Source organism: Triturus cristatus, chromosome 11 (genome assembly GCF_964204655.1).
Source record: "Triturus cristatus chromosome 11, aTriCri1.1, whole genome shotgun sequence".
NCBI lineage: Eukaryota > Metazoa > Chordata > Amphibia > Caudata > Salamandridae > Triturus > Triturus cristatus.
The window spans coordinates 40113714-40185802 of record NC_140594.1 but is presented as its reverse complement, the minus strand read 5'-3'; positions in this window follow the sequence as shown (position 1 = coordinate 40185802).

The following is a 72089-nucleotide window of genomic DNA, read 5'->3' as shown; positions in this document are numbered from 1 at the left end:
TAATAGGCTACATATACCAATCCTACAGTACTTCTTTATACAGCTTTGTTTTTATTTTCCAGTAACATTATTATCAGACATTTTTGGACAAGAAGATTGTCTCTTCTTCTGAAACTTGGTATGAGATAACACCTTAAGCGTCTTCTTTCCTTTGAAGTCGGTCTCACTTCTTCATCAATTTGTCCAACATTTATCGTCACTTTCTTCATTTAAGTCAAGATTTTCAAAATCTTCAAGGATGACATATGTCCACTCAGGACCCTTGAACTTGTTATTCAATGTTTTCAATCTTTGGCCCCTTTGGTTTGGAGTTGCAGTAGAAGGTCCAGATTGTCTGGATACTTCGTTTACTTGATCACGTTCTTCACTGTTTATCTTAAGGCGGTATTTCAGTCTCCTGATTATCCTTGGCCAATTATCACCCTTTCGACTTTTCTTAGTTCTCACTGCAGTGTCAGTTTCTTCAAGGCTGCTTTTATTTTATTTTATTTGTGGCACAATTTGATCCTCTTCAGACTTCCTCCCTATCTGACCTTGTCCAGGGCTTATTGTTCTGGCCTGTTCTGCCTGGATATGTTCATCTACCTCAATCTGACCCTGTTCAGGATTGGTGATGTTTGGTTTTTCTTCTGTATCCTGAACCTGTATTTCTATATCTGTCTGGTCCCGTTCAGGTCTTCTTACCCTTAGACCTTCTTCTACCTGAACATTTTCTCTAAAACCTACCTGTCCCTCCTCAGACTCAGGAATGGGGCTTTGCTTTTCTTCTGTCTGAGTACATTGTTCTCTCTTTAACTGTTCCTGCTCAGGTTCCCTAATAGCTGTATCCCTATTTTCCTGAGTGAGTTCTTCTACACCTGACTGATTCTCATTCTTTTCCTGTCTATCTAACTGTGTTTGGCTTCTAGTTCTTATAGATACTTCAGGTATGTCCACCACTGGGATCCAGTTGCCCTGATAGGTGCTTGGTTGTTCTTGGGCAGCTACTTCAGCATCTTCTATGGGAAGTTCTTCAGCTGTGCAACCTTCAGCAACTTGAATTACTTGAGTCAATTGAAACCCTTCTTCTTCTTCAGGAGCTGGTACTCTTTTTGTATGACTTGCATCAATCCAATTAGGCAATCCTGCACACTTACTGCTGTTGAGGTAGTTAGTATAACCTGATGTGGTTTGTCCCACCTTGGTGCTAGGCACGATTCTCGTGTGTGATTCTTCACAACTACCCAGTCACCGGGATTCAGATTATGCGCTTGGCTCAGCTGCCTGTTGACTGCGTCTTCCCCAACCTGATGAGAGATAGAACACACTCTGTCAGCCAACTCTCTGCAATACTCCAAAACCAAGTCATCAGTTATATTCAACATCTTGTGTCCTGGTACACATGCTTGTCTCATTGCTCTTCCCATGAGTGTTTCATGGGGACTCAATCCAGTATTTTTGTCTGGAATACTTCTGAGTCCTATCAGAACAACAGGTAAAGCATCAGGCCATTCCAGTGGGGTGGATGCACACACCTTTCTGAGTCTTGACTTGATTGTGCCATTCAATTGTTCTACCACCCCAGAAGCCTCTGGGCGGTAAGCGCAGTGCAATTTTTGTTCGACTTTGAATGCTTCACATATTAGTCAAATTATTTCATTATTACAATTAGACCCTCTATCTGAGTCAATCGTTGCTGGAAAACCAAATCTAGGGATAAGTTCTCTTAATAAGAGTTTGGCCACTGTCAAGCTGTCATTTCTTCGGGTCGGGTATGCTTCCACCCACTTTGAGAATAAACAAACTATGACAAGTACATATTTCAACCCTCGGCAAGCAGGCAATTGAATAACATCTAGCTGAAGTCTTACAAAAGGACCTACTGCCTTTCCAATCGTTCCCATACTAACCATGGTTGTCCTGCCAGGATTCCTTTGTTGGCATGTTTATTCATCTTTGGCACAGACTCTCTGCTACATTCCTGAATTTTGCGCTAAACCAATCTTGTCTGAAAAGTCGATTCATAGCCTCTCTGCCTACATGTGTGTCTCCATGATACATTCTAGCCATAGGTGCAAGCATACTGTCTGGCATTACTGGTCTGTCATCATAACAAACCCACATACCATCTTCTGCTCTTCTTTGACATTCTATTTTCACCCACTCTTCCCTTTCTCTCATTTCTACTGCATCCTGCAGATCTTTTACCTCCTCCCAGCTTCCCAATCCTGCAAGTAGCATAAGTTGGCAGCTGATTCCACAAGTTTCGATTTTTTTATTTAATGCAATTTTATGTCTTGCACAGTGCTGGTCAACCTGGTCAGCATATTCATTACCAGCTATCACATAGTCATCTCCTGATTGGAGAGCAGCACACTTAACCATGGCTACCTCTTTTCGTAATTGAATTGCTTCAATTAATTCTCTCCAAAATTTCCATTTTTAATGGGAGTTCCTGAGGAAGTCAGGAAATCCCTCTGCATCCATAGCTGGCCAAAATCATGCATGACCCCATAACCATATTGGCTATCAGTAAATATGGTTATTCTCCAATTTTTTCCCAATTTTGCATGCTTTAATTAAAGCAATTAATTCTGCTACTTTAGCAGATCTGACTTCTGGTAAATAGGATGCCTCGACTATTCCAGTTAATGTACATACAGCGTAAGCAGCACTCAATCCTCCCTCCTCGTATCACATGCATGAGCCATCTACAAATAACTCATGATCTGCATTTTTCAGGGGTTCCTCTTGTATGTCAGGACGCAGTTTGCTGCTAAGTTCAGTCACGTCAAGACATTCATGTTCGGCCTCATTTTCACCTCTTCTTGGTATGGATCAGGCAGTAAGGTGGCTGGGTTAAGAACAGTACACCTCACTATAGTCAAGTTTTCAGCCCCCAGTATGATTCTCTCGTATTTGGTTAACCTACTGGGAGTGAGGTACTGTGTTTGTGTTTTGGTCAGCAAAATCACAACTGAATGGGAAACATACATCTTTACAGGGTGTCCCATCACAATTGACTCACTTTGTTCTATGCTCATGCAAGTTGCAGCTACAGCTTTCGGACAACCTGGCAATGCCCATGCCACAGGGTCTAGGGTAGCAGACAAATACGCCACTGGCCTTCGCATTAATCCATGTCTCTGTCAGAACTGAGAGTGCACAATTACCTCTCTCATAGCAGAACAATGAAAATTCTTTTTAGTAGTCTGGCATTCCCAAAGCAGGTGCTTTGCACAAACAATTTCGTAACTTTATAAATGATTCCATGCTTTCATCATCCCACTCTATGGGGTTCTTTGCTCTCTTTTTGGTCATCTGTATCAGGGGTTTAGCCAGTAAAGCAAACCCTACAATCCACTGCCTACAATATCCTACAACCCCAAGAAACATTCTTATTTCTGTTTGGGTTAGTGGCAACTGCATTTGTCTTATTATTCTGATCCTTTCTGATTTCACCTTTCTAATTCCTCTCTCTATTTTATGTCCCAGATATTTGACTGAATTTTTACAAAACTGTAGTTTCTCGGGGGACACTTTGTGTCCACCTTTTGCCAAGTGATTTAGCAATGCAATTGAATCAGTGAGACAGTCATCCCGTGTGTTCGACGCCACCAATAGGTTGTCAATGTACTGCACCAGGACTGACTCTCTAGGCAACACAAGAGATTGAAGACTTATTTTGAGAATCTGATTAAAGATTGAAGGACTTTCAGTGTACCCCTGAGGCACACGAATCCACACGTAAAAATGTTCTTCGAATTTAAATGAAAATAAAAACTGACTATCTGGATGCAATGGAATGGAAAAGAATGCATGGCATAAATCAATTACTGTGAACCAACCTGCTTTCCATGGTATCTGGTAAAGAATCACAGCTGGGTTGGGCCCTACTGGACAACATGGTACAACAATTTTATAAATTTTTCTCAGGTTTTGAACCACCCTATATTTCCGCTTAGGTTGCTTAATGCCAATTATAGGTGAGTTACAAGGGCTACTCATTATTTCCTTCAATAGGCCTTGTTCAACGAATCGCTCAATCTCAGCCGCAACACCTACCTTTATTTCAGGACTCATTTTGTATTGTCGAGTATTCGGATAAACAGCACCTTCTTTCACTGTCACTTTTACGGGGTCTACATTCACCATTAATTCTATTTCTTTTCCAGTAAAATCCCATATCTCCGCATTTACAGTCAGTTTGACTTCAGCAGGTAATTCATCTTTGGTTATTATTGAATACATTTCATTTACTTCTGTCCCTTGTTTTGCTAACATGAACTTGTAAACTCCATCTTCATCTGGGGTTTGTATTGCGACACCATCCGTTGTGCAATATATGGTGCAATTCATTTTGCACAACAAGTCCCTTCCAAGCAAGTTTACAGGACTTGAGTCACAGACCACGAATTTATGCATTTCTTTAAAATTTCCAATTCGCACCTCCATTGGTTCTGTGATTGGGGTTCTAATCTGTTTGTTTGAGACACCTACTACTTGGATGGCTTCACCCAAGAGGGGCAGGTTAGGAATGTCTGCTGTTCTCACAGTAGACCTGGTAGCACCAGTGTCCAACAAGAAAGTGATATAATTTCCTTCTACGTATGGACCTGACTGATCTACCGGTAGGGAAGCGTCAAATACGCACTCCCCTTCCTCCCCCCTCAGGCACCGTCATTCCTGCTCATAATCGTGTAGTGGGTCCTGCAAAAGAAACTGCGATGTTACAAAATGTTTCTTACCACTTCCTTCTGAGAATCCGGTGTCCACACTGTACTTGGCTTGACTCAAAAAATTTGGCTTAGAGGCAGATGGCAATTGACTCTGAAGATCTATACCCTGTTGCGGTTGACTCATTAACACCTCATTCTGCTACTGTGGATTTAAATTTTGATTTGGGCCATTATTAACTTGTACAAATTTACACTTGTTCTTCCAATGACCCAACTTCCTGCACCCATGACAAGGAAACCTTTTCTTTGCCTCTTCCCTGTTCAATCTCCCCGGTGACTTACCCCCATGTTTTTCACTTTGACCTTGTAGCCTTCCTTGATTTTCTGACTGTTTATTCAATTGAAGCTCTTGCTGTTCAGCTAATTTTACTTGAGCCCGCATTACTTTTTCTTCTAAGGCTTTTCGTCTGTTATCAATGTCACCCCCACAGTATTTAGCATACTTTAAAATTTCGTCTATGGGCTTTGATTGCCAATATAAGATGTGCTGCTTAATCATTTGAGATATATCCAATCTTAGCCCTGTCACAAATCGATACACAAAATGAGTCATGTCCTTGTTCTCTATACTTTCAAAACCACTATACTGTTTGAACACCTGTAAAAGATGTTCGTAGTATTCATGTACAGACTCATTTTTTTCTTGGGTTGTTCTATCTATTTTTATCCAATCAGTTTATTTCGGTGGAATTTTACTTTTCAGAAAAGTGATCACCTGGTGATATTTTTTCATTACATCATCTGACGGGGCTCCTGTCTTTGAATCTCTTTGATACTCTTCGCTAGGCCAATCTACAGTGATTTTACACTCTGTCCACAAATCTGCGGGTACTACTATGTTAAACAGACCATCCAGATCTTTTAACAAAACCTTTGAAACTTACACAAACCTCTCAACTTGTCTGTACCATTCCACTGGTTTCCCTCTCAGTTTAGGAAATTCATTTGTAAATGACAAAATATCTTGTCTATTCCATGGTACATGTACGTACTCCCCTCCGGGTACTTCCCTCATCGGATACAATCTCTCAGCCTTTGCGGTTTCTCTCATTGTATATTCAGATGTCATTCGATTTACCTGTGCTTCTTCCTTTTTCTCTGCCCACCTAACTTTCTATTTTTCAAGATCTCCCCATTTTTCTAATAGAAATAATAACTCCCTGATCTGTAGCTTTCTTCCGGACATATTCATGTTTTCCAAATCTTTATCGGTAAATTCTGCTCTGTATGGTTTTTGCAGTACCTTTGACTTCCCTATGTAAATTCCCATTTCAGATGCCAGATTTGTCAGTTTTTCATGGAATGTTTTTGTGTTTCGTGTGATGCTTCTGCAAATAAACAGTATCTCTTCCTCACTGTATGTGTTTAATCTGTCTAGACCCACATTTCCAGCTACCATTTCTTCTAATTCTACTCAAAATTTGAAAATATCTATTATTTTTGGCTGTGGATTTGGCTTCTCTATTTCTTGAGTCCATCTCTCTATATCTTCTGGGGTTACGATTGTGGCACTTCTGGTTCCTGTTGAGGTTTCTAGTCTAACGTCCTTTGAACAACTGGGTACATTTCTCCTCGGGGTTTCCATTATTGGTTCTCTTATGGGTAAATCCATTAATGATATTACTGATTCACATTCACTTGCTTCATCATCTACTACTGCCTTTTCTTTTCTAGGTTCTATGCTTGGGGTAGGCATTACAGGAACTTTGGGACGGTTTGACTTTTCGCCATGCAATGGGACTACCGGACCTATTGTCGCTGGTATGGTCAATGCTTCTGGATGAGCTTTTATTTTAGCTATTTTCTGGATTAATTCATCTCTATTCCTATTTATTGCTTCCCTTTCTTTTTCTTGAAGTACCCAGTCTATTGTTGTGTCATGTACTATTTGTGGAATCAAAGATGTTCCTATCATCGGGGCACTAGGGTTCATTCTATTAAATCCATCATTATAAGGTGGAGGACTTTTCATCCATATGTCTTCTAAGTATCCTTCTTCTGCTTCTTCGCTCCCTGTCATGGTTAAATGCTTAGTTTTTTCTGTACATTTGCCTCCAGTCTGCTCTTCCGACGTTATCACAGGATATAGGTCTTCTGTCACCATGGCCTGTCTCCATTGTTTCATTTGACTATCTCTAGTCTCTCGGGGAAATTTTGGATAATATTTACTTAGGGTCCTGTTCCTTTGTGGTCTGTCACGTTGAAAGGCTTCCATTTCCCATTCTTCTACAGCCTCATACTGGGTCAATTTAGGTCTGGGTCCTAATTAATTCATTGGAGTTCTTAAGTTATACAGTATTCTCCCATTAAAGCATCCGTACTCTGGAAATGCTAATATTCCATCATTTTTTGTGTATTCTACCAAATTTTCTAACCATACATAGGTATGATAGCCTCTTTCCACCATCATGTATGAAGCAGGCGTATTTGGGGAGGAATAAGAATCCCTTCTCTACTCTTAATGGGTTTGTCCTTTTTAAAATAATTCTTAACCTTTTGCATAAATGACATCTTTCTCTTTTCTCCATAGATTGCGTACTCGTGCTTGTTAAGATACTGTTCATAAGCGAACCCTATAAATCTTCTGTCTGGACGAGTCCCTGTTAATGTTGGATCGTACATGCAAACTCCACTATCTATTATTATTCATGGGATTTCTATTTTGGTGACCAATCAGATGCTTGCTTTAATTCTAATGATTCTCCAATACCAGCGCGTTTTCTAGTCTGAGAACCAATCAACTTCTACTTGCTCACTTGCTTAGCCAATGCTTGCATGGCTTTTCCGTGACATCAGTATCACTCCTTACTACTGACCCCTCCTTTACAATTTCCGCATCAACTACACGCCCGCTGTCTCAACCAATCCCAGCGCGGCTCTCAGTGACGTCAATACAACACCCTCAACTGACCCCTCGTTTAAAAAGTTAGGCGAAAACTTATTTTTCTCACAAAATGTACACAATTTGTCATTAATTATCAACGTAGAAACGTTTGCTATTGTGTCTGACCCACTAATTCAAAGAATAGTAAAATTAATTTCACTGCGAGTAAAACCCTTCCGCTTACTCTTCACACACTATGAGTAAAACCTTTCCGCTTACTCTTCACACAAGCATCAGAGAACCTGCTACTCCTTCAGTATTACCCTTTCTAGGTGATATAATACCAAATTTTCACCAGCGAACTCCTTGCTATCAATTATTCTTACTGACATACAAGAAATTAATTCCTAACTTAGTGCTTATAGTCCTGCATAACTTTCAGCACTTTCTCGATCCAGACCAATAACCTCACTACAGTGTGGCTTCCATTCACCACCCGCTATTCAATATTCTCGGGAATTTCCAAACAACATAAAACAATACAAAACGAGTTTGGTTAAAACATATATTAATAGTTCAATTTTTCAAATACAATCCTCGCCTCACTAACTAAACCAACCATGTCTCTGCTACCAAGAAAAACTGATGCAGTGGAGTTTTCCAGCTCCATACACACACATACACACAACTCTCACTTTGGGCCCATTTAAATTCATGTATTCAATGAGCTAGCAAATATCCGCTGGTCATCAATTTTGATTTACCTTAGAGACCTGTTACACCAATATCATTACCATTCCCTGTCTCCTTATGTAATGTACTATGTCGATAGACCTTGTTGTAGATTAGAATGAGGAGGAAATAATAACACATTTAACTTTTGATTTAAAGAACCACAGACTCTGTAGGAGTTTTAAAGATTTATCTGAATTAATAATTTTTGTGAGTCAAATCAGAATGCACATAGACACACCAAAATTCTCCATCAGGAAAAATAGTACAGTTAGCTTATAATCAATTCACAGTAATCAAATTCTTTTGGTGACAGTACCTGAGGAGAGAAAGAACGGAGAGCAAATACGGAGCATTACCCCACTGAACTATATTTACCTAGAATGGTGTGAGGACCTGGACATCAGAGTATCAAAGTTCAGGACAGGCTCAGGACCGGGAAGGTGACTGCTTCTAGTGCAACGCCAGCGTTACACCCCTCTCTGGTGCTACTCTCTCTGGCTCTGGCTCGTCCGGACCCTTTTCTAGATGTGCCTCCTCGGTTCTTCTGCGATTCTACCCTAGTGTTGGAATTTTCAATCAGCTTGCAGCAATACGGGCAGCATCTCAGCATAGCATCAGCATCAAGTGTGTCTAACTAACTAAAACTTACCACTTTTATACCAATTTGAATGTATGATCCACCCCCAAATGTTTCAATTCTATGTACACCCCTCAATTTGATTGGGCCAGGCAATAGGGTGAGGACATCACACTATACTAAGTGCAATAACCTTCTTCAGTTCTATTGTCTAATTCCCCGCCCCTTAATTTTAATACCCACAAGCTTTATTCCCATAAGCATTTCATATGTGAATCGATAAATCTGTAGTACAATGTTTCGGCTTCTTCCTTTCGCAGGTTCAAGAGTTTAGCTTCCCATGTCCTTGCCGGGCACATGTTCTTGGCAGAAGTTCAATTACATCATTGGTCTCAGGACAAGGATGCAATATGCATGCGTAGTTTTCGCAAAGGAATAGGGACATCAGTCACCCTCCAAGGCCCAAATACGAGCTATTAATAAAGTCAGAGAAAAACATGTTAGAATACAAAATTAAATGAATTCACTGCATACCACTTATTTCTACTATAACCCCGTTTACTTAATATCTCTTTTGCATTAATACCTTAGTAAAACTTGCATGAGTTTGTTTCAACACAATATGTGCGTTAATGCGGGGGTTTCGAGCAGCCATGTTAAAAGCTATTGCGCAGCTGCAAAGATTTCCCACCAATCGACAGAGACGTCATTACTACGTAGATATAGTAGACGCATGCGCAGAAGAGTTCCCTTGTTTTCAGCAGCCATTTTAAGGACACTCGGGTTACCGGTTAGTAAAGTACATAGAAAAGCTTCCCCTAGATGCAATATATAAAATGTGGTGCAACGTTAGTACTCGCAAACACTTTGGTTACAGTATTTCAGGTTATTTGAGAGGATTGCATACGAGCAAGTTTCTTTTTTATACGAAACCGTGCTCCATCAGGTGGAACATACTTCTATGTATAGGCAGCAAAACTATTAGACTGCCTTCTAGCAAAGACAAGGAACATCCAAGATCACCTCAAGGTAAACAGTGAAGACTTGACTCTTCCCTGGTTGTCAGTATCCATTCATGAGCCAGAACCAAACTCCCACCTGCATACTTTTTCTCATACAACAGAGGTAACAATCCGAACGTGTTCTACACCTACACTTTGCTGGTAGCACAATAATTGGTGAGGCAACACCAACAATATGTGGTCACCTGGAGCATTGCTTCCATTGATTCAGCCAGTGCAGCGGTACCTTTCCCCCAGACCTGATGGCTCACTGAGTCCTGATTAGTGCTTTTTTCACTGTTCAAGCAGAGGCCAGGGGACCCATTTCCATCCTTGCACTAGGACACATGACACACTGGCTGTGCCACATACAACCAGGTTTGAAGCAGTCCCTTCCAAGACTTCAGGAGTTCATGTAATTAAAGGGTTACACTTAAAATTCCCTTCCAGATGACACAAGAATTTGGTCAATGGTTGTATGCCAATGCCGTAAGCAGTCCAATGCAAAGCAGTGATGCATGGTCAAACTTGGTGACCTAAACTCACCCACCCAGGTTGTTGGCCAATCAGTGGTGAATCATAGTGCTCAGACCTCTTAGTGACCTGTACAGGATTGTGGGTCTGGGTTCCTTTTAATTCTCTACACCTTGTGTTAGTTGAGTCTGAGCTGTGGCATGGGTGGTCCCAAGGAAAGAGGTCTTGAGTGGCTCAGACTCACGCCAATATCTTCATGGGCAATTTTGAACAGACACACATATTAACCGATCCGGAATGGCATAATCATCTGAAAATGTTTGTACGTTTCATAGATGACATTTTCATCTTATGGCAGGGAACAACAACAACTCTCACCAATTTATTGGAACAACTCAATACCATCGATCAAAGATTACAATTCACCTTTGAGATTCAACATCATAAAATAAACTTCTTGGATGTTACGATCATACAAACAGACAAAGGTTTTCAAACAGACCTCTACAGAAAAACCACTGACAAAAATAATACTTTGGCATACAATAGCTTCCACCTCAATGCTCTAAAAAACCACCTACCATTCACACAAATCCTCAGAGTCAAACGAATTGTATCAGAACCAGACAACATAACAATACGTACTAAAGAAATGCTACACCGATTCAAAAGTAGAGGATATCCTGAAAATATCCTTCATCAAGCAGAGGAGAGAAACGACAAAATCAGTAGAAAGATGGCATTATTACCAAGAACTAGGACTCAACAAGATCGCATGACTGTGGTGTCAAAATACTCAACAATGAGCAAAAGATTTAAGGATACCATCAAAAAACACTGGCCTATACTCCGACTAGAACCAGATTTTCACCAAATTTTTGAAAATGAACCAATAGTCGCATATACCAGAGCAAAAGATTTGGGAGAAATAATAAAGAACCCCACCCAACCAAATCAACTTGTTCAATACAATGGTACCATCGCATGCAGAAATTGTAATAATTGCAACAACATTATACCAGGATCACAAATAACTCATCCCATGAGAGGTCACACCATCAAACTGAAAGTAACAGCCACATGTGATACTACAAACACTATATATGCCTTAAAATGCCCATGCGGGAAGATATATGTAGGACAAACAGAAAGAAAAAGAAAAATTCGCTTGAACGAACATAAAAGCAACATCAGAACAAACAATGCGAAATCCACAGTAGCTAACCATTTCCAAGATAGCGGCCACAACATAAGCCAACTTAAATTCATGGTTCTAGAAACGGTTAACAAAACTGAAGAAAGAGACAACCACAAAACTTTATTAAAACGAGAAAATTATTGGATTTGTTTACTAAATTCCATGAAACCTCATGGGATGAATGATCGCATGGAATTTACATGTTATCTCTGACTTAGATTGCCTACTTGAAATTATCTTGGAAAATATTATTTAGCAGTATTTTTAATTATTATTAACAACCTGTATGTATCAAGCACTATATGATTTTTGAACATAGTTTGTGGTATGAAATCAAGTTGTTTATCGGATTACATTGAAACACACGCACTACTAGATCCAGAAACCTCCGCTCCAGTCAACTCACATCACCCGCCGTCACTTTCACAGTCTCATTTCGATCTTTACACCTCTAGCACATTTAACTATACGCCCACAGACGTACTGACATCATCCACATGGAATCTCCAATTCAGCCACGGACACCGAAGGAGAGTGCTTGGCTACCGACACACGTTTACGGAATCTATTTGAACCGCATCACGCAGACTCACTAGTAAGTACTTATCACGAAATTTACAGTGAACCGAGCGCATTCATTAATCAGCATACACATAATTGTATCTGTCTCATGAACACCAACCGACGAACAGAAGGGCACCCGTACAATTCACATAATCATGAAGCACCGGAACAGACTCATAATTCATACAACCACAAACACCGGAACACGGTAGAGATTAACAACAAACAGGAAGAGCCACTAATTTATGTTATGTACCTTACATGTTTAGTCAGACCACGAAAAAGTAAACAGATTGTTTTTTGTTTCTTTCAACATACTGCATAAGGGATACAATTTGTTTATTTTGTTCATTTTGTTTTAGACAAACCCCTGACGAAGGCTATATTTCTAAGCCGAAATGCATTGGGATATGTGAGACACGTAGAACTTGTTAATCACCGCATCTTCGCTTTCAAAAGATTAACTAAAACGTCGTGATGAAATAAACGAACGTTCAACCCAATCTGACAACAGTGTAACTTTATTGAAAACTTGATTGAAAACTACATTCATTCGTTTATTCGATTCAACAATGAATAATATTCATTTATTCAACCAGTGCCCAGGGGACACACCCTATACTTAGGGTTTGCTATACTAGGATTCAGACTTGACCTAGTGCCATACTATCAGCCTCTGGACTGAAGAGCTTCATCATCCAGGAGGTGGGTGCCACAGACTGGAGCCAAGATACAGAGACAGATTGGAGACTCAAAAGCAGCCCTGGTAAAAATGCTCAAACCAGCCCAGTTCTCTTTGTCAACTCGTGCAATCTCTCTCTCTCCATCCATACATTCTCTCTCTCTCTTCGCTTCTCTCCTTTCTCTTCTACGTCTTTGATCACGACCTGTCCGCCTTCCCCCTCACTCTCTCTTGCACTTTTTTGATGCCTCTCTTTTCTGCAATTAAGCTCAGGAGCTGGGGAAAGTGACAAAAGTGGGTTTTCAAAACCGGTCACCAAGGGCTCCAGCCTATCGGGTAAATGCCCAAAGGAATGAAAGTCCTGTCTGGCCCTGCCCTTAAACAATGAGACGTTCTCTGTTCACTGCCACCCATACCCAGCCTGGCAGGGCCACAACCACACTTGGCTGATGTGCTCCATAGGCTCCATGCTCCTGTCTCCACGGCAACTGAAATACAGCCAATCAATGTCTCTAGAAATGTTCGGACCTTACTGCACATTATCACCAGCCTCTTGCCTGCAGAAATATAATGCTCCCTCCCATGCTGCAGGTAATTAACTGGGAATCATGAACACCTGAATACATGATCCTTCCACCCTGACCGCAGAGACATTGTGTGGCATCTTACAGTATGTTGTGACATTGTGTAGCATCTTACAGTATGTTGTGACATTGTGTAGCATCTTACAGTATGTTGTGACATTGTGTGGCATCTTACAGTATGTTGTGACATTGTGTGGCATCTTACAGTATGTTGTGACATTGTGTGGCATCTTACAGTATGTTGTGACATTGTGTAGCATCTTACCGTATGTTGCATGTCTTTTCTTCTCTTTCCATTGTTGTATAATGTCTCTTTCCATTGGTTAAGTGCTCTTCTATACAATAAACGTCTAGGGAATCTTTTTGAGTGAAGGTTGTCTGCATCACAACACATTGCTCCTTCTGCATACCAGAGGCCTGTCTCACCATTCTCACCAGCATGCTTGCTGGAGCCACCGACCTGGGCGCCTGGACCCGCCTAGAAGTAGGGTGACACTGCATGAGTGGTAAAAAGGGCTTTATAATAGGAAGAGAATAAATGTATCAATACTTCTTGATTGCTGTGCTCTGCTGTTGTGTGCTCTCATGGGGCTATCAAAGTATATGCTTGCTGGTAATCACCCGGAGATCAATTAATCTTTAAATTCCACATTTATAAGTGCTCATGATAAATAGTTTTTAGAAACCACAGCATTCACAAATCCTTTGTGTTTTTGTATGTTAAGCTTCATAAGAAAACTAAAGACTGTGGGGCACACTTACAAGCCCCTTCTGCTGCCGGTGCCTCCCTTTTTCTCATATTAAAAGTGACGCAGCGGTGGTGAAGGGTCTTTTAAATAAGCCCTTGTGTTCCTGATTGCAAGTAGGCTGGATGGGGAGAAGCATTTATCGGAGGGCGTTTTGTATTTACTGGGTACAATACCCCAGATTCCAAGATTCCCTTATATGTGACAAATTAGATGCCAAAGTGGATGTTTCAGCACAAAGTTCAGCATGTCTCTGAATCTGTCCCATATTCCTCCACGGTCCTGTACATGTCAGCAGGTTTGATCAGCTGAGATGCACCTGACAAACATTGTGAGGGTTTGATAGTTACTGCACATCTCATCAGCAAAAATAAGCGCTCTCTCAGAGATCGCTATTCAGCCTGGACTTTGTAAGCAAGCCCTGCAACTGGTGGTGTTCCCTGAGTACATATGCTTGTAGGAGGCACAGATCAAATGACATCACCTATCTAAAGCATGTGGCTAAGTTGGCTACTAAGACAGTTATCCTTAGAGTGATACACCAACTGAGGGGGCTGAGTAGATGGGACAACATTCCAGCCTAACTTGTGTAGGGCTGAACTATGTCATGGGTTTCTTCCTGCAGATGATCTACCTTCCACCATATCTTGTGTAGTGGTGAACGATGACATGGAATTCTTCCAGCAGGTGATCTGCCTTCCAACCTAGCGTGTGTAGCTATGAACTATGTCCTGGGATTTTCCTGCAGGTGGTCTACCTTCCAACCTACCTTGTGTGGAGGTGAACTATGTCACAGGTTTTTTCCAACAGTGGATCTATCTTCCACCCTAGCTTGTCTAGGGGTCAACTATGACATGTTTTTTTCCTGCAGGTGATCTACCCTCCTATTTAGCTTGTGTAGTGGTGAACTATGCCATGGAATTTTTCTTTCAGGTGATCTACCTTCCAACCTAGTTTGTGTGGGGGTGAACTATGTCATGTTTTTTTTCCCACAGGTGATCTTCCTTCCAACTTAGCTTGTGTGAGGAGGGAACTCTGTCATGTTTTTTTTTCTGCAGGTGATCTACTTCTACCCTAGCGTGTGTAGGGGTGAACTATGTCAGGAGTTCTTTCCTGCAGATGATCTACCTTCCACCCTAGCTTGTGTAGGGGTGAACTATGTCATGGCTTTTTTTCCAGCAGGTGATCTACCTACCACCCTAGCATGTGTATGGGGTGAACTATAGAATTTTTATTCCTGCAGGTGATTTACTCTCTAACCTAGCTTTTGCAGGGGTGAACTATATCATTGATTTTTTCCTGCAGCTGATCTACTCTTTTACCTAGCTTATGTGGGGGTGAACTATGTCATGTTGTTTTCCTACGGGTGATCTTATTCCAACGCACCTTGTCGGGGAAAATCTCTCATGTTTTTTTCGGCAGGTGATCTACCTTATCTTGTGTAGGGGTGAACTATGTCATGAGTTCTTTCCTGTAGATGATCTACCTACCACCCCAGCTCGTATAGGGGGAACTCTGTTATTTGTCTCATTCAGGTTGTCTACTCTCTAACCTAGAATTTGTAGGGGTAAACTATATCATTGATTGTTACTTGCAGGTGATCTACCCTCTTACCTAGCTTGAGTGGCGATGATCTATATTGTGGGTTTTTCCTTGCATGTGATCTACCTTTCACCCCAGCTTGTGTAGGTGTGAACTATGACATGTTTTCCCTGTCGGTTATCTACCCTCTAATCTAGCTTGTGCAGGGGTCAACTGTGTAATGGTTGTTTCTTGCAGGTGATCTACCTTCAAACCTAACTTCTGTGGGGGTGAACTATGTCATGGTTGTTGTTCCTGCAGGTGGCATACCTTCCAACCTAGCTTGTGTGGAGGTGAACTATGTCACAGGTTTTTTCCTGCTGGTGATCTATCTTCCACCGTAGCTTGTGTAGGGGTGAACTATGACATGGGTTTTTACCTGCAGGTGATCTACCCTCTAACCTAGCATGTGTAGGGGTGAACTATGTCATGCGTTTATTCTTGTAGGTGATCTACCCTCCAACCTATCTGTGTGGGGGTAACCTATGTCATGTTTTTTTTCCCTACAGGTGATCTTCCTTCTAAATTAGCTTGTGTAGGGGTGGACTATGTCAAAAGTTTTTCCCCTGCAGATGATCTACCTTCCACCCTAGCTTGTGTAGGGATGAACAATGTCATGTTTTTTTCCTGCAGGTGATCTACTCTCTAACCTAGCTTTTGTTGGAGTAAACTATGTCATGGATGTTTTCCTGCAGCTGATCTACCCTCTAACCTAGCTTGTTCTGGAGGTAATCTATATGATGTGTTTTCTCCTGCAGGCGATCTACCTTTGAAGTATGAGATGTTTTTTTCCCTGTAGGTTATCTACCATCTAGTCTAGCTTTGGTAGGGGTAAACTATGTCATGGGCTTTTTCCTGCAGGTGATCTACCTTCAAACCTAGCTTGTGTGGGGCTGACCTATGTCATAGGTTGTTTCCTGCAGGTGATCTACCTTTCACCCTAGCTTTCGTATGGGTGAAGTATGTCATGGATTTTTTTCCTGCATTTGATTTACCCTCTGACCTAGCTTCTGTAGGGGTATAGTATGGCATGGATATTTACCTGTAGGTGATCTACTTACCACCAGAGCTTGTGTAGGGGTGTACTATATCATTTTGTTTTCCTGCAGGTGATCTACTCTCTAATCTAGCTTTTATAGGGGTAAACTATAGCATGGTTTTTGTTTCCTGCAGGTGTTCTACCTTTCACCCCAACATGTGTAGGTGTGAACTATGACTTTTTTCCAGTAGGTTATCAACCCTCTAATCTAGCTGGTGTGGGAGTAAACTATGTCATGGTGTTTGTTCCTGCAGGCAATCTACCTTCCAATGTAGCTTGTGTGAGTGAACTATGTCATAGGTTGTTTCCTGCAGGTGATCTACCGGCCAACCTAACTTGTGTAGGGGCTTTCTATATCATGGGTTTGTTTTCCTGCAGGTGATCTACTTTCCAGCCTAGCTTGTGTAGTGGTGAACTATGTCATGGATGTATTTCCTGTAGGTGATTTACCTTCTAAACTAGCTTGTGTACGGGTGAACTATGGCATAGATTTTTTCCTGCAGGCGATATACCCTCTAACTTAGCTAGTGTGAGGGTGAACTGTGTCATGGGTTTTTTCCTGTAGAGGATCTACCTTCCACCCACCTTATGTAGGGGTGAGCTATGACATGGGTTTTTTCCTACAGGTGATCTACCCTCTAACCTAGCTTGTGTAGAGATGAACTATGACCTCTGTTAATTCCTGCATATGATCTGCCTTCTACTCTAGCTTGTGTAGGGGTGAAATATAATATGGTTTTTTCCTGCAGGTGATCTACCCTCTAACCTTTTGCACATGAGTCGGAGACAGGCATCCCTTAGTAGCATAGGTTTAGCACTGAGCAAAAACATGGCTGCCGCTACTACGTCTGCAGTAGTACAATAATTCTAGACTCCACAGTAAGATGCAAGCAAGATAAATTTTTTTGCAAAGTGATGGAACTATCTGGCAGACACAGATCCTCTAGAAGCATTGTTGAGATCACGGAAATGTATAAAGAGAAAACCTCCAACTGAGCCTTCTTTGGTATAGCCCTGTTCATTTGGGACTCCCAGCCCCCTGAAATCAGACTGAACCCCTCAACTGCATCATTCAAAAAAGAAGTTAAAGTGCTACTGATGAATACATTTTTGCTCTAGTACCCGCAAACTATACTCTCGGGCCCCGATACGATGCAGTCTCTACTGCCGTGTGTATTGCTCGCCTGTTATGTTCTTGCTTCTTGATTTGTCAGCTTGGGCCTTGAGGTGGTCTCTTCCCTCACCTTGGAAGCCGCTATCCTGGACCGTTCTCTATTACGTAGTTGTTAGCTCTACCTGTATCTTCTTTCTCGTCCATTTGTAAAGTACTCTGATGCCCTCAACAGTCACGTTCTCACTATATAAAACTAAATAAATAAATACATAAATAATTGAACTGATGGTGGGTGACTAAAGGGCCATGGGCCAGGACTGAGATCCTTTCAGGCTCAAAAACAGCGACCAGAGCCTGCCAACCTTAGCCTTTTTGATCAGTCGTCAGCACCTTGGAGAAAGAAGTCCAATAACTCCAGAACAATAACAAGATAGCAGACACAAGACTGCAGGACAGGTGACCCTAAAATGATTATTTGTATTTATTTTTGGGAAAGGGTAATCACTGAAAGGAAACCAGCAGGGATGATCGAGCAGGTGGACGGTTAGATGACAGCGGGATGGCTGTTCTGCTGAATTCCTGGAGGGTAGGAAGGAGCCAAGTTGGAGGCCAAATGAGGCTTCCTTAACTAATGAAGAGGGCTTGGTGCAGATGTCTTCAATCTGTGGGGGGCGACCCACAGGGGGGCCCTGGAGTCATGGAAAGGGGGTCGCACATTTCCAGGCCTCACTTCTGCCTGAAGTCCAAAATGTGCTTTTCCTTTTGGAAAAAGAGAAGGGTCCGGGTGCTTCATTCTGAAAATGCTTCTGCTGAAGTTAATTGCTGAAGTTAATTGAGTCTCCTGTGCTGTGAATAAATAGAGGCCGGGCAGACAAGTGAAACAATCCTTCACCCCAGGACGCCTGCTTGGCTGAAGATGCAAATGCAGCTATGAGTTGAAATGCAAACGTAAAGGGTGCTCGGGAGCGGTAATCACTCCAAGCATTGTGATTGCAAAGATTTTTTTTTTTTTCATTGGTAGTAGGAAGAGTTAACACCTGGGCTGTGAAGTGTGTGCTTTTAATTGTAACTGTATTTACACAGTGTTTAGTACCTCTGAGGAGGGTTGAAGGGCCAGTGATGCAAAAAAACAAAAAACAAATTGCATCACTTATGTACTGGTATTACTAAAATCTACATTTTAGAAGCTCCATTTTATCCTAAAATATTATTTAAAAAATGACTTACGCAGAACAAAATATTTTGGGGCTTACGAGACGCTTGTGCCGCTGGAGCATCACTCTATAAAGCTCCGGCAGAGCAAGCATCTCAATTATAACTATGTGGCACCGCAAAGTCACCCAGCGCGGCTTTGCATGGCCTCATAGATATGGAGTGAGACAAAGCAGTGCAAGTTGCTGCGTTGCCTTACTCTGTGTCAAGTAGGTGTACCATGGGCGTTGCGGTGGGTGTTCCCACACAACGCCAATGGATTTTGACAATGCCTCAGATTTACAAAACCATGTAAACCTGGGGCAGCGTCAAAACCTTGCGCCTACACACAGCAGGCATAACGGGGAGAAATGTTTTCATTTCTCCTCACTATTTCCACTTTCCAGGTGTGCTGCATTCTGCAACACACATAGAAAGAGGAAAGTCCCTCTCTGTATTGTTTTTGTGCAGGAAGGTGCCCCTTCCTGCACAAAAACAATCCTGCCTATGTTGGCACAAGGCAGAAATATGTGTGCCAACGCAGGGGGAAAGGGCAAGAATGTACCATATTTAATAATATGGTGCATTCCTGACCTTTCACATTGGCATAGCGCCGCTCAGCAAGAAGACTTGCGGCGCTGCCCTACGCCAATTCCTCATAAATGAGGCCCTTTGTTTTTAGCCACACCTTTGACCACGCCCCCAAGATCACTAACCTTTGCTATGCTAAACACTGTTTAATATTTTCCCACTGTAAATATAATTTGCTGTGGGAATTGGGGGCGTTTATGGTTATCGATAGTTGTCAATGATGAGGTGTATAAAGTTCTAGAAATGTTTGTCAGGAGGGGGTCCTTACGCCGAAAAGATTTTGACAGGGGGTCTCGGCATCAAAACGTTTGAAGACCTCTGGCGTAGAGTGAGAGGCTGCAGCTGTGTGATCCTTATGGCCACCTTCAAGGCCCAGAGAGGCCTTGCTTCCTATAGAAAAAAATCGACTCATTATTGTAAGTGTTATAGTGCAAGAAGAACTCCGCCCTCTTGTGGTGGGGTCAACCAAACACACCTCCCACGCAACATCTTCTTTTCAGGCTGAGTTACCTATTGCGGTGAGCAGTGGTGCTCAGGGCCCAGCTCTAAAGTCATGAGTCTAGGATCCACACTCTGACCTGCGCAGCCAATCGGCATCGGGCGCATCTTTCACACGTCATCGCGATTCATCATTGGAATTCTGCTGGTGGGCGGGTTTGATTTCAGTTGTCCTCTCTTAGCCTACGCTGTTGGCTGCCTCAAGGCACAGATTGATAGGATTACAACCAACTCCAAGTCTCTTAGCTGCAAGAATCGGCTGGATAGGACAGTCACTTTTATCACAGCACTGACAATTTATCTGCCTCTGGGCGCTTTCCTGACCGAAAAGAAGATAAATACAGTAGACGCAACAGGAACTGCATCGCAAGAAAACATTCTGAGCACATGAGGTTACAGCTTCCTGCCTCCCACTTCTAACACGACTGGCTATAGTAGAAAAGGGCATCAAATAAAGAAAAAAAATAGGATATGATAGCGCTGTTCCCACTTGTTCCAGGCCCGCCAGGCTCCCGCCTTTTATTCCTAACAGATGTTTGGAGTCTGTTTTGAGGTCCCCATCTAGGGAGAGCGAAGCCGAGGCTCATGACGGTGGTTCCTGATTGTGTTGTCGACTTGTTTCCTCCGGCTAAATAAACATTCTCACGTTGTGCTCACTGTAACAAGGTTATTATTTCAGACGGAATTCGGCTCGGTAGCTCCAGCACTAACTCTAGTTTTTATCCCCTCAATTGTAAGCCTGCTAATGACATTTTCTGGCCGGCTGGCTTGGCTGCGTTACAGAAGTGATACCGGCATCTCTCGGCTGCCTCTGTCACCATGGCAACAAAGTCCATTCCCCAAGCGTGATGAGAATGTCGTACACTAATATCTTCAATTCGGTTCCTTGCTTGTCTAGGGTAGAGCCACCCCTTTCTCAGATCATCAGAAGGTCCAACCAGCAAAACACTCACTTGTTCATCCTTTGAGCGATTATCGGCAACACCCTTGTTTTACACACTTGAAACGTTTGCAGAAATCTAATTCCAATAAGTGTCCCAAAAGTTTTACTTAAGAGGCTGACTTGAGAATGGAGGGTTGGCCAGAGAGACAGCATTACCTTCCTCACTTTTTAGGTCTGGCGTAAGCCAAGACCTCTTGATTTTACTAACAGTATATGTATAACATATTCACATAAAGGGTCTTTCAGCCACCTCTCTTCATCCATTGGTCTATTGTTGTGTCACTCACTTTTTGCTTCCGCCCACTACAGAATATAGCACCGGGCAACGGGCTGGCCTACCACAGCGACTGGCTAACTTCACTTTGAGCAACTGAGTAACTGTATTTAGCTCTCCCACAATGAGCACATCCACACACAAGGAAACAGCATTTACTACGGAGTCTCAATCATGCATGCTATTACAACGCAAGCGTAATCATGCTTGCCTTTACCACGCATATTCCTTTACCATGCATGCCTTTACAAAACATTTTGTTGCAAAGGCAGTAAAAGCGTGCGAGTGGTAAAGGTAGGCAGCATTCTAGACTCAGAGGGGCATATTATCAAGCAGGGCGTTAAAATTATCGCCGCTTTAGCGGCAGAAAACTGCCCCTAAAGCGGTGATAATGGGCTTGATAATGTGCCCTGGAGAATTCCAATAGAAGCCCATGTTGACACCAGAACATGGGCTTCTATGGGAATTCTCTGCAGCATGTTATCAAGCCCCTTATCGCTGCTTTAGCGGCAGTTTTCTGCCGCTAAAGCGGCGATAATTTTAACGCCGTTTCTTGAGAATATGCCCCAGAGTGATTGGGCAGGGTGGGAGGTGTTTGAGGGTAAAAAAGTCATTGGGACGTAAAAGGGATCGGGTCACGGCTTGGTGAGTAGTTTTCAGGGATGGGGGTCGAGTTTTAGGGTTCAGGATAGGGGGCTAGGATGTTTTTAGGGCTAGGAGGACTATTTTAGGGCTCAGGACTGGATGCGGGTACATTTTCAGAGCAGGGGGCTGGGTTTTAGGGCTCAGGACAGCTCGGCTGGGGTATTTTTAGGGCTGAGCGGCCGGTTGTAGGGCTCAGGGCCGGACTTGGGGTACTTTTCAGGGCTAATGGCACATTTTATGGATCAGAGCAAGGGGGCTTGGGTGTTTTAGGGCTGAGGGGAACGGTTTTAGGTTTCAAGCCTGTGGCGGGATGGTTTTCAGGGCTGGGCGAGAGAGGACGAGCAGTGTATAGGGCTCGGCTGTGGGAGGGGTCGTGGCTGGTGCCAGTGGTTACAAAGCAGAAACAGGTACCACATATGCCTTTACCAATCATGCTTTTACAACACAATATTTTGTAAAGGCATGCATGGTAAAGGTAACACGTGGTAATGGTACCGCGTTGTAAAGACATGCGTGATTCCGTCATACAACCCCACACACAAGATAGTTTACTTCAGAGCCAGTTTTTTCATTTTTACTTTATATTTGCTTTAGCTTTGCTTTTGTGCTTAGAGTTTGAGGTGAAAGCTGAATGCTTTCGACCTGCTGTTCACTCCATGAGCACAATCTGGCTTCATCAATTCCTGCCTCCTGCCAATGCTGTTGTAAAATCCTTTTGGAGTGTCCGACCACTGTTATTTCACAGCATAACAGATTGCGTCCTTTTGAAACTGTTTCTGTATTAAGTTGTGTTTTTTTTTAACTTGGTACACAATCCGAAAACTTCAGTTTTACACATGTGAATTCATAAGCAGACCATTCTTCAGAAAAAGTTTATTCACCAATGGTTCTTTAATAAACTTTGCCTAGGGAGAAAACCTGCCTTTATCATTTTTAATTTGCAGCACTTGTAATAATGCTTGTTGATCCTTGCACCAGCTCAGGAGCATGGGAGACCCAGAGCACCGCCTCTGCCAGCTTTCAAACCACTGGCCTGATTGGAGAGCAGCTTGCACACTGCCTGGAAGGAAAAACCACTGTCCTATTCTTAACGTCTAACGATTGCGGAAATAGAAGAGTGACTGTCCCGATTACTTACTGATAATCCTTATTACTCTAAGTCCAACTCATCCGTGTCCCAATCATAATCATGTGAGGAACTTCCTACTTCTGAAGACAGGAAGAAAGAAAATGCAAAAGGAACCCCACCCACCCCCAGCTGGAAGTTGTATAATCTCAGCTTATCTTAAGTACTTTCTGGAATTTAAATCCCTGACAAAGACCCGCATCAGACGGTGGGTGAGTCGCGATGCCCGAGATGAGGAAGCGTTGAACTAGGATTAAAGACGTTTACAGCTAAGTAATTAGGACATTACCTTCATGTCCCTCATCTTGGCCCCATTTTTCATCACATCAGGATATATCAAAGAGAGTGCATTTGACATTATATCACACAAAGACAATTTGATAAAGAAATGCAACACATCAATCAATCAATCAGGGATTTGTGAAGTGCGTTACTCAACTGTGAGGGGCTCCAGGCACTGGGTGGGGGGGGGGAGGTCGTGCTGCTCTGACACAGAGCCAGCTCTTGAGGCTTTTCCTGAAGGTATGCAGAGTGGGGGAATGTCTGATGTTGAGTGGGAGTTCGTTCCAGGTCTTTGCCACAATTTAGGAGTAGGCTCTTCCACCTGCTCCGGCTCTGCGGATGCGGTGGGTTTCAGCAAGGGCAAGGTTGGCAGAACAGAGGCTTCTCTTGGGTGCGTGGAAGGAGACTTTTTCGTTGAGGTATTGGGGTCCAGTGTTGTTGAAAGATTTGTAGGCGTGAGTGAATAGATTGAAGGTTACTCTCTTCTCGACGGGGGGCCAGCGGAGGTCTCGTATGTGCTAGGTGATGTGGTAATGTCGTGGGATGCAGAGGATAAGTCTGGCAGCCATGTTCTGGATGGTCTGGATTTTTTGGAGCAAGGATTTGTTGATTCCTGCATAGAGGGCGTTTCCGTAGTCCAATCTGCTGGTTATGAGTGTGTCGGTGACAGTGTTTCTGAATTCGGGGGGATCCATTTGAAAGTCTTGCGGAGGATGCAGAGGGTGTTGAAGCATATGGAGGAGACGGCGTTGATCTGTCGGGTCATGGTGAGGGAGGTGTTGAGTATGATGCCGAGGTTACGAGCGTGGTCCATGGGTTTGTGGGGGTTGCTGAGGCGGTGGGCCAACAGGTGTTGTCCCATGCGGAGGGGGTGGGTCCGAGGAATTTTGTCTTCTCCGAGTTGAGCTTCAGACAGCTGCTGCTCATCCTGGATGTGACGTCTTTCATTCCTTTCTGGAAACAGAGTCTGGTGTCTTCGGGGTTCTTTGTGAGGGAGAGGATGAGCTGGGTGTCGTCGGCGTAGGATACTATGCTGAGTCCATGCTGTCTGACGTTGGCAGCGAGGAGAGCCATGTAGATGTTGAAGAGCGTGGGTATGGGCGATGATCCTTGGGGTACTCCGCAGCTGGTCTCTGTGGGTTCGGAGAGGAAGGGTGGGAGACTGATTCTTTGGGTTCGGCCAGTGAGGAAAGAGCGGATCCAGTCAATGTTTGTTCCCTGTATGGCGGCGTTGTGAAGTCTGGCGATGATTGTGCGGTGGGAGACAGTGTCGCAGGCTGCAGAGTGGCCTAGCACGATGAGAGCCACGTGTGGCTCTGGTTGAGGAGAGTGCAGATGCTGCCTGTGGCTGTGAGGAGGGTGGTCTCGGTGCTGTGGTTGATGCAGAATCCGGATTGGGAGGAGTCAAGAATGGAGTTGGCTTTGATGACGTTCGTGAGCTGGATGTTGACGATCTTCTCAGTTACATTAGCTGCAAAAGGGGGAGAGAGATGGGTCTGTAGTTTTTGAGGTCCGTTGAGTCTGCGGAGGGCTTCTTGAGGAGTGGCTTGACTTCTGCGCATTTCCAGTCGCTGGGGAATGTGCCGGTTTCGAAGGTGGAGTTGATGGTGCATCGTAGTTCGTGTGCTATGGCGTCAGCGCTCTGTGGAAGATGTGCGGCGGGCAGGGGTCCGTGGGGGCTCCTGAGGGAATGCTCTTCCTGGTCATGGTGGTGTCTTCTGTTGTGACCGGGGTCTAGGCGGAGATGGTCGGCAGGCTGGCTTTGCTGGAGGTAGGTGTGGTTTAGGTGTCTAGTATCTGTTCATTGAAGTTGTCACAGAGGGACTTGATCTTGAGATGGAAGTAGGAGTCAAGTTTCTTGCAGAGGTCCTGGGAGGGCGTGACGTCTGAGGTTTCGCTGGGGGGGGGGGGGGGGGGGGTTGTGAATTGCTGTATGATGCTGAAGAGTTCCTTTAAGTTGTTGGAATTGGCGAGGATCTTGTCCTAGATAAAGTTCCTTTTGGTGAATCTGATGAATTGGTGGTATTCTGTCCTTGCGTTCTGGTAGCTGTTCCGTGCTTCTGGGGCTTTGCTGTTTCTCCATATGCTCTGGAGACGTCTGCAGGTGCGTCTGAATTATCGGAGGTCGGTGGTGAACCAAATGGCTTTCATGGGGTGCAGTCTTTCAGAGTTACGGAACGGGGCAAGCTTGTCTGCGCAGTCAGTGATCCAACTGTGTAGTTTGTTGGCTGCAGAGTTAATGTTGGTCGTGGCAAGAGGGGGAGCGTGGCTGAGAGTGGATTTGAGGTGCTCTTTGGTGACCTTCCTCCAATTCCTGCACAGGTGGCTTGGTTTGGGTTTGTGAGCGATGGGTTTAGAGAAGGAGAAGTGTACGCAGTAGTGATCCATCCAGAGGGGTTGCGTAGTCTGGCTGAAGTGGATGTTGTTCCCTCCTGCAAAAATCGGGTCAAGGGTGAGTCCTGCCTTGTGGGTGGGGTTGATGACGAGCTGCTTCAGTCAGATGTTATACATGCACATTAATTGCATGAAGAAAAATCTGTAAACTTGATCAAATAAAACAGATTAAACTAATGCATGTAGAACAGCTGTCCCAAAATTCCCTTATTCACTGAGTACATTCTGTAAACGATAAAATCCCAGGTCTGAAAATTTCATGCAAAGGCACACCTTGATTTTCTGTCTAGGTGGCAGATACACTCTTCTTCCTTGGATATATTCAGGGACTGTCTTTTTAAACTCTGTGAATGCAAAAAAAACCTAATTTCCTTAATCCATCTGGTTAACGCCATCTTTGATGTCTTCTTACCTTTACCGGACTGGCCAAACATAACAAACAAACTCTTAGACTTCCTGTACTCCCTTGATCTGGCAAGATAACTGCATAATGTCAGAAACTGTAAACATTTCTTATCCTCAGATTTAGAAGGACAAAGGAAGGAAGAATAATTCAATGAGAATCATGAAAAGACAAATTCACCTTACAAATAAAGGAGGTATGAATCCTAAGAACCACTCCATCCTCAATAAACCTCAGAAAAGGAGAACAACACTTTAGCGCTGAAAATTCTGCCACTCTTCATCCTGAAATAATAGCCACAAGGAACGCCACATTATTGAACCGGAATGTCAAATCAGCAGAACACAAAGGCTCAAAAGGAGGAAATTATAGAGCTTTTAGAAATGAAACAAGATTCCTAGGAAGAGAAGAAAGTTACATTGAAGGTCTAGGGATAGAAAAACTCTTAATTCGTTTAGAAATTAAGATGTCTGCTTCCTGGAAAGTGCTGTTAGAGCCATGAAAAGCTTTAATTGCAAACCAATGAGACTTTTCTTTTTAACTTATTTGTATTGCAACACGGCATTATTGTCACAGGACATATACATCTTACAATTCTTACAATCTGCCCATAAGGCTATTTGAGAGATTTACATCTTGGCATGTTATTCAAGCTCCCACTCTCTCGTTACTGAGTCCCAACAACGGGCGTATAGTCGCTGTATGGTGCTTCAAAGTCTTCACACCCTGGATCAATGTATGCAACAATATTCATTTACCAATGAGACTTTTAGGTATAAATAGTCAATCCCTTTATCAGATAAAGAAGCAGAAAGACGTGAAATATAATGTGATGAATGCCATCTGTGGAAGACTGCTCAATGTCTAGAATATGATTTTAATGTAGGCCTTCTAGAACCTTGGATAGCATCACAGGTGAGTAGTGTGCTTTATAAATCCCTGAATGATTGATGCCCAGATCCTTAAGTGCCAGTTAAACAAATTGAGGATCATTATCAGAAATGATTTCATCAGGCACACCTTCTCGCAAGAATAACTTCTACAACACACTCTTTATATCATGTGAAATAGTGTTGTTCACGAACGCCACATCAGGCCATCTTGAATGATTATCAACCATCACAATTCCGTACTTGACGTGGGTCTTCCTTACACCCAAAGGACTAATTATATCTATGGCCAACTTGGACCATGCTTTATAAGGCACAGGAACAGTACTTAAACCACCAGGAATTGTCACTTGTCACTTATTACTAGCCACACAATAAACACACTCACTGACAACATGTTCAACATCTCTATCCATTCCCAGCCACCAAAACATGTCCTTACTCTCCTCTTCATGGCCCTCATCCCTATATGACTTTCATGCGCCAAAGACACTACTATGGACCTCAAAATCTCAGGAACAACCAAAACATCTGACTTGTACAACACACCCTTGACTACCGAAAGCTCTGGCCCCACATGCCTTTAAGCATCTAACCAAGAACCAGACATTTTTCCAATTGGTCAACCACTTTCAAAACAAGTCATCACCTGTTTTAGAGTATCATCCTGCTGCAAAGCTTCTACCCTGTTCAGTAATGGCTTCCTGGACTGCAGTGGACAATTCGTTAACTATCACATCATCCTCATCCTTCCCGGATGTTCCACAATTCTAATCTTCAACCTTCAAAGGGAACCTTGACAAACCGTCAGCCATAACATTTTTAACACCTGGGATATATACTAGGCCTGGGCTAAAATTCCGTTCCGCTCGCGGAAATTGTGATAATGTGACATTTTCGCGTTCCGCGGAGAGCGCGAAAATGTAAAAATTTCCGCAATCCGCATTTAACCGGAAATTTTTTGCTTGCTCGCGCTGTAAAATAATACATTCTCACGTGCGCGCGATCGCCTTACCTGAATCCCCACGTTCACCGACAAGTTTTCCCGATCCGGTCGCGTTCGCCACGAGATGTTGGATTGTTGGTAGCCATTTGTGCTGTCTCGCGACAGTTTGCGCCTGCAGTAACGTCATTCGTCGCGCGATCACGTCTTTCTTCTCGCGATCATGCACCGCGAGACAAGTGAAAACAAGATGGCCGCACCCGCGAGCAACCGCATGGGTAAGTTGGCGAGCCGCGACCACGCAGAAAATACCGCGAACGGGCGGGAAAAAAACTTCCGTATCTTCGCGATATTTCCGCGTGTTTGCGGAGATTTTTTACATTTTCGCTATAATTTGCGAAAGTGAATTTCGCAAGATCCGCCCACCTCTAATACATACCAACCGATAACAATAATGCTGTAACTTGTCCTGCCACTTTGAAATCCTAGGCGAAGATCTACACTCATCACTACATTTTTATGAGGTTTGAATCTCACATCCAACATCTTGGGTGCGGAGGCATACTCATCCACCACATCCCCCTCCCCCATCACTGCCTGGTGTGGAAGATGCTTCAAGATTTTCCTACCCTCTGGACCCTATTATGATGCCCTGAATTCCAGAAGAGAACCCAACGACCGCCATAAACGGTCTCCAATTCGATGATCTGAAAGACTCCTCGAGAAGCTGTTTTGTTTGAACTGGAAAAGTATCCAGGCCAAGGAATTGGCATTGGTTATCAACAATATTGGCAGATCTCATTGTTCAGATTGTCCTAGAATAACTGCCCAGGAGCTGTGATCTGATCCGATTGGCACCAATGTTTTCATTTATTGAGAAAAAGGAGATCAGATCCTTTGACGATGTCACAACAGGGGATGAAGATGTGGCCTTCCCCCTTCCACCGGTAATAGAAAAGATGTCATATGGCCATGAACGCCCATCCTTTTTTGAGCGAGGGTCTTCTTCACAATCATCAAAGATGTTAGCAACTTTCTCAAATGGTCTGTTGTCTTTTCTGCAAGGAGGACGCTTCCCAGATGCATCATGAATCTTTTTCCCAGATGCATCCTGAATCTTGCATCAATAAAAATAAAATCCTTTGATGACATTAACTGCCATTTTGGATAGTTTATCAGTAAGGCTTGGCTGATCAGTGTCAACTTTGTAATTTCTAGACACTGACACTGAAATACTGTGCAGTAGCCAATCATCAAGAAAAGGCAAGACGAGTATTCCTGGCAGTAGAACGTGCACTCCCAGAAGTGCACCACTTTTTAAAACAACCTGGGAATAGATCACAGGCTGAATGGCAGAACCCTGAATTAACAATGGAACGTAGGATATAGAATCTCTGACGCCACTGATGTTTCTCCACCAGTGGAATATGAAGGTAGATTTCCATCAGGTTTCACTTAATTCATGAAGCGATCCATTAGCACTAATGGAATGACCTTTGAACGGTTTCCATCTTGAAAGGAAATTTCCAGACAGACTTGTTCACCTTCTTTAAATCAATAACAATTCAATACACTCCATTCAATATGGGGACCAAATGGATAATGGGGTACACTTTGTTTCCTATCGCCATCTCCGGTATCGGAACAGTGGCCTTCTTGTTCATCAGCACCTGAAGGCCTGATTCGAGAGCATCTCCCATTGCTCAATCTTTTGGTTAAAGAGCAGATATGATCCCACAGTCTGAAGGAACTGAGAGAAATTCTATTGAATATCCCATTTCACAATGTTTAAAACTCACTCGTCTGAAGAATAGCTGGTACATTCTGCCAAGAAGAGATGAATGATCCCTTCAAATTGTAATCCTCTGCCATCTTCTTCCTGAGATCTGGCATAACCAGAAATGATGAGATTTTGCTTCAAGATCTGGTTTCTGCTGTTTCTGGTCTAAAGTTCTGGATTCCAATTGTTTGTAGAGTTAGAAACTTGACTGGAATAACCTAGCAACTTATTTTTCCCTAGGTTCCAATTGCACACTCACATAGTTGCACTCATTTCCTGCCACTGTTGCTCATTTAAAGAAGTCAGAGAGAGAGGCCGAATGACTATGGCCTTCATTACAAGTCAGCTGGAGCAGAATTACCAGGTGGAATTACACTCCACCTGATTCCAGGTTGGTTCGTTTTTCCACGCCCGGTTGTTCCAGGTGTGGGAAAACCAGATCCGATTTGACCACGCAGTAATTCCAAGCTGTAAAACCGCATGAGATTTTGGCAGCAGCAACCATGCCTCATTTCTGATGGAGAATACAATGCTCCTAATACCAGAAAACACCTTGCCCTTCCCTTCTCTACTCCCCCATCCCCTCTTTCAGCCCCCACCCAAAGGTCTCGCATATATTTACCATCTACTCAGAGCAGGTGGTAAAGGGAGTGGGATGCTGGTTAAGGTGTGTGAATATTAGTTAGCAGGAATGTGTGCTATCTCTGTTAGCAATTTCACCATGAGCACTTTATATGTTAATATGTGGCGCATGAAGCACAGGGGGGGAGTTTATCTTGTGGCACACGTAGGGATGTATTCCTATCTCTGAAAGGTGATATGTGATGAGGAAGTAACAGAATCCACATTTAAATCAGAACCCGATGTGCTACTTGCATTATAGCTTTTTCACCATGTTATTCCCATCAGTAAAATCCAATATAACTGTAGGAAACCATGCAGGAAGAAGCCTGCTGAATTCCTTTCATTTTTAAAATACATAGGAAATGCTGCCCAATGCCTTTCACAAGCACTGAAAGCACTGGAAGTGAGGGTCATGTCAGAGGGCAGCACGATGCCCACTACAGGAACCGTGCACCATGGTACTTGGCGAGTCTGTCCAGTTTTGTACTGTGCAGGACAGTGGAACCATTTATTAACAATAGCTTTAAACACATAGGGGCATATGTACAAGCCCCTATCTCCACCACAACGTCACTTTTACTGACATTGTGGTGGCGATAGGGGCTGCGCCTTATGTACAAGGCAGCGTTAAGCTACTTAACATGGCTTATCGCTGCCTTGTACATCAGGCCCCCTTTCACGCTATGGTTAACGTGAAAAGAGTGGGCAGTGGGTGTTGTAGTGGGTGTTCCACCGTAACACCCCTTCATTTTGACGCTGCCCCCTATGTACAAGGGTGGTGTACATCGGAGGCAGGCCAAAATTAACACCAGGAAAAAACTAGCCTTAAGTTGGCAAAACGAGGAGAAATGCATAATTTCTCCTCGTTTTTGCTTTTTCCATGTGTGCTGCCTTGTGTAGCGCACATGAAATAAGCAAAATGCCATGGTATGTTTACATACAGGAAGGTGTCCCTTCCTGTACATAAACAAACTTTAAAAACAAATGCCATTTTGTCCCTTTCATGTGTGCTGCATGAAGCAGCACACATGAAAGTGACAGAAAGGAATTTCTAGGATTGTTTATGTGCAGGAAAGAACACCTTCCTGCACATAACCAATCCTACCCTGCATGCAGACGTCCTTGCACTCTAGTGCAAGGGTGCCGCGTTTTGCAACTTAGCGCCATCGCAGGGCGAAACGCAAGACTGCACCACATTCTTGTAAATATGGTGCAGCCTTGCGTTTCAGAAGTGGAGGAGAGAGGCGTTAAGCCAAGAAGGCTAGCGGCTCTCTCCTCCGCTTCCTTGTACACATCCCCCATAGTTAATAACACATTGCATACAAAAAAACTGTTGGGAACAAGAATGATTGTACGTCACTACACTGAGGTCAATAGTCTTAATTTGCACTAATCTCAAATCCACTCATTCCCTACCATAATATTAAACTTTAGTATTACAAAAGGGTGTTTAATAATTAGAAATTAAGGCTTAGTTCAGATGTGTTTAGGCTAGCATAACTAGGCCTCAACCAAATTGCATTAACATCCACTCAGGTTTGCCGAGATAACTGTGCATTTTGATTTTACAGGAACAAGCCGTTCCACCTGCATGTCTCTGTGTGCTTTTCCATATTAGGAAATTAAGTGAAATAGAAGCTTTCCCCATGATGTTGGTTTGTTGATAAAATCCAAATATATTAATTTGTCTCCTCATGAGGAAGCCGTGCCAGGGATGTTTCAGTTTCTTCAACAATTCGGGGTATTTTCATCGAGGCTTTTGTACGGGCCATTTATTGCTTGAACGTGTTATTGTATTAATTTGTTATGAAAGACACAGTCATCACCCTTTTGATTTTTATTCATGCATTTTTATTAATGTGCTGCAAAATAGGTGTTCTTAAAAGTTTCTTATTTAAGGTTTCATTCAAATTTGAATAGCTATTGGTGTTTTATGTGTAACAATGTTAGTACAGTCCTAGGATGTCAAAACTTCCCATGTAGAATGAGTGGCTGTTCTGTCTAAAACCCTATAAAAGATTATGTGTTTGCAAAATGGGCCATTGTTGTGCCTCTTTCGTTGGATGCAGACTCTATGTCAGTCCTCTTGCTGAACTATACTTCGCTCCTGGCTGTTTGCTTCTTTCAGACAATGACCCTTTGTTAGTCCTCTCGACGATTAGGATTATGAATATTTTGAATTGAGCTAATTCATGATTTGACTAACAGTCTTTTTGTCTTCAGTAAATATCTTAATTTTCAATAAAACTGTATGTCCTTGACTTGAATTCTTGTCTTGTGAAGGTTTTCCTAATTGGTACTGGGAAATAGTTTTACGGAGACTGCCTGGGTCATACAAAGACACAGACAGTCCCGATCCTGCGCATGGACCCTCTAATTATTTTATTTCAGTGTCAACAGAATGTATTTACTCTTCCTAACTCATGGCTTCTTTCCATAGACTTACTCCACAATGTAGCGGTAGGTTGATGAAATGTGCGCAATATTATGGCAATGCCACATTACACATATTAGAAATTGACCAAATGCCATGCTGACTTCTTGCTTCTTTACTTTTTGACCCCTATTTGAACATTGACAGAGGGAGGCGGTGGTCTCTCTCCACCAAGCACTGGCTCCTGCTTCCCAGCTACCCATTAGCAAGTGTGGGGAGAGGCAGAAAAACAGTCAACCATGTGGTGGTATCCCACCAATTACCTGCCAAACACGCATCAAGTAATAATCCCTTGGCAGTGCCCACCTGGTGATTCCTACATGTCCTGACCAACTGAAAGCGCTATTGCGCTATGTGGTCACTGAGTGGGGGGTATTGCGACATGAGGCCGAATGCTGTCTTCGGGGGAGCTTTAAGTTTGTTCCAAAGTTCCCGTTGGGTGAAAACTCTGTCAGAGTTCTGGCATTGTTTTCCACAAGTCTCAGGAACTGCACCAAGCGGCAGATCAGCTGTGGGTCTCCAGGTGCAAAGCAAGCCAGCACTGCTTGCCTCCAGGTGCGAATCCCTCATTGGTTTAAGTGAGGTTTTAATAGTTGTTTTTGCTCCTTTTTAAAAATCTTTACATGTGCATAGGAGGTGCAGCAGGTCCTCAGGTGCCAAGCCACATAAGCGGCAGGTGGACCTGCTTTTTCCTTGAGCCAATTCAGGTGGTGCTATATGCAGGGTAGGAGGTCTAGTCGATACTTCGAGAATTTGATTTTGATGGCTTTGGCATACCCCAAGACAAAGTATTTTTGGGGGAGCAGGGGCTGTGTAGGTGCTCAGGGTCATCCAGCCATGGACCCTTTTTGAAAGGGAAGCCTTGTCCTCAATCCATAAAAGATGTTTGACCATTTTCCAAACCAGTTTTTTAATGTAGAATTGTTGGTAGGTTTTTCCCAAACCTGAGTTAGCCCCATGTGGATCAGGCTATTTTTAAGGTAATTTGAAGAGGGTGATGCAGCTTGCTGCTGTAGTTCTTTCCACATGTAATGGTTGAGAGTTCCTGGTGCGGCTTTACGGACTTTGTCCCAAGTGATAATATACACTCCTTGTCTTGCCCGATGCTGTTTTTGTAGGCCTGATCTGTGCAGGTGAGGTGTATTTGGGCATGCTGAGGATGATCCTATACAATATTGCAACTGTGTTGTCCTATGCTTTTGAGTCCCTATCCCCTCTGTGCTTCGTTGCCATTGGCAATTGTTGGTAAAAGTATGGCGCGTACAACTGGAGCCAGGGTGAGTATCAATGAACCCCTCAGTTTGGAGCTAAGATTCCTTAGTGAGACTGCCAGGGAGAGGCCCTTCCTTCTGATTGAATTTTTTTGAGCTCTGAAGTGGCTGCCCTTTTCGATAATCACACCTAGATATTTATGTTCTGATGCAGATTCAATATGTGTGCTGCCCCAAGACCAAGCTGGGCATTTCTTTAGGCTTTTCCTGATCGTGATGGTCCTTTTTTTCTCCATGTTGATTGTTAGGCCAATGGCTTCGGAGTATTCCTGCGCGGTGGTTAGAAGATGTTGTAGGCCCACCTGTGTGTGGCTGATCAAGACTATGTCATCCGCGAAAAGGAGTATAAACAACAAAAGAGTGTGACTTCTATCACAAAGATCGAGCATGAAGAATCATTCTTGATTCTTTAAAAAGCCCTTACTCACCAACCTAGTTGGTGACATGCTTCATCATTGGGCCCCACCGGGAGAGACCTTCACTTATTCACCACAAAATCCAGCTCCACAGTAATTCTGGCGTCGCAACACACCGGGGAGGCACTCAGCCTCTCCCGGTGGGGCCCAATGGTATCAGTATACGCTGAATTAAGTGTTTTTATTTCTTATAGTCTTTAATTAATATTTTGCTCAAAACAATAACAAAAGGAAAATTTACAACCAATGCCGCACAGTCATTAACATCCTCCATTTATGTGATGCATGCTACCCATGTAATAGGTGTACCCTATACTATGAGTGTGTACCATTGTTTCAATTTTGGTTTCTGTGCCATGTGTGGAAGGTTTGTATAGTACAGATCTCTCTATACAGTCTCTCGATCAGGGCTCACTTCCCCTTGTTCATGTGGAGGAGGGGCCCCCGAGAATTCAGACATCACAGCCACCCATGTCATCTAGTCCTCCGCCATCTTTTCCTCCCTTCTGGTGTGCTTTATTTGAGTTTTCCTAGCTAAAACCACTCCACTGTATTCTTAATCCATAGATGTATTCTGGGGTCTCTCTTACCCTTCCAACCAGCAGCCACCTGACACCTATCCAATAGGAGGGCCAGCTGTAGAAATTTGAATTGCATTTTTATGTGATGTGGGCAAGCAAGGAAACCCAATTGGCACTATTGTGGGGGTAACGGAGACCAATATGCCAGTCATTCCACTCAGAAGAGTGGAGACCTCCGGCCAATATTCTGACACCTTCGGGCAGACACTACAAGGGAGGGGGAGTGAATGATAGGGTGCATGTTCAAGTTTGCTGCATGCATTGAACTAGAAGTGACAGGAACCTCGCCGGGCCACCTCTGTAACCATGGCAACATTCCCCTGTCCCCAGACATATAAAACCATCATGCACAAACACCTAGAGCTCAGTTATTAATGCATCAGGAGTGGCGCGAAGCACTCAGATTGGTAATATGGTGGTCCGGCCAAGTGTGCACTTAGAGCTCATCATCCATGCGCCCACTGGTGACACTTTTTTACACATAGGCTTTTAAGGCCTTTGCATTCATTTAAAACTCCATTTCTAACTAGTCCTTATTTCTTCAATCAGGAAATAACAAAAGGCGGAGTTAATTTCACCATGCCTTAAACCCGAGAGCATCCGAGAGCTTCACCTACTGAGCTATTCTAGTGACCCTGGTGCGTGGCCTCTGTCCCCAAAGGGGCAGATTTACAAGCCCCGTACGCCACATTTGCGCCGCCGTTGCGTCACTTTTGTGATGCAGCGGTGGCGTAAAGCCAGTGCCATGCTGCGGGGTATTTACAATGTGACGCATCTAGGGAGATGCGCCATGTTGTAAAGCCCTGCACCACATGTGGGTGTGCCGGCGCGGGGGGGACGTTCCGGCGCAGGAATGCCTCCTAAGATCTACAAGATTTCACTCAGTCACTTTTATGGCCATGCTGCGTCAATACCCTGCACCTGCTTGAAGCAGGTGTAAGGATTGATGCAGTATGTTAGGCATAGGGGCACCCCAAGCCTTGCTGGAGCTGCGTCGCTTGCGACGCGACTCCAGCAATGCGTCACCTTTACGGCAGCAGATGCATCACGCATCTGTCTATTCTTGCCCCATGGTGCGCCGCATTGTAAATGCGGTACAAAAGGGGGTGGTGATGGACGGAACATCAGAACCAATCAAACACTCACACCCAGTCAACAGATCTGGGTTTGATCCATCACCGTTCTTTAGCTCACTCTGCCACCCCAGTTCAGACATGGCCATATGCAAATCAGTCTGACCCTGTGCCTCATGGGAACAGTCCAGCCCGAACTGCCAAGCCATGCCTTCCCTGGACCGGAAACAAGCTTCCTAGGACCGGTTTCTAGCATTTCAGCCATATTCAGCCAGGCTTGCTTGAATCCAGTGGCAAAGTGAGCAAGGGACTCACGTCTGAGCATACCCTGCAGCCGCGGCCCGTGGAGGGAGTTCCGTGTGGCGGTAAGGTGAGGCGGGGCGGGGGAGGGGCAGGGTGGGGGGTTCTAAAAACTGGAATATGGATAATTGCAGGTAAGTAAACAATTAAATAAATAAAACGAATTTCGTAGCGCGCGCTGTTTCGCATTTTGCTGGATTCAAGCAAGTCTGGCTGAAGACGGCTGAAATGCCAGAAACCGGTCCTAGGAAGCTTGTTTCCGGTCCAGGGAAGGCATGGCTTGGCAGTTTGTGCTGGACTGTTCCCATGAGGCACAGGGTCAGACTGATTTGCATATGGCCATGTCTGAACTGGGGTGGCAGAGTGGGCTAAAGAACGGTGATGGATCAAACCCAGATCTGTTGACTGGGTGTGAGTGTTTGATCGGTTCTGATGCTCCATCCATCACCACCCCCTTTTGTACCGCATTGTAAATGCGGTGCATCCATGGTGGCGCAAGAGGTGTCTGCCGTGACGCAAAGTAACTGGCGCATCCCTGCTGATATGCAGGGATGCGCCAGTTATTGTAAATTTGCCCCCAAGTCTGGTCGTCCGTATTTGCACAGTGAGCTGTTCTGACGATTCATGCCTTTGAATCGCCTCTGTTAAAAGGCTCGTGGAGTGGATGGGAACCTCCTCTCAGCTGGGGAGCGGAGATCCGAGGGTTTGGCAAAATATTTTGGGGCAGATTTACGACACATTTACGCCGCCGTTGCATCACTTCTGTGAAATGAAGTTTCTTAACATTAATCTCTTCAAAAGCATGGCGCTTTTCGCGAGCAGGCTCCTGTAAGATGGCCACATTTCCACTTAGCATCACTTGTGGTATCTACGTGTAATGCTGATCTTGCTTGCTTTTACTAAGGGTGCACTGCATTTTGCCTTCCCGGCCAAGCAGCGACTCAAGGGAGGAGGTGGGGAAAGCAAAGAGCAGCAACAATGGGAAAAGCAGTGACTGGGAGGGACCGATCTGTGAACTGGGCACGAGGAGCAGCAGTGTTTGTGATGAGATAAGAACAAAATTTACAGCTCTGTTTACAGACATGTCGTAACGGAGCTTGCAGCGAGTGATAACATGATTGCTTGTGTAAGGTGCTCCAAATCAAAGGAAAAAGATGTTCCAAAAACTTTTGCCAACATAGGAGCTAGGGTTAGAATAGTAATTGGTCCATGTTTTTGGGGAGGAAATAAAAAGGAAGTGGCATGACACGTGCATGTCATGGACAAATGGGGAAAAAGAATAGGAGAGCAGCGATGGATCCAGCAAATGGGAAGATTATGGGCGGGCTGAAATCCCCAAAGTATATACAACATGTCTCTTTGAGAAAGTGCATGCGCTGTTTAGAGCTGAGACCTAAAGATGCAGGATGATGTCTGAGAGGTCAGAGAAAGACGCAGGATGATGTCCGAGAGGTGATTATGCCAGCTTTGGGGAATAGCCAATGCTGTGTATCTATTGATATGTGTTTAAGGATAGTTGTACTTCTTTAAAAGAGGGAAACACATTCTTTTGGGGGTGCTGCAAATACTGCCCAATGGCATATCAGCCAGAGCTTAATAGCTAATTAGCTCAAGGGAGCCTTTTCAAATGAAAAGAGGGTGGGAGCACACTGCTTCACATTCCAGCACTCAGTTTACCCCAATTCATCATGGTAAATGCAGTGCATTATAACTAGCGGTGGGGGATAAATTTTGCCCTGCTGGCGGAGTTCATGGAGTTTTGCACACTCCTTGTTATGCTTGTAAGGTGGAGTTCCGGCAAAACTCCTCCAACCGCCGCATGGCAGAGTTTTTTCTCATGCATTGCTTTCCAATGGTAAGTTGGAGAGCGCAATTGAACACTAGAATGACACCCAGTGAGAGTTTTTGAACTCAGGTGCTCATGGCAGTTCATGACCATTCACAGTGAGAAAGCTGCAGCTCGAGTAGAAAATCTACTCGAGCGGCAGAAAGAAGCAGTGCCCACTGTCATGATGTGTGGTGCCGTTTGAGCTGATTTTACAGCATGGAACAAGTTCCCAGCACTAAAAATCATTGCTCCGTGCCAAATTCCTTCCGCTCGTGGAACTCCGTGCAATCTCACTGAGTTTTGATGTAGTTCCGTGGAATTCCGCGGAGTGAAACTCCATGGGTTCCGCCCACCCCTAATGATAACACTTACTTCAGTAACAGTCTTTAGTGTTTCATCCTTGTTGGTGCAGCCAGTGCTGTGTATCTAGAAACACGTGTTTCAGGATAGCTGTCCTTCTTCAGTAGAGGGCAACAGATTTTTTTGGGGATGCTGGAAATGCTGGTCAAAGTCTTCTCAGGTCTCTGTACCACTCATTAGGCGCCAGCCAGACCTCGCCAGCTCATCTGCTCAAGGAAGCCTTTTCAAACAAAAGAGGGTGGGAGGACAGGGGCTTGGCCAGCCATCATGGCCGCTCGGACGTGACTCTGAACGGCTCTGTCCCAGGCCTTGTGAAATCTCACTTACACAGGGTACTGGCTTCGACTCCGACCAAAGGGCGAGAGCAGCGTCCTCCGGAACACCGCAGCGCACCACAAAATGGTGGAGGAGACTGATCAGTGGTAAAAAGCAGGAGCCTGCTGAATTCCCTGAGGACAGGGCTTTGGTTCTTCGCCAAGTGCCCGAATCAAGTTAGGTTGCGCCAGGGGGCCTCACGATCTGCAGGCAGGAGATGGAGGCTACGACAACCCCGCTGGGCTGTGGGGATCCCCTGCATGAGCACAGAGTGAAGGTGGGAGATCCGGACCATTCGCCTGATCCCCCACGCTTACTGCCTGACCCTAAAATGGTGCCGTGCTCCCGCTTCACTTCACCATCCCAGCACGGAGGATAGCAATGATTCGAACAATTACCACCAGCCACGCTTGACTTCAGAGGCACCCGCATTCTCCACCCCGGTGGTCCCTTCACTAGAGGAGGTTCTGTGATGAACAGGGGTGTCTCCTGACCACAACATGGCACTGACCTCCTGCATGGCACCACCAGCATGGTGCAGGGGAGAGTTCTGACCAGTGAGCTCAACCCCCTCCTTGGCAGTCCCAGCACCAGTGTGGTTTCGAAGAAGAAAAGTGAGGAAGCGAGAGCCTAACACCCAGAGGCGATCGGTGGGATTAGGCTCAACACCCGCTAACGGACATGGGGGCACCGGGACCTGGAGAGAAAGTGGCCTGACACAAAGCACACCAAGGGTAGCAGCCCCTAGCTCCAAGTGCAGGCCATTAGTGGGGTGACCCTTTGTTGAACGTTCCCCCGACACCCATATGCCACCCAAAAAAGCCATCATCAACAATGTCTCCAACTACTTTGTCCAGCCTGGCTCAGAATCAGCCAAGAAGGGAGAGACGCAGACAGGGCGCAGCATGGCACTCACCAGGGAGGACCTGTTGGCATCCCTCAGGGACTTCCGGGAGGAGCTGAGGGAGGATATCAAAGCTGACATTAAGGCCTCCTTCGAAGCCTTCAGAGCGGGGATGAGGGGGAAGATGGTGGCCCTGCAAGCTGACGTGGAGTCAGTGGGCTCGTGCACACTGGACTTGGAAGCAAAATGCCAGGATCTGGAAGAACGCTTGGGGCCACGACAAAACTTCAAGACTAGCTATGGGCATCTGCCCTCAAGTGCGAAGCTTTGGAGAACTGCTCCCGGAGAGACAACATAAGGGTCAGATGCCTAGAAGAAGGCTACAAGGGCCCTGACCTGGAGGCGTTCCTGGTGGGCCTCTTCTCCACAGTCATTGGGGAGGGTGGCCCAGAGGTGAGACTAGAGTGGGCTCATAGAGTGGGACCGGAGGCGCCCGGGAACAACAGGAGACCACAAGATGTCCTGGCGAAACTCAGCTCCTTCAAAACAAAAAAGTTGGTGCTCCAAAAAGCAAGAGCATCCGATAAAGTTACCTTCCTTAACGCCACTTGTTCTTTGTTCCAAGACGTGGCCCAGGCCACTCTGGTGCGACGGCAGAAATTCCGGCCGATCACAGAAGCCCTGCGGGAGAGACAAATAAGGTACCGTTGGACTTATCCCTTTGGTATTGCCTTCCAAATGGACAACAAGCAGCTCCACTACACAGAGATGGAGGAAGCGGCGGCTCCACTGGGAATTAGTCCCCCTCCTCCAACAAGAGGGTCCACTTCGACGCTAGTGAAGGGGAACAGCCGAAGGAACGGAGGGGTGGAGGCCCATGGCGGTCAGTTGGGCGCGGAAGCAAAAAAGCATCAGACTGAGGGTGGAGAAGCCCGGCTTATCTGGCTAAGTTCCACACGGACAGGTCGCCCAAGGTCAGCCTAGTACAGAAGTCAAGGTAATGGGGGTTAAAAAGAAAAGGGGGAAAGAAGGGATGATGTGCCCTTACAGCCATTTCAAGAACTAGGACTATCAGTTAGCTGGGCATCATGCATCCTGGATTCAAAACACACGGGAGATGAGAGGGCGCTCGAAATAATTTCGGAGGCAAAGGAGTTATTACCCTAACAACATGATAATAGAGGATTATGGGAGCGGAATTGGGGTCGCTCCTAGAGTTGGACATAGTAAGTCCTTCCTCTGGGATGGAGGTCCCCCCAACTCTCAGTTCTAGTTTATGTTTGTTGTATTTGTTGTGTATCATGGTGTTTTTACAAATCGCTATGGCAGGCAGAACCGCCAAGAGGGTGTGTGGGGTGGAGGGGGGATTGTTCCCAGGAGAGGCTAAAATGAGGGGGGAGGTCCATACACTGAAACATGGCGGTTAATTGTCTTTCCTGGAATGTAAGGGGGCTTAACTCCCCCAACAAGAGGCAAGCCCTATGGAAGTACCTAACTGATCACCAGATCCTGATAGCTGCTCTTCAGGAAACCCACCTAAAGAAATGTGATGAGGGCAGGCTGAAACACAAGCGATACCCCCCGATTCTTCTCTCCTCTGCCCCTTCGAAACAAAATGGAGTCACTCTACTTTTCCATTCCTCGATCCCCTTTAACCACCAAGCTACTAAAGCCGATGCGGCAGGGCGCTTTTTAATGGTATGAGGGGAGATCAGGGGGCGAGTTTGCACCATTGCCACAATCTATGCACCTAACACAGGGCAATTGGACTTTTTGGAATACTTTTTAACTACTCTAGAAGGGTTTTCCTCGGGGAACATTTTACTGATCGGGACATCAACCTCATATGGGAACCCACACTGGACACGACTCACCCTCATCGAGCGATGGGAAGGACATTCGGTAAGGCTCTCAAAACCTCTCTTCAGCGCCTGGGCTTACAGGATGCTTGGAGAGAAGCCCAACCTACGACAAGGGATTACTCCTTCTTTTCCCATAGAACCCACTCTGGAACAGATCAAATTTTTCATAGTCAATCCCTTCTCTTCACAATAGCGGATGCTATGTTCCACTTGATCTGCCTCTCAAATTACGCCCCCTGGAGTTCTCACTAAACTGGCCAGCTCCGCGCCCAAAACACAGGAGATGGTATTTCCCCAATTTTCTCACCAGGGACAGACTCCTTAGAGATGACTTAAGAACGGCAATCACAGACTACTTTTAAAACAATGATCCCGACCCCACCTCTTTTGCCACCAACTGTGACACCTTTAAGGCGGTTATTAAGGGCAAATGCATAGAATTAGCAACCACACTTAGAAACCAGCAGAGGGGGGAGAGGCTCCGATTAGAAAAAGAACTACAATTGGTGGGAAAAAGTCACCAAGACTCCCCATCGACCCAAACTCTCTGAACACTGACACCTCCTTAAAGGGTAAGCTAAAGGCAATATATACTAATAGAGCAGAGAAGTCTATTGTAAGGCTTTAGGCCCGTGGGTAGGAAAGTGGCAACAAGATAGGCACCTTATTGGAATGACAACTAAGGCCAAAACAAGAAAAAGAATATAATAAGCAGATAGTGGATGAACCGGGCATCTCCCATCTCAATGAAGAGAGTAAAGCAAATGCCTTTGGGCAGTTCTATAGCAATCTCTACTCCATGGCCCCAGTCGATGTCCAAGCCCAGGAAAGCTACTTGCCGTCCCTGAATTTACCTCAGATTTCTGCCCACTCCAATGAGGAACTTAGTCGGCCCTTCACTAGGAAAGTGGTCCAGAAAGCGATAGACGCTTTGAAACTGCAGAAGGCCCCTGGCCCTGATGGGCTTAACGCCCACTTCTATCATACATTTGCTCCCAAACTGACTCCCCACCTGGTGTTCCTTTTTAATGAAATAGCGACTGCCCAAAGGGTGACTGATTCTATCGGGGTGGTATGAATCTCAGTAATTCCCAAACCAGGAAAAGGCCCAAAAGCTTGCGCCTCATATAGGCCTATTGCACTCTTGAACCTGGATGCCAAATTGTACTGTAAGATTCTGGCCACCCGCCTAGAAAATCTCCTCGCTGCAGTAATTGACCCAGATCAGTAGGGGTTTATTAAAGAGAGGCAGACTTATGGCATGGCGTAGAATAGTGCATACAATCGAGAAAGTGCAGAAGAAAGGTCGCCTCCGCGACCCTGCTTTCATTGGACGCGGAGAAGGCCTTTGATCGTGTCGACTGGGCCTTCCTATTGCGAACCCTGAGGAGATTCGGCTACAACGACACTCATTGGTATGGTGCGGGCCAATTATCACTTCCCCAGCTTTGGGAGTCCTTGTAAAAGGGGCAGTTTCAGATGCCTTTACACTTTCGCTGGTGACAAGGCAGGGTTGCCCCCTGTCCCCAATGTTATTTGCTCTTAGCATTGAGACCCTTTGCAGAGAAGATCAGAGTGAATCCTGACATAAAAGGGGTTGCCTTTGGCACCGACACCCACAAGATTTCCCTTTTTGCGGACGACATGCTTCTCCCTGTCACTGACCCGCTGATTTTGTTACCTGCAATTCAAGATGAGCTCGATCACTTTGAATGCGTTTCAGGATTCAAGGTGACCCGCTCAAAATCTTTCTTGCTCAACCTCACGCTTCCGGGAAAAATTCTGAAGTAAATAAAGGAAACCTCCCTCTTTTGTTGTACGGGCAAAGATTTTACATACCTACGGGTCAAGCACACTCCAAAAATATCAGGTCTACACAAGGCCAATTACCCGCCCTTGATGAGACAGATCAAGGCGGATCTGATTCGATGGAAAATGGCCTACACCTCCTGGATAGGGAGAATAAATGCAGCAAAGATAAATATGCTCCCTAGACTCCTCTGCTTATTCCAGGGCCTCCCGATCCCTGTAGACAGGAAATTATTTACTGACCTAAAAAAGGCGATCACTAAATTTATATGGCAGGGCCAAAGAGCCCGACTCTGCTACCGAGTCTTAACCAGCCCGTGAATAGAAGAGGGTCTAGCCCTCCCAGACGTCAGGGATACTACCAAGTGGCACAGCTCCGTGTAATAACGGAATGGTCTCTCAGAGAGTCTGAAAAACACTGGCTCCATATGGATCGCCAGATAATGGGCAGGACTTTCTGGGACCTCTTATGGTTAAAGAAACAACATAGGCCCCCAAACTCTTACATCAGCACCCCCACGGCTGCTTCCTTGCGAGTATGGGACCTTCTTACTAAAACACTCTCCCTGACGACCTTTCCCTCACCCTACAACCCCATACACTTCAACCCAGATTTCCCCCCCTGTAATGCAGGATGGACCCTTTACACAGTGGAGATTGGGGGGTTGCCTCATGATCTCCCACTTATACAAGAAAGGGGAACTTCTGACTTTTGCCGAATGTGTTAAGACCTTCCACCTACAGCCCTCAGAGGGCTCCCACTAACACACAGCTCAAACACTGGGTGAGGCAACCCCTGGAGTGGCTGGCAACTACCAGGGATCTGCTCCCAATTAAGAAATTCGCCCAATCAAGGGCATCCACCAAAGGTTCTGTCTCCTGTCTTTACTCCCTCATTAGGGCAGTGAGCCCACAGTCGCAGCCTAGGCACAGGGTTTTTTGGGAGTCTACCCTAGCTAGACCAGTGGAGGAGAAGCAATGGAGCAGTTTATACATAGACATTGCCAAGCACATCCGCTCAATGCACCTCCAAGAGGCTCACTATAAAATAATGTACGATTGGTACCTGTAACCCCAGAAACTCCATAAAATATTCCCTAACACTTCAGCCAGATGCTGGAGAGGATGGGGTGAGTTGGGAGACTTCCGACATATATGGTGGAACTGTCCTCCGATCAAGCCATTCTGGAAAGATATCCTCTCACAGATAAAACAGATACTAGGGTACCCCATCCAGGAGACCATAGAACACACCCTCCTGGGGCTTCGAGATCCGCAACTGAAAAGACAAACGTCTGGTTACCGAGCCATCATGTGGTTGTGCCTAGGTGCGGCCAAGATGGCGATTGCAGCGGCCTGGGAAAAGACAGAAGCCCCTTCCACTATGCAGTGGCACGCTAGACTATGGCAAGCACTAGTGCTGGAATGATTGATGGATTTTACAGAGGGCACAAGGAAGGGCTTTGATTACATCTGGTCGGCGTTGGTGGAATATATAGGTTACCCTTATTTGCATGTAGCCCTAGACTGCGAGCACTCCACCTATTCCTCATTTAACCAGAGAGAGCCCAACAGGGATACACAGTCTGGGGGCACCTGACACTGGCCCTAGCCCAAAAGACCATCCCACAAAGGTACCCGCACTGTAATACACCCACCATGATACACCTGTTTGGTTTATTCTTAGGTTTTCTGTTTTCTTCTTTTTCTCATTATTGTTTTTCTGCTTTTCATTTCTGATTTTCTATTTGGTCTTCTCTTAAAGCCTGATGTTGGGCTCACAGTACTTGCACGACACTTCAGTACACCTGAGCAGAGGTCCTTCAATATTTATTTATTTATTTATCCATTTATAGCGCGCCTGGTTACACCACTGGTGTGTCCCCGCGCTGAAAACATACTCTGGGGAGAGAAAACTGTCATCCACCTAAAAAGCTATGCTTTGTAGAGCTCCCTAAACTGTATGTCTATCCGGTTTGCCTGAACAGCCATGTTTTTAGCTGTCCACGGAAACTGCTTTCGCATGGTTCTGTTCTTAAATTTAGTGGTGGGGCATTCCACATTATGGCTGCACGGTACCTGAATGAGCTGCTCCCATTCTTGCTCTGAATATTCTCGGTACCGTGACCTGTGCCATCCCCATAGACCTTAGGTTCCGTCCTGGGATGTAGTGGGTTACTAGCTGTTGCAGATATCTAGGGCTCTTTTTTGCTAGAATACGGTGGCAGTGACACATTGCCTTAAAAGCGATTCTCCTTTCTACCGGGAGCCAGTGTAAGGCTGTCAATGCTTTCCTCGTATTCGCTCTTCTTGGCAGGCCCAGTACCATCCGTGCTGCCGCATTCTCAACTCTTTGTAGTTTGGCAAGACCCCTTTTAGTAGCACCTAGGTAAAGTACATTTCCGCAATCTAACTGTGAAGTTATTACCGCATGTACTATAGTTTTCCGGGATTTCGGTGGTAGTAGGTCTAGGACCTTCCTCAGAATTTTCATATTCCCATAGCATTTGCCTGCTACCTTCCGAATCAGACTTTCAAAAGTCAGCTCGGGGTCAAGCTATATACCGAGGTTTTTGATTTGGGGAGAGGCAGTTGGCCTAGAGTTTCAGGCCACCACGCGTGTGACCATAAGGATGGTGTTCTACCGACTACCATGACCTCCGTTTTGCTTCCGTTTAGCTTGAGGCAGTGATTAGACATCCAGTCTGCCACCTCTTCTAAACATTTAGAGAACCGGGTAGCTGCTTGGCCACTCTCTTGTGCTAGCATCATAATTAGTTGTGTGTCGTCAGCGTAAGAAACAATCGACACCCCATACTTCTCCACATACTCCGCTAATGGCCCCACATAAATGTTAAACAAGGTGGGGCTCAGGATTGAGCCCTGTGGGACCCCTTGAGCCACGGGGGCAGTTGAACATGGGAAACACTAGGCGATGCTGAAGGTTTAGATTGGGACCTAGAAGCGCAGTCACCTATTGGGCCGAGTCCTCGCTGTGAATACCTGGTAGCCTTCTGTAACACTTGCCCTGGTTGTTCTACTGGATATGTCAGTCGTGTTTTTCTTGTATTGATATAAAATTCAATAAAAAGACTTTGAAACAAAAAGAGGGTGGGAGAACACTGTCTCAGATCCCAGCAATCAGTTAGCACCAATGCATCATGGTAAATGCGGTGCACGATAACACAAGTCTGGTGCAAGCTGCTATGATAATTCCACCTCCAATACTATATTTTAATTTTGCTGCATTAAAAATGCTCTTAGCTAAATCTTGACATTGAGGGAGGTGAGACAATGCACTTCTCAGCCTCTCAATATCCATTTGATGTGCTTGGCTAAGTGTCCTGGGAGTCTGAAGCATTTACTTTCAAAAAAGTAGTGTTTAAAAGAATCCGGTTAACTGAATATTTCAGCTAGGAGTAGTAGAATAAGACTCTGATTCTATTTTGTTCATTTTCAGAATTGAGTACCATGATTAAGAGGGACTTTTGGGGACATCCTGTTGCACCACTAATGATGACATTCTTGCAAAGGTAGAAGATAAACCAAAGTGAAAGCATTTGCAGGGAACACTTTGACTAATCAAGAATGAAAGTCAAAGACTCGAAGACGATCAGATATTGTCATATTTCTGACCATAGGCATTGCAACCTAGCAATCTGATGGCATTATTCCCATGAGCCCCAAGCTAAAATGTTAAGGAATTGTTGAAAGGGTACCACAAGGAGTAGATCATGTGGCTTACTTTGACTCAACACGAGAAACCTCAACAGCACATTGAAAGGACTGACAGATTGATAGCTCTTTATCTATTCTGTGGTGATGGCTTATGGCAGTTCTTATTTGGTGATGCAATTTATCGGTTTACTCCCCATAACAGATGCATGAGACCAAGCAATAATAGGTTTGTGATGTATTTAGGTGTTCGAGGCTGCATTTGTGCCATACTGAATGGATGAGCATGTGTCTCCCTTTACTGCCAGGTATAGGTAACCCACTGAAACCAACAGGTGACAGGGATTAGAGACTGGAATTATCCCCCATGAACGAGCAATTCCCAGTATCTGTGGGTCATAACTTTGCTTTGATTAAGTCCCTGCCATTTTTACACACTGCCATTGCTACTACCAATTTGATGGTTCAACAGGTCTTGGATCTGCAATGGTCATAGCAGAGTGTGAAGAAGATGACCAAACTTTATTATCTAGAGGAAGAAGAAGCGGTAACAAGGTTTCTGTAGATCAACCTGTGGAAGACTCCTGAATCACAGGGAGGCCTGAAGAACAGCGAAGTTTGAACTTAGCTGCCTCCCAGATGGAATATAGGCACAGGGCCCGGGCTCTCTTCATGAATGCTTGTCAGAGGAGCAGTCTGTGGCTACTGGGCCGTGGGCGACAGTTTGACATGGGTCAGGCTCCTCTCCTGGATGACCTGACTGACGCCCAAGGACCAGGACACATGTAGTCTGTGGCTGTCCTCCAGGAGCTATAGGGGAGAAGTTGGAACAGCTGTCTGTCAGCAGAGAAGCACAATGGAAACCCAGGGTGCCACGTGCAAGCCATGGTACAGGAGGGTAATGATGAGACAGAAATGCCTCCTGATACAGAATCTATGCTCACCCAGCATTAACCCGGAGTACAGAATCACTGCACATTCTTAGGCTGGACCCTGAGAGGCCCAGTGCTTGGGCCCAATATGTCTGATACCATCCTGTCTGGGTTTTCAGAGACCACAGGCAGCAGGGCAGTCTAGATGGGAAGGAGCCAGGATCACGAGGGAACCTTGGCTCCTCCTGAAAGAGACTCCATACTATTTGAAACCCCCAGGTGCAAACCCTAGTGGTTGCCCATGATTGTTGCTTCGAGGGACATGAGCAGAGCTTTGGCTCACTCACCCGCTGAGGCTCCAAACATTTACCCTAATGGTCTTCTTGGAGGTTGCTTTCATGGCAGGGGAATCTGGTTCTCCACCAGCATCTGTTCTGGGCAGAGGCCAGACTTCCAGCACACCTTGGGACACTGTCTTGGCAGGTGACTCCTGATATGAAGGAGTCGAACCTTGGCTCCTGCCAGCAGTGGCGGATGGCTGCTGTGCAGCTACACTGACCCTCCATTATTATCCAGTACCTGGTGGTACAGTCCCATGTGGCTGAGAAGTTGTTTGAATACTTGTGTGGTCCTGCTTTGCATCTCCCAAGGCGCAGTTGCATGCCTCTGCTGGTGTGGCATCATGGTGGGGCTAATGATCTGAGCATCTGGAAGCTTCTTTTGTAACTGTTGAATTTGGCTCCAAAAGGGGTAGCTTAATGGGATGTTGGGCTGTGTCACTGTGTGGATTGCAGATGGCTAGTGCTGACTTCTTCCAGTCTTTTTCTTGCACCTCCATGTGAGCGAACATGGTGTTACTTGAACATCAATTACCCTGTAGCCCTCCCATGACATGGTTGTGGCTGTCACAGAGGTCTTATCCTTTGTTCTCCCAAGGTAAGACCACAATCACCTGTTGCAGGATCCCCTGTCCTGGCACAGAGGTACATAGCTGACATGCCTGGCCTTCCTCTCATGTGGAGAATTGGTAGGGGCCCCTCCAAGGGGTGAAACCCTGTGGCACATGGCTTTATATGGTACCATGCAGCTGCTCCTGTACACAACTGTGGGTGCCTCCTCTGTGACTGGGGCTGGAAATCTCCCTTGATCCCCTGGGGGTATGGTTTCTGACTCTTACCTCCTGGCATTCAGTCGCCGATGCTGGAAATGTTACAATGCCACTGCTCCTTGTTGATGAAGACCCACTCCAAGGCCATTCCATGTGCCCATGAGTAGATCCAGCATCCTAGGCTTCGGCATCTGGCTACTGGTTATGGACTAGAGTATGGTTGAAAGTTGTCCGCCTCCATAACCCTACTGCACCTCAGGTTCATGGGACACCAGCTGCTAAATCATTATAGACACAAAAAATATCTCTGCAACTAGCTAGCTGGATACCCACCTGGGTGCTGGATCATTTCGGTCAACAAGTTCACGGGAGCAAGTGGATAGGGATAAAATAATAGTTGTGGATGCAAAATGAGGTGAGCCCACCAGTCTGGATAATCATGATCTCAATTGCACATGCAGTGTCTATATTTTGGCAGTTGTGAGGTACAGATGTTCATGAATAACAAAGTACTCAAGAAGTAACCCCGAGGGCATCAGTCTTCAGTTTTGGGGTATGCTAATTTGCTAACTAGACATTGTGGTAAGTTAATACAGCCAACTTTGTATAGTATTGCATGAGATTCATGAAGGATTTCAGCTGTTCCTTATTCACAGGAGGAGGATGAAACATGATAGCTTTCAACAGATCTCACTCCCTTTGCAGAAATAGTGTGGCCAAGAGATTCAATCTTTGTGACTAAAAATTTGCACTTGCCTCTTCTTAATTTGAGACCTGCTTCTGATAATCTGTTTAATCCATTTCAGTACACAATTTTGTTTTTCACCGGTTTCTTCTAAAATAAATATGTCGTCTTGAAAATGTATGGTGTTAGATAAACCCTTAAACACGTCAGACATCACACACTGGAAGACGCCAGCCACCGATATGAGTCCAAAGGGCTTCCTTTTAAATTGAAATGTACCATCAATAAGAATGAAAGCTGTCAAGTTCTTAGAGTCTGTATGCAAACATGTCAGGTAGTATGTGTTCTTTAAATCAAGTTTAGAAAAGAAAATTCCCCCTATTCAACAACAGCATTAGCTCATTGATACCAGGAAAAGTTAAATTATCAGTGACTATATTTTGGTACACACTCCTTCGGTCCACACAAAATCTCAAGCGGTCATGCGCCTTTTTACTTACAACCACTAGAGACACCCAACTCGAGACTTCAACTGGCTCAATAATACCTTTCCGCACCCTCTCTTTTTAAATCCTCTCAATTTTACTCCAAACTACAATAGAAACTTTTCTCATTCTGTGCTTTCACAGCATGGTGCCTGGTTTAACTATGATTTTATGAACCTAACTCTTCTATTGGCCTAGTTTGTCCCTAAATGTATTTTTGATTCCAATAAGGATATCAGAACGTATCTCTTACCACTATCATTCGATTGGGAGCCTCTGGGTTGATAACAAAATGTATATCATACTGATGGGTGTCCTTTCCTCCACAACATATACCTTTCCTTTAATCACTCTGTCCATAAATGTTATGTCTGTAAGGAAATACTCCTCTCCTTGATGCCCCTCGAACAGATATCTTTTGGAGATAGCAGCACGTCAGGCCACTTTTCTTCAAACATTTGTTTAGGTAGTATAGGGTACATTGATCCTGAATCAACCATAAGTTGTATATCTCTTTCAGTTGAAAGTTGCTCTAGATCTATTATTCCTGCCTTCACAACCCTCATCTTCCCCTCTACTTAATACATGATCCGTTGTTTTGTCAACACTCAACTTTTCAGTTTTGGCTACACTTGAATTACTGTCACTTGACCTGCTATAATCTTTGCACATGGGTGCAAAATGGGCTGTGCAGCCAAAACCCCTACAAGCTTTGTTGATAGCACAGCATGACTTTGAGTCTAACCCATGAAAATTACTTTGACATCTGTGACAACACTTAATATTTGGTTAGAGCTGATACCACCCCTGTGATGCTTATTAGTGTTCTTCAAGAAAAGCGCACAACAATTGCTTCTTTTCCTAAAGTGTCTACTGAATTAGCCTCACCTTTGCTAGCAGTTTCCCTGCTTTCTATTTTTCTCATACACAATTCAGATTGTTCCTCTACTTTTGCTTTGTTGACGGCATCCTTTAAGGTAAAGTTTTTTGCCATCCTTAGTCTCTCTTGAATCTTGTTAATGTTGCATTGAATGATCAACTGGTCATGTCTGAGTTCTTCTGTCATGTGGCCAAACTGACACCTTACTAAATGATTCCGTAGGCTTGCCACAAATTTATCAATTGACTTTCCTGATCTCTGCGTTTGCGTATAAAACTTGTACCTTGTCATAACTACATTTATTTCCTTGTCCAGCCTTAAGTGTGCCTCCTTAAAGATATCTGGTATCACTTGACCACTGTGATCGAGAGCATCTAGCAAAAAAAGTAAAAATAACCTATCCTTCCTTTCCTAAAGCACTAAGAAGAGGAACTTTTTTCCTTTCAGACCTAAAGCTTTTTCCATCTTGAACTATCATGCAGTTCTCAAAGATATCTATCCAGTCTTCCCATTGGATAGACAGAGGACATGGTTGTGCCAAGAAAGACGGTGGAACTATAACTGCAGTAGATTCCATGATAAGAACTATTGATTTCAATATATATGAATATTTTGTTAGAAAAAATAAATTTCAAAGAATGCAACGTAGAAAGTGTTGTCAATGTAAAACTAAAGTCACTGAGGTCCATGTGTATGAAAGTATTTTGCTTTTTTGAAAGGCCTGAATTGCTATTTTGGGTCATTATAAGAAATGCAAAAATTTCAGCTTTCAGTATATAGGAAAGTTATATGCGGCATCGGAAACAGGGATTTTTCTATTTGCAAATCGGCAACTGCATGTACATAGCATTTCCTAATTGTGACTTGTCGCAAAATGGGCATTTAGGCAATGCTATTACCATGGAATCGGATCTGGTAGTAACCAGGTGCAAACTTAAACAAGCATTGGCATAGCCAATAGGTCTTGCTTTTGGGACCTTATAAGTATTTACTTATGCAGCACAATATCCTTGGTGCAACAACATCAACTGTTGCATGGCTAAACACTTATAAGGTCCCAAAAGAAAGACCTATTGGCTATGCCAATGCTTGTTATTTAATAGTAACTTACACTTGGAGTTTCTAAATACTGAAAAGTAGTGAACTTACTCAAAAGTGTAAGTTACCTTTGTGAATCAGGCCCATTATTCTTGCATGTTAATTGTAGATGTAAATGTAAATGTAAATGTAAAGGTGAATTTATAAAGCGCGGCTACCACTCCAAGGAGTATCTTGGCGCTAAGTCAACCAGGTGGAATGGTTGGGGGAGGCAGACAAATTTCACGCTAGCACCAATAACTACACCATTGCTAAGCAGGCTGCATCAGTAAGAGAAAAAATCCATGTCTTCAGAGCCTTTCTAAACTGAGTCTCCTGAGACAAGGATCGAATGGAAGAAGGAAGATTATTCCAGGCTTTAGCGCCCAAGACAAAAAGAGATTTGCCACCTTTAGTGGCTAGCCTGAAGTTAGGGATAGTAAGCAGATTCAGTCCTGAAGATCTCAGACAGCGTGCCGGGTGGTAGCGTTTAAAGCCATTACACAAATATTTAGGACCTCGCTGATGGAAGGCCCTAAAAGTGAGTAGAAGGATCTTAAAAACAATCCTTTTACCGATAGGAAGCCAATGAAGCGTATTCAGTGCCGCTGATGCGGATGATTTGCGAGGCCAGCGTAGTACTAAACGAGCCGCAGCATGCTGGACTATTTGTAGTTTACGTAGTACTGATTTGTTGGCTCCAGCGTATAGACTATTACAATAGTCCAGCCTGGAGGCAATCAGGGCAACTGCGACTGTCTTCCTAGCTGGCAAGGGCAGAAGGTCGAAAAACTTCCTTAAAGTTTTTATTATGCAAAAGCATGAGCCCGCTACAGTCAGCGCTTGTTGTTTGAAGGATAACTGGCAATCGAACCTAATGCCCAAGTTTCGAGCAGAGGTGATGGTCATAGGGGGAGCCTCTGTATCATCGGGCCAGCAAGTTGTTGGAGAGAACAGATTTTGTTTTCCAAAGGGAATAATTTCGGTTTTGCCAGCATTGCATTTAAGGTGATTGTCCGCCATCCAGTGAAAAGTAGCTGCTAGGCACTGTCTGAGATTTTCCTCGATATCTGATTGGTCACCATCCAGTACTAAAATAAGCTGAGTATCATCAGCATACGAGATACTACTAATCTGGAAGCTTGTGATTAGTTTCATCAGGGGGACCATATACAAGTTAAAAAGCAGAGGACTCAGGCTTGATCCCTGGGGAACTCCAGAGCTAAGGGGCCTGGCCTCCGATTGAAAATCACCTAGCACTGTAATTTGTCGTCTATTTGTGAGGAAATTTTTTAGCCAAGCCAGAACCACCCACCTACTCCTGCGGCAGCCAGACGGTTCAGAAGGATGTTATGAGAAACCGTATCGAAGGCTGCCGACAGGTCGAGTAGGATTAATACAGCTTTCTTGCCCTGGTCCAAGGCCATCCGAAGGGTCTCTGCTGTAAACAGCAGGGCAGATTCGGTAGAGTGATTAGACCGAAACCCTGACTGATTAGAATGCAGAATATTATTTTCTTCCAAGAAACTCGTGAGTTGGTAATTCACCAACTTCTCAGTCATTTTGGATAAAGCAGGGAGCAGGGATATTGGCCGTAAGTTGGAGAGGGTGGTCGGGTCAGCTAGTGCCTTTTTATGAAGAGGCTTAAGAGCAGCAAGTTTCCAATCATTTGGAACATCCGCTGTGGCTAGAGATGAATTGATGATCCCGTTGATAATGGGATTCATTACTGTAGCTAAGGTCTGTAAGACTGATGGAGGGCAGGGATCAAAAGGAGAGCCCGATTTACAGGCAAGAATGGCCTTTAGAGAATCTTCCAGCGGTACGTAAGAAAATGTTTCCAGAATGGTTACACTTTTCTTGCTCTCTGTGTTTTCAGTGATTTCTGAAGTGGACGATGTTTGGGGGAAGGTCCTAACAATATCAAGAATCTTATTTTCAAAGTACACTGAAATTTCATCACAGAGTTTCTGAGATGGAGGGATTTCCTGCCGGAGGACTGAAGGATTGGTAAAGTCCTTAACTATTTTAAAAATGTCTTTTTCTTTTTTACCTTGAGCTGCCATAGAAATGGCCTGAAGAAAGTGGGCTTTCTTAGCTGACTTTATGCTAGCATGATAGATTCTTCTTGCTTGTCTGTAGTTGTCACGAGCAGAGGCTTCATATAGCCTGCGCCATCTCCGTTCCAGTTTTTTTAACTCTGTCAGTTCTAATCGCAAGGCAGATGAGAACCAAGGGGCTCTCCTCTTTGTTGTTCTAGTATTAGAGCTTGAGGTCTGAGACCTGATAGGATCTAATTGGTGACCTGCCTTGGTTAACCAATCGCAGAAACCTTGATTGTCTCTGGTTGTATTCCCTGTTGTCCTAGGTGCACTAGATGTGAGAGATTCAATCAAATCAGGTCTATTGGATAATTTCTTCCAATTGGGTTTACATATAAACTTGGAAGTGAGTTTATTGTTGGTATTAGGTATCATATTTTTGTAATTTAATGAAATATGAAAAGGTATAAAAAATGGTCAGACCAGATCTGGGGACAAGGTGATTTTACAACAAGTCTAGTGAAGTTAGAGCAAATACAGTCCAAGAGGTGACCTCCTGAATGTGTGCTTTCATGGGTCAAGAGAGTAAGTCCTAGGACATTAATAATCTCCATAAAGCAGTCAACTCCAGGAGCTGAAGGAGAATCAAGATGCAGGTTTAGATCTCCTAACACAGTAAAATTAGCAAATCTAAGCACTAGATCACTTAGTACATTTCCCAAGTTATCCAGGAATTCCTTCGATGGGCCTGGGGGGCGATAAATCAGTACACCAGAAAAGGTGAAGGATTCATGGATGGCCAGAGAGAAAGCTAATGCTTCGGCTCCTTTGATGTCTACCAATTCATAGGAAGAACATTTTAAGGAATTACGATGAATAATAGCAATGCCTCCTCCCCGTTGTGTAGATCTATCTAACCGCTGAATAGAATAGTCCTGCGGTAGGGCTATGGCTAAATCAGGATTACACCACGGCTTCAGCCAAGTTTCAGTAACCAACAGCCAATCGAGCATGTTGTCAGAGATCAAATCATGAATATTCTGAGCATTTTTGCAAATAGAGCGGGCATTGATCAGGCCACCTCGAAGTGCTATGGAGTTGGCAGTAGTCTTATGATACGACGGATGAGGTGCGGAGAGTGGCAAGGCAACCCTAGGCAACATGTCCAACATACCCATGTAGGCAGTAGTAGATCGTGATAACTTACGTCAAGGGGTCCGCCTCCGTGACGCTGACGGGTGCAGACGGGCAGGACTCTGGCCCGACTCCGGCACGAGTCAGGCACGACCGCTGCGCGTTACCGCTGCGCGAGCTGAGGAAGGGTTAAATAGTAACTCCCCACACGTTCAGCTGAGCACTAGAGCGCTCAGTGCAATGGCACCACCAGCTAATCCAGTCCCCCAAGATGGCGGCGAAAGTGCAATGGTTCGGTGATACAATCCGCTAAAGCAGCGGTGAGGACACAGTTTAAAGTGCAGGAGTGTGGGCGGCTTGAATTACAATTAAAAACAAGGTATGAATAAAGCAACTAACTCAAATACAAAACTAGGGAATATTGTTAAAAACGCTAGTAAATTTCTTTGCGGCAAGCGAAGCGCTAGCAAGTACAAAGCGCCGCGATTGTGAGTCTGGCTATCCCTTAGGGCATGATACTAAGCGGTCAGCTTAAATAGTAACTCCCCACACGTTCAGCTGAGCACTAGAGCGCTCAGTGCAATGGCACCACCAGCTAATCCAGTCCCCCAAGATGGCGGTGAAAGTGCAATGGTTCGGTGATACAATCCGCTAAAGCAGCGGTGAGGACACAGTTTAAAGTGCAGGAGTGTGGGCGGCTTGAATTACAATTAAAAACAAGGTATGAATAAAGCAACTAACTCAAATACAAAACTAGGGAATATTGTTAAAAACGCTAGTAAATTTCTTTGCGGCAAGCGAAGCGCTAGCAAGTACAAAGCGCCGCGATTGTGAGTCTGGCTAAAAGTCTGACTAGATGTTATGCCTGGTGCTACAAGATGTCCAACAATGATAAAGAACTTTGCAAAAATACAACAAGGATAATTAAAAAAGGAAATACAGATTTTTCCAGGAAACTATCCTTCTCCAACTTCCAGTCTGGAGCTTTGGTACCACCGCTATGAAAACAAACACATCATTTTATTGCTATTTACTGTTTTGTGATATTTTTATTTATCCAATCGTTACGTGTGCTGTTATTCTTCAAAATTGTTTTACATTTTCCTCGTATTTTGTACATTGCATTTTGCACGTTGCTTTTTGTAAGACTGTTTAAAATTCTTCCTGTATTTTGCAAGTTGCTTTTTGAGAATGGTTTGAATAGGAAGCATTAGAATACTGCATGTTATACGTATTATGTACTTTGTAGGCGCCTGGAATTGATTGAGCATAACATGATATTAATATGAAGCAATCTGAAATATGCTGCTCCATGGTGCTTTGTATTTTGCTATTTTATACGGGCCTGGTCTTTGTATTTTTAGATCTGTTTCTTGCAGCTGGGATTAAATGTGTTGCACTTTACAAAATAAAGTCATGTTTGTACTTGCATGATGTAGGAATTGGATTAGAGAACCCGTATTCTTTTAATTATGAATGCACATATGAATAATGCATTAATGCATCATCTGTCCTTGTAAACTATGTGGACCTCCGTTGGAGTTCCGCACCATAATAACGCTAATTGAATTGAATTGCATTGAACCACATCACAACCATAACCTCTTTCTGGGAGGAAAGAGAAGTGGAAATGAAGGGCAGACAGAGGCCAGAGGGCACAGGGGTGTGGTAAGCAAAATGAAAGACATCCAGCCAGGCCTGTGGGAGAGAAACTCAGCAAAATTGTCATTTTATGTCACCATCTTCCTCTCATTTGCCCTTTGAAGTGTATTTTATTTACTGTTTGTTTTATTATGGGACTAGCACATAGCTGGGACCTAGCTTCAAGGAGCAGAGAGCACGTTCAAGGGAACGTTTACACTGTATCATCATGAGGTGTGGGACACAGAACAGGCTGGTGTGCTTGTGTGAGCACTGTCTGCTTCACACTGGTTTACGTGGGAGGAAGGAGGGAACAGTTCATTCTGACACTGCCAGAGACTTTATTTATTTGTTCCACAACAAATATTTACGTTTCCCAGTATCTTCAATGTGAGACACAGAGGGGTGAAGTGATTTCGCCCACAATCACACAATGTTTTGTCGGGTGTTGAATACGGTTTTTATAACCCAGCCCTATAGATTCCAAGAACACTAACGCAGCCACAACACCACATCTTCCCCTTATCAAATGTCATGTGATATAATGTTATTAGGAGAAAGAGGCTTGATACATTAGAATACTACAAGCAGCTGCCTAGCAGCATTACCACAGACAGTCACAAAATGGCGCCTTATTGCAACAAATAGCCCAAAAAAGTCTTGTAGCTACAGTAGCAGGAGCACCTGAATGGCAAAATGCTATATTGTCTGGGCTCCAAAAAATCTTACTGTAGAGCTGATGTAAACCAAGGTACCCAAGGGCTGCGTCAGCCTGGTGGTGTCGAATGATGGCATTGGGGCCCTCTGCACATGCAACTGGGAGTTTGGGTTCGATGTCACAACCCAGAGATGGCTCCCTCTGCGAGGTCCAAGCGTTCCATGAGCACCAATGACAAGTGCAGGCTACAAGATTGGGCAACATTACCTAGCCGTGTTATTACACCGTCTATGGCAAAAAACCCATCTGTAGTGGTAATTTTCCATTATTTTTGTGAAGTGTTGCAAAGAATCGTCTTTGGGCCTGAAGGGGTGACGGGTGCCGAAGGGGGCTCACTGCCCTTTGGAAGTTGGCACCATCCCCGGTCACAGGCAAACTCCACCACACACCACAAGCCAGACGTTTTATGCTGCCTCATGGGAGTCTTTGGCCATTTGCAAACTTCTTCTTAGCCCAAACCCATCCTGATGATTGCCGGAGATTTAGTCCTGTTGGCGTCTTCAACAGGATTACATCTTCGGCTATCATCAGGTCAAAGAAGAACTGGGCATTAACCCCCAACCACAAAAACTGGTGACGCGGAAGTGCTTTCCACACATACGCTTTCTCCTAGAAATGGAAAAGGTCCACTTGAATAATGCATGATCAGTTTCACATGAGCATGGACGTATCTGTGAATTCACAATTGTTTTCCAGGGACCGTTTGGAAACCTTTGTGAATTCTAAACAATCTGAAATCTACATCTAACTGGCAGCGAAAACCTCTGGCTGAAGAGTTACATTTTTTTAAAAATAACTGATCTTAATTTTTTTTGGATAGCACAGTGCGGCGTTAGCCAGGGTTTCGTCACCGTAATAGTAACAAGCAAAATGGGGACCTTGTTCTCCAGAAGGGTAGTAAATTAAAGCCATAACAGGGGTACAGCGAGCACCCAGGCCCCGGTGCCACTGCACCTGCTGATAGCTGCGTCCCTGATAACACCTGCTTTAAGAAGCTGTTCATTTCTATCCGTGTCCTGCACTTTACACAATGCACCATACTGGGTCTGTTTTCTGGTCTCCTGGGTAGCGCTGAATTTCAAAGGTTACTTTTCCTGCGCTGATCCGCCCCCGCTTCAAAAACACTCAAATCTCTTCGAGTGACGTCCCGCCCTCCTGCAGAAAGGGCCCTCCAAGCTCGTTCTGCATCTGGCCAAAAGAATTCTCCCCTCCTCACAACACCCTCCGCCATTATTTACAAAAACCTCCACTGCTCCCTGCGCACACAGGGCCAGGAGTTTGTGGCTCAGAGGACAAGTGCACCCGCAGCAGGGGTTCGACCTCATGGTCGCAGGTCGGAATCCCAAAAGATCCTGAGTACAGCGTTTTGTTGCGTTCCAGCTAGCTTGGCGCTATAAAATCACGAATTCGCGTTCAGACTCTACGGGAACGCTTCAGGGAATTAAGCATTTCATAAAATAAATGTCTCCATTTGCTACTGGGCGGCTCCGTTTCATTTCCCTCAGTAGCCACGCTGGGACACATCTGCACTTTCCTCCTCCAGAAGAGATAAGGGGCACAGACGCCTTCAGGGAAACGGAGAAAAGGTGGAGCGGGAGATACTACGGCTCCTTAACCCCTCATTTCCATTCTGCCTTTTCTGTCAGACGGCAGACACCAGAAACCCCAAAGCGGATTGGATGCCCCGGGGCGGACTGCGACCGGCCGGCTTCAGGTATGCAGAACCTGTGGTGTTGCATGACCTTATCTCGAACACTCAATCGCTTCCAAGGCCTCAGCTGGGGCCCAGAGAGGCCTCACCCGTCACGGGCTGACAAAGGGCCGGGATGCTTACTCTGAGCTGCAGACAGCGGGTCTGCCCGGGCAGGTGACTGGGGCCATTACCGAGGTATCATGGCCGCTTGTGTGGGTGGGGAGCGACAGCGGGCAAAGTGTGATATTCCCAGGTAGATAGCCTCTCACTGGAACTTACAGCCCACTGTGCACTGCATAAATAAGGCAACCTGTGGAAACAGGGCGGGGAAACAAAATCAGCCCCGGCACAACGTTCAAACAATCCCACCGGGACGCAGGGCTTGGGGACGCGACTGCCTGGTTCATCGCAGCCCATACCTCTCTGAAAGCAGCCCATAGCCACGGCCACTGGAATTATGCGATAGTGCGGCGGCTTTCGCATAACTATATATTTGCTGCATTTGCACCACATTATTCATCATCTGCCACATAATCCGCAGATTTTATCCCCCCCAAATTTTTTGTTTCTAACTCAAACGGTTAAAAGGTTGGTACAAGCGCGCGCCTCGCGCTAAAAGTGGGAGGGTTGAGGGGAGCACACAAAGCGTTTCCCTTGCGAGAGCGAGCAGGGGCACCATATGTTTGCAAATTAATTACAAACATTTGGTGTCAACGCTTGCTCCCGCAAGGAAATCGCCAAACGTGCACGCGTTGCCATTGAAGGCAATGCAACGCGTGCATGTTTTTGGGGCACAAACTGCATCGATGGATAAAGGTCTTTTTCCAATCAGTGCATGCGCGCTGCTAGGTGAGACCTAAAAAGGCACCCAAAATGCATCAAATAAGGTTGGTGTGGTGTCTGGAGATCATCACTATCACACAATCTGTTTAACGTACAAGAAGCCTCTTATTAACATCATTAGATATTTGAACATGGAGTGTGTAATCTACGTGGATGACCATCTATTGATTCTGAGAGTTGATCACCCCCCCCCAGAGAAGAAACAACATATTCTTCACTTTTGCTTTCTAACCATTCAATCTTGGGTGTCCGAGAATTTATTAATCTTAATTCTGACAAAACCAAGATGTTAATTTGAATTTAAATCCCTGTGCATAGTTTGCTGTGCTCTATACATCCAGGAGCTCATATCTTTCAAGCTCTGATTTCTCCCTATCTTTCCTTGAACTCTCTTTGTTCTACCTCTTGTCATTTGGGCGTGGTGTCCTGCACCTAGGAGGCTATGGGCCCGATTCACAGAACTAACTTAAGACAAAATCCTAAATTTACTACCATTTTGGTATTCACAGAAGGCACTTACTCATTTTGGTATTCACAGAAGGCACTTACTCATTTCGGTATTCACAGAAGTTAGGAGTCCTGCTTGGCTTTTTCACACTCACAACTCTCGAGTATTTTGCATGCATGTTGCATGTCTGGTTGCGCTATTCCTCATGGGTGACAACACAATTAAAATATGTGCAAGATTTTCACACAAAAGGTCAACTAACCTGGAATTTAGATACTTTTAAATATTTTTCATAGCTACTGTAAGATGTTATGAGATAAAAACGGTGCCTGTGCCCCCACCAATGTGTGCCTGTATAATCATCTTTCACTAAAAAGAAACCTCCCTGTCATTTCAAGAAATAGGGCACTTGAATGTCCATTCCATCCATGCTTTTAGGAAAATAATGCGCAGATGCCTTTCGAACAATCACTGTCAGGGCACTGTCTACATTCTAGTGCTTCAGTGTCTCTGCTACTTTAATTGGTAAAAGGAGGATTTCATAACAGCCCTAATTTTGTGAGAACAATGACAGATGGTCATGAAGTGTAAAAACTACTGTGTACATTTTACGAGTTCTTATTGGAAATCAGACTTCTGCGATTTCCTAATAGCGAATGCGAATCCGTAGGAATCGCTGTTAGGAAATCGCAGGTTACAGGTATTCTGTTTTGCGATTCCCAAATAGCGATTACTCTTGATTCGTTATTAGGGACTCGCAATTTCCTAATTTCGTACATATGGTCCTGTGTCCATTGTTTATCAATGGATTTCAGTCTGAGTTTACAGATAAATAAGGCACTTTCCTCTAAACTTACTTGTGATGTTTCAGGGCTTGAAGAGATTCAGGCGAATGTAAAGAGATCCCAGACGGCAGGAAGCAATGAATAGAGCTTAAAGATTATGGGCCAGATGTACAAAGCATTTTTCTGTTTGTAAAAGGCCAGATTTGCCGAATTGGGCCATTTGTGACCAGAAAAATGCATTTTCAAATGTACAAAATGCAATTCTGTAACCTGTTACTCAGTCGCATTTTGCATTTGCAATTTGGTATTTAGAAGGGTTGTGTTTAGGATGTCCCTTCCAAATACCAAATCGGTACGGTATGTATTACTGTTTTGTGACCAAATTCTGGTTACAAAAATGTAATACTTTGCCACCAGTTCAAAACTGGTTTCAACTTAATCGCAAAAGGACCCTTTCCCCTTTGGGAATGTAAATACAAATATTTTTTAAGAGCAGGCAGTGATCCCATGCATCCCATTTCTATTAAGTAAGAGACCCTAAATTAAAAAGCAATCACAGACATGTGGTCTGCTGACCCCAGCCGGCCACCTTTCCTGTGTTGGCTGTGATTTTTAATGGGTCACAAACTTCAACCTACAGCATGTTTATTTAGGAGGTAGGTTGATTTGAAACCCACAAGGAATCCCTAAATAAAACTTAATGAGTTTCATACATTAGGAATACCGATTTCCGAATTAGTAAATTGGCATTCCTGATTTCTGTACATCTAGCCATAAGATGTTCCTTCACTCTTTAAACAGGAACCCCCACTTGAGACAGACGCTAAAAGAAAACCAGCATCAGAGCTCTTTGATGTGTGTATTCTGTTTCACTCAAAAAACTGGTATTGGAGGCCTTGCTGCACGTGATCTCATGGTGTTTCCTCATGGCGGGAACAATACTGTAAATGAGATGTGTGCCCGCTCTGCCTTGCAGCGGTAACTGCCGCCGCCTTTTCTTTTTAGTTACATTTCACCGCTGGGGCTTGTACCGCTCCAAATGATTCCTCTGGAAATATTGCTACAATGTTCAAAGTGTGACGCCCAACTTCTAAAGCGCTGGGGTTTCCAATTTCCAAAGCGCTGACTGAATTGCTCAAACTTATCTGTGACAAGGCGGAGAGCAACACAGATGGGTCCTTTGATCACCTCAAAGTCTATATAAGCATTTAACTGGCAACTGGTCGCCAAAATGAGTTGAAGTAAATACAGCAAAGTCCGGAATGATGAATAACTGCGAGTTTATTCCTAGCAGTCTGCCTGAGCGTAATCCCTGGTTGGCATGGAACCCTCACGCTAAGCAATATAACCTTTAAGCCCACTGCAGAAGGCTATACTGGTTGTTAAAGGCCCTGAACCCGAGTTATAAGTCTGAGATTCCGGCGAGGGCTTTTAACCCCTTCGATGCTCATGACGGAGCTGTTCCGTCATGAGCATCGGTTGGGTTGTGCTCATGACGGAATCGCTCCGTCATGAGCACAGCCCCTGGGGGAAGCGCTGGCGCTCCCCCCCTGGGGCATCGATCGTGCCCCCACAGAGGGGGATGGCAGCAGAAGAGTTTCCGCTGCCACCCCCGAGCGCCCCCACGCTTCGTGATGACGTCAGCGCGCATAGCGCGCGCCAACGTCATCAGGAAGCGTTGGACGCGCTGGAATTCATTTCTTCCAGCGCGTCCAACGGAGATGGTGAGTGTTTGGCTCCGGTGTGGCAGGGGGGGCGGAATTCGGAGGCCTTGAGGCTTCGGGGGAGAGGAAAGAGTATTTCCTCTCCCCTGATGTCTCAATGCTGGGCATTCCTGTCCCACGATCGCGCACAGCGTTGCGATCGTGGAGCAGGGATGCCCCACTAGACACCAGGGATGTCTATTTATTCAGTTGGGAAGCGACCCCTTGGGCAAGGGTCACTTCCTAGGGGGAATAATTTATGCTTAGACTTTTCTGCCCCCCCTGGGGGCAGATCGGTCGACTTTCGGTCCGTTTCTGCCCCCTGTGGGGGCAGAAAAGCCCACTAGACACCAGGGATGTCTTTTTATTCAGTTGGGAAGTGACCCCTTGGGCAAGGGTCGCTTCCTAGGGGGCATAATTTATGCTAAGACTTTTCTGCCCCCCCTGGCCATCAATGTCTTCATATTGGTCTAGCAGTCCCTTGATGGCAACGTCTATTTTTCCGGCAGTCATGAGTCGTGACAGGTATTTGCTTCTGCTTCGGATGATGCATTTTGTTGGTAATGGTTTAGCGTTGCCACAAGATCACCCTGAGTGTGACCGTCTTTTTAAGGTTAGGGCTGTCCTTGATCACTTTGTTGATCGATTTTCTGAGATTTATGTCCCTGGGAAAGAAATTGCAGTGGATGAGTCTTTGGTGTTGTTCAAAGGCCGCTTGGTTTTTAGGCAATACATTCCTAGTAAGAGGGCACGCTATGGAATAAAGCTGTATATGCTGTGTGACAGTAGGACTGAATATGTCTCTAATTTCAGGGTGTACACCGGTAAGGAATCTAGGATTAACCTCCCTGGTTGTCCGTCCACTTTTGGAGTGACTGAGAAAATTGTTTGGGAACTTGGTAGAGGATTTTTTAACAAAGGCCACCATTTATATGTAGATAACTTCTACACTGGTGTGCGGTTGTTCAGGGAATTGTCCAAAGTGGACACTGTTGCTGGTGGCACAATCCGCTCTAACCGTAAAGGTTTCCCGAAAGAACTTGTTTGTCAAAAGCTTGTGCCGGGACAGTGCAGTGCGTTGCGTTGCCAGGAGCTTCTTGCTGTGAAGTTTTCAGACAGGAGAGATGTCTACATGCTGACTACCATCCATGATGAAAGCACTGCACCTGTGACTGTTTGGGGTCAGGTCGCTGAAGCGCGCAAACCTGTGTGCATTTTAGACTATAATAGGCACATGGGTGGTGTTGACAGAGTAGATCAGAGGTTGGAACCTTACACTGCTCTTCGTAAGGCTTACATTTGGTACAAGAAGTTGGCTATCCATCTTTTCCACTTGGCAATGTTTAATGCTTTTGTTGTGTTCCAGGATTCTTGCCCTGAGTCAAAGATTACTTTTGCTAAGTTTCAGGAGTCTGTAATAGGCAGCCTTGTTGTAGTGGAACAGGCAAGTGTTCCTAGAGTTGGAGTGGTGGAGGATGTTGCTAGATTGAAAGATCGCCACTTTCCAGATCACATTCCTCCCACACCCTCAAATTTTTTTCCCAGTAGGAGATGTAGAGTCTGTTGGCGAAGAGGTACGCGGAAGGAGAGTCGTATGTACTGCCCCAACTGTCCTTCTCATCCTGCACTGTGTGTCCCTGCTTGTTTTAGAGCGTACCACACGCGAAATAATTTTTGGGAGCATTCATGAGTGGTAAAGTGAACTGCCTGGTCTGTATTCTTTGGATAATTTGATTCTGTTTCAAGGTTGGTGTTAGTGCAATGTATTTAGTTGCTGATTTTCTGTTAGAAGATTTGTATCTATTTGCGATTTGTTTGTGTTTTTATTTTTTTCTAAAAAAATCCTAAATGTGATGGCGGTGTGTGTAGGCTTGCGCTTGGCTGTTGGTGTGTGTGGACTGGCACTTGGTTGGTGGTGTGCGTGGAATGGTGCTTGGCTGGCGGTGTGCGTGGATTGGCGGTGTGCATGGACTGGCGGTGTGCGTGGACTGGTGCGTGGCTGGTGGTGTGCGTGGACTGGAGCTTGGCTGGTGGTGTGCGTGGAATGGTGCTTGGCTGGCGGTGTGCGTGGACTGGTACTTGGCTGGCGGTGTGCGTGGACTGGTGGTGTGTGCAGACTGGTGCTTGGCTGGGGGTGTCCGTGGACTGGAGCTTGGCTGGTGGTGTGCATGGACTGGAGCTTGGCAGGCGGTGTGTGTGGAATGGTGCTTGGCTGGTGGTGTGCGTGGACTGGTACTTGGCTGGCGGTGTGTGTGGACTGGTGGTGGGTGCGGACTGGTGCTTGGCTGGTGGTGTCCGTGGACTGGAGCTTGGCTGGCGGTGTGCGTGGATTGGCGATTGGCTGCCGGTGTGCCTGGACTGGCGATTGGCTGGCGGTGTGCCTGGACTGGCGCTTGGCTAGCGGTGTGCATGGACTGGTGCTCTGCTAGCGGTGTGTGTGGACTGGCGCTCTGCTAGCGGTGTGTGTGGACTGGTGCTCGGCTGGCTGTGTGTGAGTAGTGACTTTCTGCTGGTCACTACACACACTGCTAGCTGAGTGCCATTCCACGCAATCCACCAGCCTGTGTAGTTGCTGTTTCTGGATTGTGGGCGTGTGAAAGTGATGGGCCCTTGAATGGCGCTGTGTGCTGGTGTGAGTTTTGTTATGTGATGGGCCCGCGGCGGGCGGTGTGAATGGTTTTGTATGTCTCACACGTATGAAAGGTGTATGAATGGCCTGTAAAGAGGTTGGTGCCTTGTCTTGGCTTTACAGCTCACGAGCTGTGAGTCAATGGTTCAGTTTCTCGCCCATTCAATAATTACCATTGCATTTCATGTTTTGTGAAATCACTTGCTAATACAATTGTATCTACTGAACCATCACTCACCCTCGTGCCAAATCCAACTAGTATGTGTGTGTGCTTGCGGATTAGATGGCTGTGCAGTAATATTTGTCTTTCTGAAGCAGGGTGTACCTTGTCCCTTTTTGGTGAATTTTGTAAAGTGTTGCTTTTGTACCTGGTGGTGCGAATGGTCTTGTTTGTATCACGTATGAAAGGTGTGTGAATGGCCTGTAAAGTTGTTGGTGCCTTGACGTGGCTTTACAGCTCACGAGCTGCGAGTCATTGGTTTGGTTTTTTGTGAATTTAATTATTGACAGTGCATTTCATTTTTGTGAAATCTCTAGTTACTTAAAATTTAATACACTGAACCATGACTCGCCCTCGTGCCAAATCCAACCAGTATGTGTGTGTGTTTGAGGAATAGATGGTTGTGCAGGAATCTTTGTCTTTAGTTTCTCTGCCAAGGTACACTTTCTATGTAAGAATAACCCACCAACTGTAGATATTGTCGAAAACCCATGGGAGTTCATGGTGATGTCTCTCTTCTGAATTCAAAAAGTTTTTTTTATCCCCAATGTCCTGCAAACCTCAAAATGTCTGCCACATTTTCTTTGCAATTTTATTCCAAAATTCTCACGCTGTAGGAACAATAGTTAATCTGGTTTTGCAAGGGGGGTCACTTTGGTTTTTGGCCCGGTGCTCAGCGGCCATCTAGGGAAACCTACCAAACCCATGCATTTCTGAAAACTAGACACCCGGCGGCTTCCAGGGAGGTATGGCCTGCGTGGATCCCCCAACGTTTCCTTACCCAGAATCCCCTGCAAACCTCAATTTTAGCTGAAAAAAACACTTTTTTCACACATTTTGGGGTGGGAAAGTTGTGGCATCACCGGGCTCACACAAATTTACCACCACCCAGCGTTCCCCCAGGTCTCCCTGTAAAAATGGTGCCTCACTTGTGTGGGAGGCCCAAGTACCCGCGGCAGGCAAGGGCCCAAAACGTAGTGAGGCGACATCAAAATGGCCTATCGCAAAACCACCTGGTTTTGCAAGGGGGTCACTTTGGTTTTTGACCCGGTGCTCGGCGGCCGTCTAGGGAAACCTACCAAACCCACACATTTCTGAAAACTAGACGCCCGGCGGCTTCCAGGGAGGTATGGCTTGCATGGATCCCCCAACGTTTCCTTACCCAGAATCCCCTGCAAACCTCAATTTTAGCTGAAAAAAACACTTTTTCACACATTTTGGGGTGGGAAAGTTGTGGCATCACCGGGCTCACACAAATTTACCACCACCCAGCGTTCCCCCAGGTCTCCCTGTAAAAATGGTGCCTCACTTGTGTGGGAGGCCCAAGTACCCGCGGCAGGCAAGGGCCCAAAACATAGTGAGGCGACATCAAAATGGCCTATCGCAAAACCACCTGGTTTTGCAAGGGGGTCACTTTGGTTTTTGACCCGGTGCTCGGCGGCCGTCTAGGGAAACCTACCAAACCCACACATTTCTGAAAACTAGACACCCGGCGGCTTCCAGGGACGTATGGCTTGCATGGATCCCCCAACGTTTCCTTACCCAGAATCCCCTGCAAACCTCAATTTTAGCTGAAAAAATCACTTTTTTTCACACATTTTGGGGTGGGAAAGTTGTGGCATCACCGGGCTCACACAAATTTACCACCACCCAGCGTTCCCCCAGGTCTCCCGGTAAAAATAGTGCCTAACTTGTATGGGAGGCCCAAGTACCCGCGGCAGGCAAGGGCCCAAAACGTAGTGAGGCGACATCAAAATGGCCTATCGCAAAACCACCTGGTTTTGCAAGGGAAGTCACTTTGGTTTTTGACCCGTTGCTCGGCGGCCATCTAGGGAAACCTATCAAACCCACACATTTCTGAAAACTAGACACCCGGCGGCTTCCAGGGAGGTATGGCTTGTGTGGATCCCCCAACGTTTCCTTACCCAGAATCCCCTGCAAACCTCAATTTTAGCTGAAAAAAACACTTTTTTCACACATTTTGGGGTGGGAAAGTTGTGGCATCACCGGGCTCACACAAATTTACCACCACCCAGCGTTACCCCAGGTCTCCCGGTAAAAATGGTGCCTCACTTGTGTGGGAGGCCCAAGTACCCGCGGCAGGCAAGGGCCCAAAACATAGTGAGGAGACATCAAAATGGCCTATCGCAAAACCACCTGGTTTTGCAAGGGGGGTCACTTTGGTTTTTGACACGGTGCTCGGCGGCCATCTAGTGAAACCTACCAAACCCACACATTTCTGAAAACTAGACACCCGGCGGCTTCCAGGGAGGTATGGCTTGCGTGGATCCCCCAACGTTTCCTTACCCAGAATCCCCTGCAAACCTCACTTTTAGCTGAAAAAATCACTTTTTTAACACATTTTGGGGTAGGAAAGCTGTGGCATCACCGGGCTCACACAAATTTACCACGTTTTGGGCCCTTGCCTGCCGCGGGTACTTGGGCCTCCCACAGAAGTGAGGCACCATTTTTACCGGGAGACCTGGGGGAACGCTGGGTGGTGGTAAATTTGTTTTTTTCAGCTAAAATTGAGGTGTGCAGGGGATTTTGGGTAAGGAAACGTTGGGGGATCCACGCAAGCCATACCTCCCTGGAAGCCGCCGGGTGTCTAGTTTTCAGAAATGTCTGGGTTTGGTAGGTTTCCCTGGATGGCCGCCGAGCACCGGGCCAAAAACCCAAGTGACCCCCCTTGCAAAACCAGGTGGTTTTGCGATAGGCCATTTTGATGTCGCCTCACTACGTTTTGGGCCCTTGCCTGCCGCGGGTACTTGGGCCTCCCACACAAGTGAGGCACCATTTTCACCGGGAGACCTGGGGGAATGCTGGGTGGTTGTAAATTTGTGTGAGCCCGGTGATGCCACAACTTTCCCACCCCAAAATGTGTAAAAAAAGTGATTTTTTCAGCTAAAATTGAGGTTTGCAGGGGATTCTGGGTATGGAAACGTTGGGGGATCCATGCAAGCCATACCTCCCTGGAAGCCGCCGGGTGTCTAGTTTTCAGAAATGTGTGGGTTAGGTAGGTTTCCCTAGATGGCCGCCGAGCACCGGGTCAAAAACCAAAGTGACCCCCCTTGCAAAACCAGGTGGTTTTGCGAAAGGCCAATTTGATGTCGCCTCACTAAGTTTTGGGCCCTTGCCTGCTGCGGGTACTTGGGCCTCCCACAAAAGTGAGGCACCATTTTTACCGGGAGACTTCGGGGAACGCTGGGTGGTGGTAAATATGTATGAGCCCGGTGATGCCACAACTTTCCCACCCCAAAATGTGTGAAAAAAGGGATTTTTTCAGCTAAAATTGAGGTTTGCAGGGGATTCTGGGTAAGGAAACGTTGGGGGATCCACGCAAGCCATACCTCCCTGGAAGCCGCCGGGTGTCTAGTTTTCAGAAATGTGTGGGTTTGGTAGGTTTCCCTAGATGGCCGCCGAGCACCGGGTCAAAAACCAAAGTGACCCCCCTTGCAAAACCAGGTGGTTTTGCGATAGGCCATTTTGATGTCGCCTCACTACGTTTTGGACCCTTGCCTGCCGCGGGTACTTGGGCCTCCCACACAATTGAGGCACCATTTTTACCGGGAGACCTGGGGGAACGCTTGGTGGTGGTAAATTTGTGTGAGCCCGGTGATGCCACAACTTTCCCACCCCAAAATGTGTGAAAAAAGTGTTTTTTTCAGCTAAAATTGAGGTTTGTAGGGGATTCTGGGTAAGGAAACGTTGGGGGATCCACGCAAGCCATACCTCCCTGGAAGCCGCCGGGTGTCTAGTTTTCAGAAATGCATGTGTTTGGTAGGTTTCCCTGGATGGCCGCCGAGCACCGGGCCAAAATCCCAAGTGACCCCCCTTGCAAAACCAGGTGGTTTTGTGATAGGCCATTTTGATGTCGCCTCACTACGTTTTGGGCCCTTGCCTGCCGCGGGTACTTGGGCCTCCCACACAAGTGAGGCACGATTTTTACCGGGAGACCTGGAGGAACGCTGGGTGGTGGTAAATTTGTGTGAGCCCGGTGATGCCACAACTTTCCCACCCCAAAATGTGTGAAAAAAGTGATTTTTTCAGCTAAAATTGAGGTTTGCAGGGGATTCTGGGTAAGGAAACGTTGGGGGATCCACGCAAGCCATACCTCCCTCGAAGCCGCCGGGTGTCTAGTTTTCAGAAAGGCATGGGTTTGGTAGGTTTCCCTGGATGGCCGCCGAGCACCGGGCCAAAAACCCAAGTGACCCCCCTTGCAAAACCAGGTGGTTTTGCGATAGGCCATTTTGATGTCGCCTCACTACGTTTTGGGCCCTTGCCTGCCGCGGGTACTTGGGCCTCCCACACAAGTGAGGCACCATTTTCACCGGGAGACCTGGGGGAATGCTGGGTGGTTGTAAATTTGTGTGAGCCCGGTGATGCCACAACTTTCCCACCCCAAAATGTGTGAAAAAAGTGATTTTTTCAGCTAAAATTGAGGTTTGCAGGGGATTCTGGGTAAGGAAACGTTGGGGGATCCATGCAAGCCATACCTCCCTGGAAGCCGCCGGGTGTCTAGTTTTCAGAAATGTGTGGGTTAGGTAGGTTTCCCTAGATGGCCGCCGAGCACCGGGTCAAAAACCAAAGTGACCCCCCTTGCAAAATCAGGTGGTTTTGCGAAAGGCCATTTTGATGTCGCCTCACTAAGTTTTGGGCCCTTGCCTGCTGCGGGTACTTGGGCCTCCCACAAAAGTGAGGCACCATTTTTACCGGGAGACTTTGGGGAATGCTGGGTGGTGGTAAATATGTATGAGCTCGGTGATGCCACAACTTTCCCACCCCAAAATGTGTGAAAAAAGTGATTTTTTCAGCTAAAATTGAGGTTTGCAGGGGATTCTGGGTAAGGAAACGTTGGGGGATCCACGCAAGCCATACCTCCCTGGAAGCCGCCGGGTGTCTAGTTTTCAGAAATGTGTGGGTTTGGTAGGTTTCCCTAGATGGCCGCCGAGCACCGGGTCAAAAACCAAAGTGACCCCCCTTGCAAAACCAGGTGGTTTTGCGATAGGCCATTTTGATGTCGCCTCACTACGTTTTGGACCCTTGCCTGCCGCGGGTACTTGGGCCTCCCACACAATTAAGGCACCATTTTTACCGGGAGACCTGGGGGAACGCTGGGTGGTGGTAAATTTGTGTGAGCCCGGTGATGCCACAACTTTCCCACCCCAAAATGTGTGAAAAAAGTGTTTTTTTCAGCTAAAATTGAGGTTTGTAGGGGATTCTGGGTAAGGAAACGTTGGGGGATCCACACAAGCCATACCTCCCTGGAAGCCGCCGGGTGTCTAGTTTTCAGAAATGCATGTGTTTGGTAGGTTTCCCTGGATGGCCGCCGAGCACCGGGCCAAAATCCCAAGTGACCCCCCTTGCAAAACCAGGTGGTTTTGTGATAGGCCATTTTGATGTCGCCTCACTACGTTTTGGGCCCTTGCCTGCCGCGGGTACTTGGGCCTCCCACACAAGTGAGGCACCATTTTTACCGGGAGACCTGGAGGAACGCTGGGTGGTGGTAAATTTGTGTGAGCCCGGTGATGCCACAACTTTCCCACCCCAAAATGTGTGAAAAAAGTGATTTTTTCAGCTAAAATTGAGGTTTGCAGGGGATTCTGGGTAAGGAAACGTTGGGGGATCCACGCAAGCCATACCTCCCTGGAAGCCGCCGGGTGTCTCGTTTTCAGAAATGTGTGGGTTTGGTAGGTTTCCCTAGATGGCTGCCGAGCACCGGGTCAAAAACCAAAGTGACCCCCCTTGCAAAACCAGGTGGTTTTGCGATAGGCCATTTTGATGTCGCCTCACTACGTTTTGGGCCCTTGCCTGCCGCGGGTACTTGGGCCTCCCACACAAGTGAGGCACCATTTTTACCGGGAGACCTGGGGGAACGCTGGGTGGTGGTAAATTTGTGTGAGCCCGGTGATGCCACAACTTTCCCACCTCAAAATG